The following is a 70,968-nucleotide window of genomic DNA, read 5'->3' as shown; positions in this document are numbered from 1 at the left end:
ATATATAAAATGTGTGCGTGTGATTTTCACATTTAACATTGAGAAAGATATGCCGAGACCATCAAAGCTAAGCCCACTTCATGGTATGATGTCTTCAATTTTTATGGGCCACTCATAATCCAATTTGCAGATTACAACTGATGAAAGTTGAGACTTTTGTTGGTCAAAAATCCCATAGCCAGCCCATAGCTTCAAACATCGATTTTAGAAAATATATCACGAAATTACACCTAATGATCTTGAAAATGAATGATCTTAAACTTCTATTTCTTACTTGTCCCAAGAAAAAAAATGTTCAAGGTCCATGTTTAAACTTGTTAAACTTGAAGTTTTATCGATGAGACAAGTGAGATCAAAGCTTCGAAACCACCCATCTTCAAGATCATTCTTGTAAATCGCCTAAATAAAGTGATACATCTATGTGTATATGTTTGGTATATCAATTCAAAAAAATACATGATTTTGATAATTATTTAAGAGTTGCCTACATCCTAATTTTCATTTATATAGTCTTAATTAAATATAAATTAAGATGTTAACTACTCCTAGTTAAGAAAAATGACCTTCACAAGGCAACACTTCAGATGCGAGTATCTGAAATTAAATGTAAATTAAGATGCTAATTATTCCTAGTTAAGAAAAATGACCTTCACAAGGCAACACTTCAAATGCGAATATCTGAAATTATATTCGAAGGTGAACTTGATAAGAAAAATTATATAATATCAGATAAAAATTAAATAACGACTTTAAAAACAGATATTTTTGCATTTCGACTGATGAAGGTTTGACTATTTATTAGCAAAATTCCCATAGCCAGTCCATAAGTTCATGTTAGAAAATATAGTGATACATATCAAGTCCTTCTTGGGAATATCAAGGCCAAAATAATACATGATTTTGATATTTATCTATGAGAAGCTTACATCGAGAAAATTTCACCCATAGTGAACATTACAAAAAAAAAAATTATTACATAAAAGTCACTCTGATCAGATTTTCAAATAAGTTTTGCGTTCAATATGTACGAAAAAGGTATGAATGGAAAATGGAGGGACACAACCTTTAAGGAAAATACATATTGTTTTGGAAAAGGAGTGACTATTCAGATAGTTATGTCTGTTAAGAAAAAGACACAATGTTTCGAATGAACAGACATGACTCTTCCAAAGGATACACCTTTTCCGAAGAACCATTGCCACCTTTGGGAAGGGGCACTTGATGGCTATATAAACCTTCATTTATCCACAGGTTTATGAATGAAAAATTTTCTGAAATAAAAACTCTTCTTGTCTTCAAAACATTCTATGTGATCAATCAAATCATTGAGTGAGTTCGACGAATCCGATTATTTAAGGTACCACTATAGTTGGATTGAATGTCATTTTATCCTGGGAGGAAGATTCCAAAACCTCGGGTACAGTGAGGGAAATTATTCCTTAAGGACACTCCATGAAGTCGGGGGACTTGGCTTTATATTTTTGTTTCATCTTAATTTCTGAAAAATAAAACACACTTCTTAGAAAGATCACTTTGATCTTGTGTTGAGAGTGTTTTTGTACTTCATAGTATTCTTGTTTTTTACTTGAACTAGTGTTGAAGTTGTTGTGTCTAAATACAGATTCTTGTACCCGAAAATACATAAAAGATAATAATCTTAAGGAATAACCCTTGCAGAATCTGTATTGCTTGTTTTTGGAGATTAAAGCTTTAAGCTTTTACTCCGTTTGAACTTAACTAGTGATTCGAAGACATAAAATCTTTATCACAAGTTAAAGATAATTCGATTGACGATTGGAAGTCATAAAAACTTCATCGTTAACTAGAAACAAGAAGAAGAGTTTAAAGTTGCTTAACTTTATAAATAGTATTCTGAAAATACTAAATTTTATTATTTTGTAGTGACAGAAAAAATGACTAACGAAAGTCAAATGCAAGATGTAGCTACGACTGTGGGGGAAACTAGTATTGCCTCAACAAGTCGAGCAAATGCTCTGCAACCAATGGCACCTGCAGAGAAGCCAAAAAAATTTACGGGCATTGACTTTAAGCGATGGCAGCAAAAGATGTTCTTTTACCTCACCACTCTATGCCTTCAAAGGTTCACTAGTGAGGATGCTCTTGAGGTGCCCGAGGGAACCTCGGACAAAGAGCATTTCATGATTGTAGAGGCTTAGAAGCACTCAGACTTCCTTTGCAGGAATTATATCTTGAGTGGTCTCCAAGACGACCTCTACAATGTTTACAGTGGAACTAAGACATATATCGAAGAAATTATGGGGGGCACTAGAACGAAAATATAAGACAGAGGATGTGGAAATTAAGAAATTCTTTGTTGCAAGGTTTCTGGACTTTAAAAAGATAGATAATAAATCAGTTGTCTCTCAAGTTCATGAATTGCAAGTAATCATCCATGATCTCTTAGCAGAAGGAATATCTTTGAAAAATACCTTAGTTAAACAAATTAAAAATGTTCTTAGTACTCACATAAACTGTTTTGTAGGTTTGATTATGAATGATGCATTTCAAGTAGCATCGATCATTGAGAAGCTACAACCTATGTGGAAAGACTTCAAAAACTACTTTATTGAGATGACTGTCGAAGATATTATTGTTCGACTGTGTATTGAAGAGGATAATAAGACTACCGAGAGAAGATCAAAAGGGAATTCTACAATTAATGGAGCACATATTGTAGAAGATGACCAAAACAATTCTAAGAAAAGGAACAAAGTTGAACAAGAAAGCAATCAACCCAAGAAGAAATTCAAGGAAAAGTGCTTCAACTGTGGAAAAATTGGCCATGATTCCATTGATTGTCGTGCCCCTAAGAAAGGCAAGAAAAAGAACCAAGCTAATATGGTTGAGTCCAACAAAGAATGTGATGATCTGTGTGCTATGTTCTGAGAATGCAACTTGGTAGGAAATCCACGTGAATGGTGGATAGATTCTGGTGCCACCCGCCATGTATGTGCTAACAAAGAGTTGTTTTCGTCATTCGCTCTGGCTCAAGTAGAAGAAATGATCTACATGGCTAACTCCACTACGACTAAGGTAGAAGGAACAGGAAAAGTGGGCTTGAAAATGACTTCAAGAAATGTCTTGACACTTAACAATTCTTGTACGTTCCGGAGTTACATAGGAACTTGATTTCTGTTTCACTTCTAGACAAGAACGAATTCAAATGTGTAACCGTTTCTGAAAAAAATTATAATTAGGAAAGGAGAAGTGTATGTAGGAAAAGACTATCTCACCGAGGGCCTTTGCAAGATGAATGTAATGAATGTTAAAATGAATAAAAGTTCAAATTCTTCTTACTTGCTTGAGTCTTATAATTTGTGACATGAATGTTTTGGCCATGTTAATTACAAAATGTTATGAAAGATAATTAACTTAGAGGTTTTGCCAAACTTTAAGTGCAATAAATCAAAGTGTCAAACTTGTGTGAAATCAAAGTATGCAAAACATCCTTATAAGTCTGTTGAAAGGAATTCCAATCCTTTAGACTTAGTACACACTGACATTTGTGATATGAAGTCAACACCATCACGTGGTGGAAAAAAGTATTTCATAACTTTTATTAACAATTGCACTAGATATTGTTATGTCTACTTGCTAAATAGTAAGGATGAATCAATAGATACGTTTAGGCAATACAAAACTAAAGTAGAAAATTAAGTTGAGAAAAAGATAAAAATGACAAGAAGTGATAGGGGCGGAGAATATGAATCTCCTTTCGCCGAAGTATGTGTAAAGAATGAAATTGTCCATCAAACTACGACCCCGTATTCACCCCAATCTAATGAAGTTGCGGAAAGGAAAAACTGAACTTTCAAGAAAATGATGAATGCCTTATTTATAAGTTCCGATTTATCGCAAAACTTGTGGGGGGAGGCTATCTTTATAGTCAATCGTATAATCAATAGAGTTTCCCATAGTAAGACACAATCAATTCCTTATGAGAAATGGAAAGGAAGGAAACACAACTTGAAATATTTCAAAGTGTGGGAGTGTTTAGCAAAGGTCCAAGTTTTTATGCCTAAAAGAGTTAAGATAGGACCTAAGACTGTGGACTGCATGTTCATAGAATATGCTAAAAGCAGTAAAGAAAGTAGGTTTTTGGTTCATAAATCCGAACATCCGGATATAAATAAAAATATGGTAATTGAATCAGATAATGCTGAATTCTTTGAAAATATTTACCCGTATAAAACTAGACATGAACAGTCTAGTGGAGAGTCTAAACGACCTCGAGCTGAACCAAGTGAGAATGTACATAATGAAGAGAATCAAAGACGTAGTACACGTTAAAGAACTTCTACTACGTTTGGATTAGATTTTGTAACATTTCTCTTAGAAAATGAGCCTCAAACGTTTAAAGAAGCGATGTCGTCGTCAGACTCATCCTTTTGGAAAGAGGCGGTCAATAGTGAGATTGATTCAATCTTAAGCAACCATACGTGGGAATTGGTTGATCTTCCTTCGAAAAATAAACCTTTAGGTTCTAAATGAATCTTCAAAAGGAAAATGAAAGCGAATGGTACTATTGACAAATACAAGGCAAGGCTTATAGTAAAAGGCTTCAAGCAAAAAGAAGGCCGTGATTATTATGATACATACTCGCCAGTAATAAGGATAACATTGGTTCGAATGTTAATTGCCTTGGCTACGGTATATAGTCCTGAAATCCATCAAATGGATGTGAAAACCGCATTCTTAAATGGAGAATTGGAGGAAAAAATTTATATGGAACAGCCTGAGGGTTTTGTGGTTCCAGGAAAGGACAATAAGGTGTGTAAACTTATTAAGTCGTTGTATAGACTAAAGCAAGCACCTAAATAATGGCATGCAAAGTTTGACCAAATCATGTTGGCAAACGGGTTCAAAATAAATGAATGTGATAAATATGTTTATATTAAAGACACTCCAAATCACCAAGTCATTGTATGTTTATATGTAGATGGTATGTTGATCATCAGTAGAGACATTTCTAACATAAATGCAACGAAACAAATGCTCGAGAGCAAGTTTGATATGAAAGACCTTGGAGTTCCGGATGTGATCTTAGGTATAAGAATCTATAGAACTCCACAAGGGTTGGCATTGTCACAGTCTCATTCGAAAATGTACTTGACAAATTCAAGTATATGGAATTCGGTATTGCCTAGACTCCTTCGGATGTGAGCTTTGCACTTCAAAAGAATGAAGGTGAAAGTGACTCACAATTGGAGTACGCAAGAGTATCGGGATGTTTAATGTATATAATGAACTGTACACGACCAGACATAGCATGCACAATCAGTAAGTTGAGTCGGTACATGAGTAATCCCAACAAAACTCATTGGATGGCAATGAAAAGAGTTTGGGGTATCTTAAATACACTCAAGAATATGCTTTGCATTATAATAAATATCCTACGATACTTGAAGGATACAGTGATGCAAATTGGATCACCGGGTCGAACGAAGTAAAATCCACAAGTGGATATGTATTTACTATCGGTGGGGGACCAGTCTCTTAAAAATCATCCAAACAGACTTGTATTGCTCGCTTTACAATGGAATCTAAATTTATTGCATTGGATAAAGTCGGTGAAGAAGCAGAATGGCTCCGAACTTTCTTGGAAGATATTCCTTATTAGCCCAAACCAGTGGTACCAGTATGTATACACTGTGATAACCAAGCGACAATAGGTAGGGCAGGGAGCATGATATATAATGGTAAATCTCGTCACATACGACGGATACATAATACCGTTAGAAAACTTCTCTCTAGTGGAATTATCACTGTTGACTATGTAAAGTCAAAGGATAATGTGTTGGATCCACTTACAAAAGGCCTATCTAGAAAAGGAGTGGAAAAGACATCTAAGAGAATGGGTTTAAGGTCTAGGACAAGTCAACATGGCGGTAACTCTACCTAGCAGATTGGAGATTCCAAGAGCTAGGTTCAAGGAGATCAAAGAAAGTTATGTCTGACAGGTTCAACTTTATCAAAATACTAACCCATTCTCTTGATGTAGACAATGTTTAGTAAACAAGGATAAGAGTTAAGGTGAGAATTCTTTTAATGATTATCTAAATTTGGCATATTTGACCAAATAGTTTAATCTATGGGGTTGAAAGTTTAGAAATCACCTATGTGAGGGAAAAGTGGAAGCCGCTTTAAGGAGAATATTAGTAAAGACCTATTCTCTAAGCTCTCATGAATCCGAGACGTGTTCGTGGATGAAAAGAACAAAACCGTGAGAACCATAAACGGTAAAAGTTGATTATGTGACATGTATTGTCTAGGTGTACATTAAAGCTCGAAGGTTCAAAGATATCAAATCTACCGATTGACCGAGTGCATCCGATGTATGTTCACTATGGAAAGTTCAAAGGGAAACCCACTTATCCAGAATCATTCAGTCTTTGTTTGATGATCATATACCTGTCCGTAAATTTTACTAAAAAATAGTCATTCCCATTCATGTGGGGGATTGTTGGGTTCAATATGTATGAAAAAGGTTTGAATGGAAAATGGAGGGACACAACCTTTGAGGAAAAGACATTGTTTTGGAAAAGGAGTGACTATTCAGATAGTTGTGTCTGTTAAGAAAAAGACACAATATTTCAAATGAACAGACATGACTCTTCCAAAGGATACACCTTTTCAGATGAGCCATTGCCACCTTTGGGAAGGGGCACTTGATGGCTATATAAACCTGCATTTATCCACAGGTTTATGAATGAAAAATTTTCTGAAATAAAAACTCTTTTTGTCTTCAAAACATTCTTTGTGATCAATCAAATCGTTGAGTGAGTTCGACGAATCCAATTATTTGAGGTACCACTATAGTTGGATTGAAAGTCATTTTATCCTGGGAGGAAGATTCCAAAACCTTAGGTACAGTGAGAGAAATTATTCCTTAAGGACACTCCGTGAAGTCGGGGGACTTGACTTTATATTTCTGTTTCATCTTAATTTCTGATAAAATAAAACACGCTTCTAAGAAAGATCACTTTGATCTTATGTGGAGGGTGTTTTTGTACTTCATAGTATTCTTGTTTAAACTTGAACTAGTGTTAAAGTTATTATGCCTAAATACAAATTCTTGTACCTGAAAATAAATAAATGATAGCAATAATCTCACCTAAAAATAATATGGAAGTCTTAGTTAATGTATTTGATTAATTAAATAAAGTTAATATACTAAACTAAGTATATAGATCTCCTCTCCATTACACTTTCTCTCCATTTTGTCAATGTACACATCTAGTTTCTAGAGACTCAGATAGACATGTCATATTCAATTTTTAAAGGTCAAGATTATATTACATTAACAAACCATAGTTACGTAAATAAATTTTGAAAAAGTACTTTCTTAATTTTTGGTAAAAAAGGGATATTTCCCACAAATTTGATTCCCATTAATATCATTTACTTTTTTATAATTGTATATTTGAATATAAAACTGCACGATATTTAAACTAAGAATCGACTAATTAAGTTTCTAAGATCCTAGACAAAATTAAAGGTCAGATTTTTTATTACGTACTTATTTATCCTAATGTTAGTAAGGGGTTGTTTGGTATTGTATAACAATAGTACAAAATATGATGTATTAGTAATGTAAATATTAGTTATGCTTATATTAGTTATACTGAAATTATTTTTTATGCAGTATTTGACTTGGTGTGTTAAAAATAACTTCCATGATATATTTTTAAATAAAAAAATTATTTATAAAAATACCCTTCAAAATATAATGAAACTGATATGAAAAAGGTTTTAAGGGGCTATTGTCTCTTTTTTCATGCTAATGAACGCATTAAAGTCCATTGCATTGCTAATAACAAGGATTTTTCAGGTGCTAGTTATTCTTAGCATAATACACAGTAGAGTGTATTGAAAAAGCGTACCACATGAGATATTTATGATACACAAAGCTAATACATGCATTATTTTTTCTAATGCATCCTATCAAACAATTCCTAAGGGGTCATTTGGTAGAGTGTATTGAAAAAAGTAATGCATGCATTAGTTAATGTGTATTACTAGTACTTTGTTGAATTCATTTTTTTGTCTATGTATAACTAATGCAAGCATTAGTTATACATTCTAGTGTGTATTGAGGTGTATATTACTAATACCCTCCATTGTCTATGTATTAGTAATACAAACGCTTCAACACATGCATTAACTTATTGAATTACTAAATTACCCCTCAATTTTCATCTTAGTCTTTCAATTAAATCTACCACTTTTTTGAAACTATGCATTTACGATTAACATACCAAAACTTTTGTCAAAATTTGATAATTTAGACAAACCCATTTCACTACATAGGAAAGAACTACTCAGCAGCAACACAGATTTTGAGGGAAAGATGAGGAGCAAGTAGAGCTCAGGTAGAGCTGGGGAAAGAACTAATTTTTTGATCTTGAAACAAATCTACAGAAATTTTAAGATATTTTCACGGGAGGGTGAAAGATGAGTAGCAGCACCCAATTAATTGGAGTTGGCGATTCCTCTATGGAAAGTGAATTTGTAGGCGGATGTTGTTATTTTTCTTAATTGTCATGAGATATCTTTGAAGCTTTTAATGAAAGTAAGGGTATTTTGGTAAACAAATATTTTTTATGAAATTATGTAAATATATATCTATAATATATTAAAAATGTAAAGACCATTAGAAAAGTGATTTGAACTTTTTACCCTTCATTAAAAGACTGTCCTTTAGATAAAACTGTCTTTTCACTATTTTTTAAATTTATTATTTAATTATTTTTATTATATTAACTAGACTCCTAAAATATACGAAAATCCTAAAATATATAGAAGTAAAATTAATTAATATTCTCCTTTGTACCGATCAATTGAAAAAATACTCCTAAAATAGAATTTTATTAAGGAAATACTTCTATAAATATTTATATGCACATTAAACTATTACACTATCAAACTCATGCAATCGCAAGACATCCAATTTGCAGTAGTCAATAAATCAGTCCACACTCTAAAGTACGGAGAACAGACTATTGCATGAAAAAAATGTATTTACAACTTGATAAAATAAAGGACGTATGTTTCAAACTAATGTATTTAAAATAATGTGGCATGCTCATCTAACTTGATTTGGTTGCATGTTTGATTGGTGGATGCTTAACTTTTTAACCCTTAACTTCTTTACTGTTGTTGTCAATATAATAGAATTCAACGTGTGTGTATATAGATATATATCTTCTTTATTTCTATTCATGTCATTCTTTAGGGTTAAAATTAGCGCACAGACAAGAATTATTTTTATCGAAATCGAAACTTTGTGATCACTATTGTACTATTTTGTTGCAGTTTACAGGTCGTAGATGAATGTCAATTAGCTTTGAGGAATTTCTTGTGTAAAAGTTAGGTTTAATTGTATTGTCTTAATATCTCTATTAGTTTTATTATTTTGTGATAGTTTGCAGGTTGTAGATGAATGTCCTTCAGCTTGGAGGAATTTTTGTGTGTAAAATTTAAATTTAATTGTATTGTTTTGATATCTCTTTTATCATATTATTTTATCGTAGTTTATAGATGTTAGATAAAATTCGGCCGCCTATGAAGAATTTTTTAAGATAAAAGTTAGATTTGATTGTATTGTTTTGATATCTCTGCTTTGAGATTTTTTTTTGTGTAAAGGTTAGGTTTAGTTGTATTATTTTTAATATCTCTATTATTATATTATTTTATTAGAGTTTACAAGTATTAAATAAGTGTCGGACGATCTTGAGAAAATTTTTGTGTAAATATTAGATTTAATTTTATTATTTTATTATCTCTATCATCGTATTTTTTTATTGCAGTTTATAGGTGGTAAATTTTTTGATAAATATTACGTTTAATTAAATACATATTCAAAAGAAGTTAAATCTAATTATTATATTCGTCTTTACTATTTTAACAAATTTTTTATTTAGTGCAATGTTTGAACTCATTAAAATGACGCACGTACAGCTAAACTAGTTATTTTTAATACATCAAATCAAATACGGTATAAAAAGTAATATCTGCATAACCAATACCAGCATTACTAATATTTATATTAATAATACAAATATTACTAATATACCTTATTCAACTTTATTCTTATATACTCTACCAAACGACCGATTAAATGTTCTGAGTTCATATGTGTAGCAGTTGGTGGTCTTTGTGGAAGAAGGTTCATGTGATGCTGCTTCTTCATGAGTAAAGTCGTATGCTCTCACTACCGTTGCTCCTACTTCGCTTTATTGGTAACGTTGTAATCCGGATGCCTGCAAGTTTAGCATTTTAAAAACATGATAATATATGGTGAATGTGAAAGACATGTCTTAAATGAATATGGTAGGAGTGAAATCTCTTGTTATATAAGCCAATAACACCAAGGACCAACGCAACGTTAATAAATTGTACGTAAAGCTATTTAAATGATACCATCCAATGGTACTTTCTCCTCTTTGTGGAAAATATGTGGCAACATTATTGTTAAACACGACAAAAGTGAACAAAATACACAGCTTTACAGAATCAGTCCACTCCATCTTCCCTGCACCACACGCGCCTATTGCTCTCACTTCCATCTCCACTCTCCACTTACCCAATCACTCCTTTACGGCGGCGCTGCTTTTATCTCTTCTCTACCGTCAACCTCTGCCTCCGTCCAATTCCAGCCAGAAAAAGTGAAAACATGTCGGCGATTCAGAAACCTTCCGATATAACCAAAGTTCGACTCGGCTTGCCTAGCAAAGGCCAATGACTGCTGACTCTCTCGATATTCTCAAGGTATACAAATTCCTTCGTCGATTTGCCTTGTAAACTACACTTAAATGCTGAATTTTACTTGTTTATCTTTTTGTTGGTTAATTACAGAATTGTCATCAACATGTAAAGAAAACAATGGAATAAAGAAATAGACGACCATTGATATCTTGGTGACTTATTTACATCTGATTTCATATCCTTACATAATTGCTTCAGAAATATCGCATGCAAGGAAATTGATAAAAATATGAAGATACTTTTATATTTTAATTTGCATTCGGAATATGAATTTTTGGTTGCCTTTTCTGATCAGGCATATTTGTTAGGTTATTGCTTGGGATATTGACTTGCCCGTAAACCAACCGTCTCATATTCTTTGCGAGCAGGTACATATTCTATCGTGCTAGATATCCTTTTGATATCATGATATGTATGGTAGCTTCAAATTTTGTCATACTTAAGAACTATTCTGCTATTGGGACCATGCTTTTGAAGCCTCATTTTGATCATCTCTTGCCCTAGCCCCACTGATTATGAAGTAAATTATTGTTGTTCTCAAAATCCTTTTTGTATCCAGACAAAATGAATCTCTCACCTTTATTCTGATAGAGTTCTCGGCAAAGAGTACAGAGTATTAATTATTGGTAGCACTGAAAAAATTGGACTTTGATGGTACAGAAATGGAATACCGACGAGGATAGTGATGACAGCTCTGAGTTTCCAGCTAGGGAGTCTAAGCGCGAACATCATTCTACTGCGTATGTTGCTTGATTTTTCTGTCTTTCAACTGTTTTTTCTTTGTGAATATAATTTGCATTGTTCTGATTAGCGATTTTTCACAGGCTTTTTACAAGGCTATGCGTATCTCCACCAGAACTTGCACTAACGCTGAAGCCTTTAATCCGAAGTTGAGTAAGTTCTACACATATATCTTTCTGTTTGTTGTAGAAGTACAATTTAGTTTTCAAGATTGTGCAAAGCTATCTATATATTTTGGTCTGATTCACCTGTGCTAGATTGATTTAGGGCTCCTCTTTCCACGGACCCGTGCATTCTCCTCAACCCCGGGATAAAAGAGGAATTTTTGTCATCACATGTCATTTCTTTACCTTTTCACAAAAACTCAAGAGAGATTGGACAGAGTACCGAGTATTAATTATTGGTAGTACTGAAAAAATTAGACTTTGATGGTACAAAAACGGAATATCGACCAGGATAGTGATGACAGCTCTGAGCTTCCAACTAGAGAGTCTAAGCGCGAACGTCCTTCTACTGCGTATGTTGCTTGATTTTTCTGTCTTTCAACTGTTTTTTCTTTGTGAATATGAGTTGTATTGTTCTGATTAGCGGTTTTTTCACAGGATTTTTACAGGGATACGCATGGTCTTTCAAGTATGAAGTCAAATGATCGCCTGTTGGAGCCGATAAACCTAGACCTGACCTGTAAGTTTGAATAAGCTAGCCAAACATTTTAGAACTAGAACAAAATGGTGGGATTACTATCCCATATAGCAAGCAAGATAAAAAAGTTGGTTCACTGGCAGCTGTTTAAGAAAAATGAAGGAAATTGTGAAGATATGGGTCCTGGGATAATGAATAGAGAAAGGCTCCGTGATGAAAAATTTCAAAGGTCGGTAATGCTTTTCGATCCTGTCAATTTTTTGGTTGCCCTTCAACTTATGATCTTGAGGTGAGCACGATGAAGAGTCATTCGACACCATCAATTTTTTTCTATTTGTTACCCACAAATTTAGATCGGATTATGATTCTCCATTTTTTACGTTCTGTTTGTTTTTGGCCTAATTTGGGTGCTTAAGGTTTTCCATAAGGGTTAGAGTTTGAAGCAAGAAAAAATCTTCGGCTAGATTGTAAGATTTAGAATCCTCACGTTAGTAGTAACCTTCAAGGTTCTGCAGTTCCTTTTCTGAATTTGGATATCATTTTGGGGTTTTACTTTTCTGATATGTTTGTATCTTTGCAGAAATGGAAGGTAAGGTTACATATCAGAGTTTTAATCCATCCATCGGGCTGTCCTCTTATGTTTGTCTCTTTTTCTTCATACAAGTTCATGAACTTTTATTCTCCTTTTTCATAAATTACTTTGGACACTATGTTCTCTGATTTCTAATAGCTTCACTTTGTTTTGTGGTGAGGGTGTGAGTTTTTCTTTGCTAACATTTTCTTCAAGGAATGTGAGAAAAAATCCTCAATGAATTCTTGAGTTCCATAAAGTATGATCATGTAAACTGTCAATGAGTGTATTGAGTTCTTTTTATTTGATCAAGTACTTTGGTTATATATATTGATTCCTATTAATGCTTCTAACTACTGCACTATTGTAAGCGTTGATTCACCCATTGCATTTGAAGTTTAATTATATGTCTAAATCAACTGATTCTTTTTTTAGTTTTCACTTTTATATCTACCTGACTAAAAAAATTGTCAACATGCAAACATCTTAGATGAAATAAAAGGGTAAAGAAATATATCAATAAGATTGAAATTCTCAAAATGTGTTTTATCCGTAATGTGCTTTAGATAGATGTGAATCTGAATTAGGCATGCTGGGAATATTCTTGTGAGCAGGCAAGGGGAAGAAGGACGAATCCTACTTACACCAATTGATCATGGTTACTGCTTGCCTGAGAATGTAAGTTATGATTGTGTTTTTCGCGTAAATGTTGTTTGACAAATTAGATGATAAGAAATGCTACAAACTTGTGGTTTCTTCCTTGCGAATGGTTTTTCATTTTCACTAACTTGATTATTGTGTATGGAAGTTTTTAGAACTCTGATGGTACAACTGCACAACTACATTTCTATGCCCTGTGGATACTTCTAATATTCCAGTTTTGACTTCTCTGGTGTGGAGAAACATTCAGGTGCCTGGTTTGGATCCAAATAATTTGTTCTTTACCTGCATGCATTGTTACGAATCAGATCTCAAGAAAAGTGCTTACCCTGTCGATGAGCTTAATATTTGCCCCATATAATGTACCTGACAATAGGGTTAACAATGGTTTGGCTGGATATCGCCACTCCTATCTTTAGGTCCAGTTCCCTCCTCCAAATTACTTAGAAGTCTTTGAAATTTCTTAAGATCTGGTAATAGATTTGTCTTCTATTACCATTAGTAGCATTGCTCATTTTGCTGCCAAAGATACAATAGATCATTTCAACATTGTGATAAAGCTTGTTGTATATCTATCAATGTTCTACTTTTTCTGCAACCCGAGATCATCTTTCGTAGATAATTACATTGTGTTACTGAAAATTAGAAGCTGCTCTGCTGGACTGGGATATCAATCTCATGACTAATGTTTTCCTGGAGGAACGCTTGAACAAGATAAATTACCGCAATAATATGGTTCCATATAGAGTCCATGCGGACACTTTATATGGTTCTTGAAATTGTCATTCCACCCCAAATTCTCCACTTTCTTTGGGGGAAAAGGTGAAGAAGCAACAGACAGATCTTCTACTACTACTACACTTCTATTTCCATTAAAAGATTTTTCTCCTGTTTTTTATCGATATATTTTTTGGAAAATTTTGTTACATTTTTCTGAAGAAAAAATGGAATTATATGTCTTTTATGATCACATGCGTAACTGATCTGGCTAGAGAAACTCTGGCTTTGTTCAAATTCAGTGTTGTTGTCCTATGTTTTCTTGGTCGGATTTTGTAGGCAATAAAAGTGTCTTTCACCATCTTTCATGATTTTTAGACCAAAAAGGTAGTTAATGCACTTCATTATGGTGTTTGATAATCCACCACCTCATAAGAAGATTTCTATCAGTCCGTGGAAGAGTGAAAGGGTCATCTCTAAGGGGTCCAAGTGAGTTAGACTTGAGTAGGTTGATTTCCTTCCGTGATATGAGTTACTACTCCGTGATCTTTTTCATGTTGTCAAAGATTTGAACAATGAAAATAGATGGCGAGTGCCTGAGGCCAGGCATATTAATGGGAGGCCTAACAAGTGCTGCGAACCTAAAGGAGACTTTGACGTAGACTGAAAATAATGGGAATCCTATTGAGAAAGAAGAGGCATGAATTCCAAAAATATTGCAATGGTGTTTGCTCCTAATACTGGTGTACAACACTCTTGGGGCAGTTTGTCTCCTATAAGACGAGATTTTATAGCAAAAAAACAAACAGAGAATGAGTTGAAATTTGGAAAGTATGGATGTATGATTCTCTATCATTACTTCTTTAAATGGGTGCACAATTTTTCATGTGAATCTACTCAACTAATTTTCATGTGCACAATTAGCTTGTCATGTATAATAAGTAATTTTTCGCTTGTTCCTTGAAGATGGCAGATCCATTGACTGCACTGATAAATGCCATCCAAGTAATGAATTTCTTGAGGGCGTTCATCGGGGAGGCCTTAAAAGATAGAGAAGATTTTTTTGTCGAACCAGATTCTATCTCTTACATGGGCCATCCTGATGAGTATGGTCATTAAAGTCCACGACAATTCTCTCTGGAGAACTCTAATGAATCAAATGAATTGACTGAACAGGTGTACACTGTAGAAGAACCCGATTCAGCCAGTGTTTCTGAATCTAATCGAGTAGATAACATCACTGATGATGAATATCTTAGTTATAAAACTTCTTCAGAGGAATCCGATGACAGTGCTGCTTGTGAAACTCTTATTCAGGTTAATACCAAGGCAAGAAAATCCCTTGTGACAATCTAAAAAAGGACACTCAAAAGATGGGTATGGTTAATTTTTGTTGATTGGTCTTAATGTAAAATTAATTTTTGTGCATACTAATACTTTCCTTGCTATCCGTTATATCTCATGGAAAAAAAAAATTATTTCTCTTTAATTTCTCTTTTATATACAAGTTGAAGGACTTTTCTATGTTTAAGATTTTTGTATGACACCCGTTAGTTGCATTTGAAGTAAAATTACTTCAAACTTTAAAACTATAGTTTGTGAATGCATAAATTTTAAAATCTTATGATCATGTTAATTTGTCGAGCTCCAGTTAGTTATTTAGAGTAACGATCAAATCTATGAATAATTTTACTAGCAACAATTGCCTTCAGGTAAGGGTAGGACAAATTACATCAGTTTCTTTCCCATGTACTGTATTCTACCATGTTTGATGTGATTTCTACTGAGTCTTAAATCAAATTCATTGAACTGTATACACTAAAAGCATGCTCCAAATTAGTTTGACATCTGGTTGAGTCTAACCTCAGTTCAAATCGCACATGCATTCTGTAATGGTGCATAATACTTCATGTTGTGCTAAAGTAGTATTCATCCTTGGCATAGACGAACAAATAATGTTTTATTCATTTTCCTAATTCAATTCAATTGTATCTATTGATCAGAGTTATACAGGTCTTAGAAAATCTACTTTCTTTCAAGACGCTGCATTGAAATGGAATAATGGAACTATAGAGTTAGGTGGCCTCAATGACGATGAAGTAAAAAGCCATTTGCAGTTTCTCTTTTCATACATGTATCATAGTATTCTTTATCAATTCTGCCGATTCACAATTTTGATATACATGGTGCTTGATATTTTGACATACAGATGGAATGCTTCTTAAATTGCAGATGTACATTCATCATGTATTATGAATCTCAAGCGACACATGGGTTTTACCACGAGAATGGATTGCTTACTTTTTAGTTTTAAGAACTTGAGAAAGTAAGACCCATTTTATAGATTATCTGAGGATTACATGGCAGGTTAGAGTTGCTAACTATGGTGAAGAAATCTGGCATGTTAGTGAAAGCCAATAAGGAGGTTGAAATCGCTTCAGATGTTGAAATGGATCCCCACTTCTGGAGTGACGCCGTGGACTTGTATTTTATTCATGGAAAGGAGTCTAGGGGCATCAGCAAGATGATCTTATATTCTTTGTTAACAAAATGGTACAGCTATTTCCATCTTTTACTTTGTTGTCTGGATTTTAAGTTGCAAGTTGCTGATCTGAATATTTTATGGTGCAGGGTATGCAGGGACATGGATCAAATGCAGATAAAGAAGTCTACTGGCAAAGAAAAGGAACAAGCTTTGAACAGCTATCGAGTTGAACAATGTGTTGATATTGAGCTACACTTGCAACGAGAAGTATGATGAAAAACATAGCAACACCTACAAGTTAAGATAGTTGTTGGAAGAGCACCATTTTCATGTAGAGCCATATTATACACGTTTTTGTAAAGCTACTTCTATTTATGATTCTTTATCCTTTGATTTCAGTACAATCATGATAATGACGGGCCGTGCCCCTCTACTTAGGGATAAATAAGTAATGAGTTCGTACGTACAGTTAGCAATATTAGAATAAATAAGTAATAAAAATTCTCTACTTTTGTCTAGTATATTAAATTTATTTAATTAAGCAAAAGTATTAATTAAGGCTGTCATATTATTTTTTAGGTGGGATTATTATAAAATTGGATCAAAATGACTTTGGTGATGACCGGAGCAAGGTGAAATGACTTGTGTAATTAAAAAAGAAAGTAACTTTTGTGTAATTCATACAAAACTAAGTGACCATGGAAACTTTCTCGGCTTACATCTCATGTACACTCTTAGATATAAATTGTCACAACTTTTTTTTACCCAAAAAGATTATTCTTTTTAAGTTCAAAAGGGTTTTAATTATTAAAGTAACAAAAGTTGTGTTTCGAAAAAAAAAAAATTTGCAATTAAAAATTTAAAGTTGCCACTTGGCATTATTTGGTGTGCCAAGTTACCTTTTTAAATTTATTTTTTAAAAACAGTTGACTTTAAAAACTGATCCACATACAGAGGTTTCAGTTAAGGATTTTTGTTGACCGAGGGAAAGTGTTAGGCACCCCTCAGTCCCGTGGTTCGACCACAGTTGCTTCATCGAGTTATATCGGCTATATGACACTATGAAATGAGAAACTCACAAAAGAACATATACGTAAACAAACAAATAAAGTTTTGAAAAATGATGTCCAGTCTAATTAATACAGTCCAAAAATAAAAAAGGTACTGGAATGAAAACCTAAATTATTCTAACTTACTCTAAATCATGCTTTACCCGACGCCTGGGGCCTTGATCACGAACATCCTTCGAATACATAATACTTTGGGGCATTCCCTGATAAACAAATACAATTTATCTCGAAGCATTTCCCGGCAAAATAAATGTGTTTGAGTGAATGCGCTAAACTAAAACAAGAAAATCAATTTAATCATTTCCCAATCCACAATTTCTAAAATTTATCTACCCAACCTACCATTTACCTATTGAATTCGACCTAAACATACTACTATCGAATGAAAATAAACTTAACATTTATCCAAATTAATCGGTAACCAACGAATCAAAGAGAGCCAATCGTATACGCTTTTATCAATTATCTGCCCCTCCCCAAATTAAAATTTATCCCAATTGAGTTCAAGTCATTCTCAATCAATAAACTAATTTCAATATAGAATCTACCAATCAAACCATAACAATTAGAGTTGTTCAACCACACAATCAAAGTCATACCATCAACCACATACGAGTCTCGTAATTATAACATCAACACACCATATTAAGATAAAATAAAAAAGAAAAAAGTTAAGAATTGGACCTCAATTGATGATTTTATTTCGATTAAAAAAAATTACTTGATTCAAGTGCCATCGGAATACCTCGAATCAAACCTCAACAACGATCAAACTCGACCCTCATTAACACCATTTTCTGTTTTGTCACAAATTCAGACCAAAAATCTAAAAATAGAGAAAGCCCGCACTGATTTCGTATGTAATGTGTCTATTTCAGCTATTTTTTGTAGATTTCATCAAAAATAGAAACGAGAGGTTAGCCCGATCGGATTTTTGATCATTTTTCGATGGGTGGATGATGGTCGATGTAGCTGATGGGATTTTCAACAAGAGCTTGCCGGCTGTTTATCGGAAACTAAGTGAGGCTTTTCCTGAGTATATAGATTTTGATCGATTTGGGTGATTTTTGATTGCTAATTCTAAGGTAGTTTGGGGTGGATGTTTGGTCGCTGTTAATGAGGGTTTTCAGCCTGTGGAGATGATAATTTTTGGTAAAATTTTGTCAAAAAAAAATTGTATGCGTCTTATTGTTTCTCTCCATTCTCTTCTTCGCTCTTTTCTCTTTTTCTCTCCCTCTCTCGATTTCTCTACTTTTCTCCTCCTTTCCCTACTATTTTCTGTACTATTTTTGCTCTCTTTTCACTCCTCTATTATGTATTTTCCTTTCGTTCATGGTGGTTCTGTGTATCTATCTCGTATAGTGTGATGTAGTCTGTAGGTATATAATTGCATATATATATATTGTTATCTAAATGAAAAAATGGAGGAGTATGTATCTGTAATTGAGAGAAAAAAATATAAATTGAGGGATTAGGGGTACGTAGGATTAGGGGTGGTGGTGGTGAGGTAGGGTTGAGTTGTCAACATTTGATAGGGTGAGGTTGTTATTTTAATGTGGATTTGATATTTTTTGAGAAGGGTAGAAAAAAGTGTGGTGAGGTTGTTTTTTTTATTTTCTTGAGGAAAAATTATCAAATAGGGCGTGGTGCGTGGTAAGGTGAGCTAAATGGGTAAATTTAATTTTTGAAAAGGTTAAATTTATGTGTCTAAATCATGCCCCTCTTTGACTGTAAACACAGTATTTTCTGATAGAGAAGTAGACAATGAGACAGAATTTGACCTGATCATTATTCAAAAGGAAGAAACAAAAGGATAAGAGTGCAACCGAGTCTTAATTTTGGACATCCTACCTATTTCAAGTTATGTGGAAATCAGGTCACATGTAGTTTCCAAGGTTGAAAAGGAGAGAAACCATATCAAGTTGGAGAATCGAGCGAGGTCCTATCGAGGTTTCAATCTGCGACTCTCATTACATCAAAAATGAAAATAGTTAAGAAGATTAATGAAATTACAAAGAATCCTATCTGACTTGAGTCTTCAATGTTTTCTCAAGTGACGAAATATTTGCTTTTCTTTGGATTAAACTTGTAAGTGTATTCTTTCTCTGTACAATAGCTGGTGTTGGAGATGAACTTGAAAATTAACCATGTTGTTCAGGTGCGACTTCTTTGAACTTGAACTTGAAAATTTTCACCCTATTTTTCAGGCGGGCTCCTAACTTGTAATTTAAAATCTTCACCCTATTCTCCAAGTGGGCTCCTGACTTGCCATTTCTTCATCCTATTCTCCAGGAGGGCTCCTAACTTGTAATTTCTTCACTTTATTTTTCAGGCGGGCTTCTGACTTACTATTTTTTCACCCTATTCTCCAGGCGTCTCCTGGTTTGCTATTTCTTCACCCTATTCTCCAGAAGAGCTCCTGACTTGCTATGTCTTCACTATTCTCCAGACGAGCTCCCTACTTACTATTTATTCACCCTATTCTTCAGGAAGACTCCTGACTTGCTATTTCATCATCCTGTTCTCCAGACGGGCTTCTGACCCTTACTTTTTTCACCTTGTTTTTTAGACGGGCTCTTGACTAGCAATTTTTTATTCTATTCTCTAGGCAGACTTCTGACTTTTAATTTCTTCACCCTGTTATCCAGGAGAACTCCTTATTCAAAGTCAAAACTAGAACATAAGTTATCTCAAATAAAGATTATGATAAAGAAAGATCTCAATTTTTAGAAAATAAAGTCCCATTTTATAGGAGGGTCCTAAACATAAAGTGAAGTTCCAAATAACATGAATAAATTTTTTTCCCTAGTTTATCATCAGAAAAAATTTGTGAGTGTCAAACTAAATTACAACTACTTGCAAAATACATCATGTAAAGGTGAATTAAGACTCTGACCAATAAATGCATCTCTTGAGAGTAAAATTGAGTGACTCAGACTAGAAAGTGTATCTCCTAAAATTTAAAGTGAGGGACTCTAACTAGAAAGTACGTCTTCTTGGAGTAAAAGTTTAAGTTAGGAAGTGCATCACCTAATAAACAAAATTTAAAATACCCAGACAAGGAAATGTGTCGCCTAGGGGTTAAAATGGAAGGATTCGACTAGAAAGTGCATCTCCCAAGAGTGAAGGTTCAAGTTAGAAAGTGTGTCACCTAACAAACAAAAACTGAAATGCCCAGTTAAAGAAGTGCATCTCCTAGAGGTTAAATGAAATGACTAAAATAGAAAGTGCAGCTTCTAGGAACAAATGTTTAAGTTATGAAGTCCATCACATAACAAACAAAAACTAAAATACCCAATCAAGAAAGTGCATCTCCTAAGGGTTAAATGTAATGACTCGAATAGAAAGTGAATCTTCTAGAAGTAAAGGTTCAAGTTAGGAAGTGTGTCACCTAACGAACAAAATTTGAATTACCCAGCTAAGGAAGTGTGTCTCTTAAGGATTAAATGGAATGACTCGACTAGAAAGTGTATCTTCTAGGAGTAAAGGTTCAAGTTAGGAAGTGTGTTACCTAACAAATAAAATTTGAATTACCCAGACAAAAAAAATATGTCTCGTAAGGGTTAAATGGATGACTTGACTAGAAAGTGCATCTTCTAGAAGTAAAGGTTCAAGTTAGAAAGTGTATCATCTAATGAACGAAATTTGAACTACCCAGACAAGGAAGTGCGTCTCCTAGGGGTTAACTAGAAGGACTCGACTAGAAAGTGCATCTTCTGGGAGCAAAGGTTCAGGTTAGGAGGCGCATCACCTAACAAACAAAACTTGAATTACTCAGACAAAGAAGTCTATCTTCTAATGGTTAAATAGAATGACTCGACTAGAAATTGTATCTTCTAGGAGTAAAGGTTCAAGTTAGGAAGTGCGTCACCTAATAAACAAACTTGAATTACTCAGATAAGGAAGTGTGTCTTCTAAGGGTAAAATGGAATGACTCGACTAGAAAGTACATCTTTTAGGAGTAAAAGTTCAAGTTAGGAAGTATTTCACCGAACGAACAAAATTTGAATTATCCAGACAAGAAAGTGCATCACCTAGGGGTTAACTGGAAAGACTCAACTAGAAAGTTCATCTTCTAGGAGCAAAGGTTCAGGTTAGGAGATGTGTCACCTAACAAACAAAACTTGAAATACCCTGACAAGGAAGTCAATCTCCTAGGGATATAGGATGATTCTTGCATTTGCCCAAGTAAGGAATTGCACCTTTTGATATTTAACCTTTGACACTCTCGATCTGAAGGTAACCTATGTCCCTATTTCATAAAAGAAAATTTGTGAGTATAAAAATATGGTGGCTGGTTTGTGGCTTTATCTTCTAAGGCAATCACTCTTGTACTTATCACATTTAACTTACTTTAAACTATTGACATGTGTTAATGACTGGTTGCTCCATTAACCAAAACTCAGGCTATTAAGAATGGCTCTCATGTAAACACTATAACTTTGTCTCCCTATATCTCTTAGATAAACCCTCAGAGCCTTGGTATTTCCTCGAATTCCAAAAATTATCTGTTGACAAAAATTTTCTGCATGCTTTATTTTGACTCACAATCATGTTTCTTTTATATGCTGGCCTTTTGTCTTGTTTCGTGCAATTGAAAAAGTTGGTAGCAAGTTTTTAAATTCTTTCTCACTTGTTTTGACATGGACTTGACCCAACGAGATGTGTAATGATTTTCTATTTGGATGACAGTCTCAAAAGAACAAAAATAAAAATATAGAGAAGAAACAAAAGAAAATGAATATCCTACTTTGAAAACAGAGAAGAGAAAAATTTATCTGAAAATAATAGTCCGCTTTAATGATTATGACATGCATTTAAATTAAACTGCCTGATCTTTCCATCCAAACTTTTCACTAATTGTTGCTGGTTAATGGGCCTGAAACCGAGTTGCTTTCTTAAACCAATTGCCTTCATAAACCTCATTAGGCTAGTGACACCTTGAGGGGTTTTTGGCAACAAGCCTCTCTCATTTTCATTTTTCTCGACTTACCGCCGCCTTATGGTGTCCTTGAGAATTTCATTAATGAGACTCTCATTTTTATTTCTCTTAACTCAGAATCGTCTTACGGTGTCCGTGCGGATTTTCACCAATAAGACTCTCATTTTTATTTCTCTTATCTTATCATCGCCTTACAGTTGCCTATGAGGGTTTTTATCAATAAGACTCTCTCATTTTTATTTCTCTCCTAATTTCTTATGCTGAGGAAGACAAGTAGTATCCAAATGCATCATCCTATCCATTACATGCTTAGCCTTAACATTCTCAAAAATTGATCTGAAGGACTTTCTTTGATTGTAACGTGACTTTTGGACAGAGTTAGAAGGAAAGGATGGCATGAGGCTCAAATAACACTTGAAGTAGGTGGGAGGTACAACTTTAGGAATCGACTCAAATAGACGAAGATTAACTTTTACCCCTGTTTTTTTAACTGGTGATTCAAAATTATTTATTTGGTTGGACCGAACTTCAGAGTAGGGTTGCTTATGTGCCTTATAGTAGTAAGAATAAGGTCAAACGTAGTTCAGACAACTTATTCTTTTGCTTAATTTTGATTTCTTTTCTTCTTTTTCCTCTTTAGGACTTTTCTAACTCTATTTTTCTTGACACTTTTATCTCTTTTTGTATTGACTCACTTTATTTAAGAATTTTTGCTGACTTCAACTTGATTACAAAAGAGGGGTACGAAAGAAAAATTAGAACTAAAACTCAAATGGGGTAAACAAAGGATGACACAATGTTTGGATAATAGAATGAAATACCTACGTCATATCAATCCTTAAAGATGAAAATACAAATCATGCAATATGAAAATGAAAGATGAAGATCACTTATATAATCTTTTTCACCATGCTAATTTTAACTGAGTATGTGCGTTACTTCTTCTTCTACATTTGTCAAACATACGACTTCATCTTTGTTGTACATCTCACATCAGATGACTTCATGACTTAGTGGAACAAATTTCCTTTGTTTCTCTTGATATGGGAGATCGTCTATCCACTATTTGATCCAATTCAAAATGTTTGAGATGCGTATTTCAATTGACGACCAAGTTATTCTTGTGATTATCAAAGTAATTGCTTTGATCTATTCAAGTGAGGCTTCAACTTGATCACAACATGTCTCAATACTCTACCTCTTTTCTTAGATGTTTTTTTTTCTAACTTTAACATTCTAATTTTAAGTTTCATGATTAAACTAGATTTCAAGATTTGATTGACTGACTGAAAATTCTGCCAGCACGCCATATCACTAGAACAAACATAAAATATACTGTGTAAGGAAAACAAACAAACAACACATATTAAAAAGCAAAAGAAAAAAGGGCATTCCATTTAGTTTAAAGGAAAGATAGAAGAGTTTGAACATAAATGACAAAGAATAAAAAAAATAGATTCCAAAATACAATCCTGAAATAATTCAGATAACATAAAAGATAACAAAACAAACTACCAAAATCCCTTCCTAGTAAGGAGAAGAGTGACTTACTAATTGTTGAGCTTGACATCTTAGCCATTGATTTGCACATAATCATAACTAGAGCTTTCACCATTATCCATATCCTGCACCACAATTAACTTATCTTAAATCTACCTTTGTATTTTTCTTTTCAAAGCATGATAATTTTCAATACTGTGACCTTGAACATTAGAATGATATGCGTATCGTACATTAGGATTAAAATTTTTTGAATGTAGATTAGAAGCAAACCCAAGGAGAGAAGTGATCATGCCCAATTATATCATTTTTTGGAACAAATTGATATATGATTCTCCAATTGGTGTGAAACTATCCCTAGACTTCTGCCTCTTTTCATTGTTTGATTTGGATTAAAAATCGGGCCTAAAAGGGCTTTGGTGTATTTGTGAATTTGGAGGATGATTTTAAGGAGCTGGTGCACGCCATTGTGGATAAGAAGGGGATTGAACATATGGTTGCATGCCATTTATTGAATATGGTGGTGGAGAAATGAAGTATAATGAGTTTTGGGGAGGATAATAATGTTGATAATGATTATATGGATCTTGAGTATAAACTTGGGCTTGAGACTGAGAGTAATGGTGATGTGGTCTTCTTGGATGTACACGTTTTCCAACTATGAAAATAGCTACATCCTTTTTATTCTTTTTCCCTCCAATATTTCTTGAACCATTTTGCATTGCCTGGGTAGTTTCTTTTATTGTTGTAAAATTCAAAATGCGATCAGTCTTAGTCTCATCTTCTATCATCACCCCCATTTTGAGAACCTCAAAAAATCATTTGCCTAATACTGATAACAAGTGTTAAAAGTATGTTTCATCCCGTGCTTGAATAAATACCTTCACCATCTTACTTTTTTCCATTAGTGGTTTCACCCTTACAGTTTGTTCATGCCATCTAATGGCATATTCTCTAAAACTTTCAACATTATTCTTAGTCATGTTGGTGAAGAGCTTTTAATCGAGGATCAACTCAATATTGTATTGAAGTTGTTGCATTAATTCGTTAGCCATATCATCCCAACTATTCCACTTAACAATGTCTTGATCAACAAATCATTCAGAGGCTAAACCTGCTAGACTCTCTCTGAAATAAGCCATAAGCAATTCTTCTTTCCTTCTAGATCCTCTCAATTGATTGTAATGACACCTCAAATGTGCTATGAGATCGTCGTGTCCATCATACCTTTCAAACTTTGGCATCTTAAAGACAAGAGGAAGATTAACACTTGAAAACATGCAAAAGTCCTTATATGAGACACTTTTGTAACCCCCCCCCTCAAGCCCTTGCAAGTTTTTCATAGTCAGTTCTAAATTCTTCACCTTTTTAGTTATTTCTTCTTGTTCGTCTGCCATAATAGAATTCTCCGTGTTAAGAAAAAATTCAGAGATTTAAGTGTAGCCATAAGGATTGTTCAACTTAAGAGTAGGCTCATAAGCATAATGTTGATCACCAAAAATATTCAAATACAAGATCACTTGTAGAGTGGAAAGCACAACCATTGGATGGATATAAAAAATATGAGCTTCATGTAGGGGTGGAGCCATAAAAATAGAAATAGTAGGTGGAGCCGAGTATGTGATAGGCTTGTATTTAGGAGCTAGAAAATGAATATTGAAAGTGTTGAGATAGTGTTGCCCCGAAGTAAATTCTGGTGCATGTTGTGGCATGTCAACAGAAATAGGAAATTGTGCATGTGACACTGGAGGTAAGCTAGAAAGATTTTATGAATTATCAGTGAGAAATGAAGGAGGAGGCAACCCATTAGCCCAAACTCGATGCATTTCAACCATTTTTTATCTTAATTTCAGTATCTTTTCATTAGGTCCTAAATTCTCATTCTTCAAACTCTTTGTCTGATCAGTTACAACAACCTCGATATCCTTGTTGACCATAACTAACTTTCTTTTAAATTTGATGTAATATATAGGACCAACCAAAATGCCACAAACCAACCATCTTAAACTAACTGAACAATAGAAATAACAAATACGTTAGAGTTCAACAACTTTTTCAAAATATCTTTTTTTTTTGTTTCTTTTTAAAAGATCACCAAATTCAAGAAGGGCATCTACGTATCTCACCTCCGAGAGAGGAGAATCAGGTTTGCGTAGTTCGTGGAGTTTTGACACAAAACGATCAATCAAACTATTTTTTTTTTGCTTAAAATTTTAGAGAAAAAGAAGATAACAAATTTCAAAAGTAGGCGAAAATCTTTTAATTTTTCAGCTTTAAAACCCCTATGCAAAATGAAGTCTATGATTATCAAAGAAAAATCATTTTGAGTTTTCAATTTGAATTTCATATAAAAATAAAACCTAAAACTTATTAAAGAAAAAATCTTTTTGCATTTTCTTTTAAAGATGTATATGAAACACCTACTCTCAATGAAATCGAAAGAATTTTTTAAATAAGATCACTGAATCCAAAAAGGATTGTCTACGTATCTCACTCCCGAAAGAGAAGAATTAGGTGTGCACAGTTCGTCCAAATTGGACAGTTAAAACTTAAGCAATAGACTGAACTTCGACTTGAGACATGACCAAAACAAATGACTTTTTTTGGTACTTGCGCATGAAATTGTTCAAAAATAAAGCACCCACAAAAATAAAGCAATTTTTAAAATTTGCGACGTAGAAAAAGTGTGAAGACACTAAAAGAAAAATCTTTTTGATATTTTCATTATATAGAATGTACAAAACTTCGAACATCTTTTTGGATTTTCTTCTAAAAAAAAATATAAAGCTCCTACCAAATAAATTATTTTTTGAAATTTTCAAGTTGTGAATGGATGTTAAAGGAAATAAAAATATTATTTATTTATTTATTTGATCTTTTTGTTTTGTTGAGAAAAACATGCAAAAGGTAAAAAATTTTTTTGAATTTTTTCTTTTAATTGTGAAAACAAAAGTCAAAGAGAAACTCTATAAACTACGAAACTCTTTTTTTTTCGTCTTTTCTTCTTTTTTGACTTTGATTCTCGATGTTTTTTGTTTTTTTCATAATCACTCCCTCAATATTTAGCACATATAACATTAATCAATCCATCAATAAAAAATGCAATAAGTAGCGCATAGGAATGCTTAGGGTTAAGTCACCATAAAGGATCAAACGATTCCCGCTATGTCTCAACATGATTCAAATAAAGATGACCTAAAAGCTAATCTAGGCTGGGGTTCAACTAACAAGACTATTCAGGAGAGCATATAGACGATAGTGGTTGCGATTTCTTTTCACATACTCCATACGTCTGATGACTCCCCCTCCTAAAACAAAGATAATTCAACAAAGATTCGTGTATACGACATGTACTCTAGGACTTGTTTTAAAATGACTTAGGGTTATGCATATGATAATAAATATAAAGTGGTAACACATAAAGGAAAAGCTGTAAACAAAGAGCACGTTCGCATTCAATAATGATAAAATGATAACATAAACAAAATATCTATACACCTATAGTGTCATGCTAAGGTGATACAATTTAAAAAATAAAGCTCAAATTCTAAAAAAAATCTCTAGTAGAGTCACTATAGCTGTCACAACTTTTTTTTTAATCAAAAAAAGATTATTATTTTAAATTTTGAAAGAGTTTTAATAATTAAAGTGACAAAAAAAAATATTTTTGAAAAAAAAAATTTGCAATTAAACTTAGAGTCGCTGCTTGGAATTGTTTGGTGTGCCAAGTTGCTGCTTCTTAAATTTCTTTTTCAAAAATTGTTGACTTTTAAGATTGATACACGAACAGAGGTTCTGATTAAGGAATTCTATTGACCGAGAGGAAGGTGTTAGGCAACCCCCAGTCTCATAGTTCGACCGCGGTCGCTTTATCGATTTATATATACTAATATTACACTATGAAATGATAGACTCACTAAAGAACATATACGTAAACAAACAGACAAACAAACAATCAAAGTTCTGAAAAATAATGTTCAGTCCAAAAATTTTAAAAAGGTACTGAAATAAGAACCTAAACTAAGCTAAATTATGCTCTACCCGACACTCGAGCCTTGATTACGAACATCCTCAGGATACATAATACTTCGGGGGCATTCTCTTATAAGTAAAGACAATTTATCTCGGGGCATTCTCCAACAAAATAAATAGATTTGAGTGTATTCTATAAACTAAAATAAGGAAATCAATTTAATCATTCATCAATCCACCAATTCCTAAAATTTGCCTGCCCAATCTACCATTTTCCTATCTCATTTGACCTAAACATACTACCATCGAATAAAAACAAACATAACACATATCCAAATTAATCAATAACAAACGAATCAAAGCTAGCCAATAGTATCTGCTTTTATCAACTTTCAGTCCATCCCCAAATTAAAATTTATCCCAATTAAGTTTAAGTCATTCTCAAATAATTAACCAATTTCTATATTGAATCAACCAATCAAATCATAACAATTAGAGTTGCTCAATCACATAATAAAAATCATACCACCAACCATATATGAGTCACACAATTATAACATCAACACACTACATTAAGATAAAACGAAAAAGAATAGAGTAAAGAATTGGACCTCAATCGATGATTTTATTTTGATTAAATCAAATTACTTGATTTGAGCACCATCGAAATACCTCGAATCAAACGTCAACAATGACCAAACTCGACCTCTGTTAACACCTGTTTCTGTTACGTCACAAATTCAGACAAAAAATCTAAAAATAAAGAAAGTTTGCACTGATTTCATATGCAATGGGTTTGTTTTGGCTGTTTTGCAGTGGATTTATTCGAAAATTAGAATAAGAGGTCAGTCAGATTGAATTTTTCGTTGTTTTATGATGGGTAGATGATGATTGGTGGAGTTGATGGGATTTTTGACGAGAGGTTGCTGACTATTTATCGAAAATTGAGTGGGGCTTCGCCTGAGTATGTGGATTTTGATCGATTTGGGTAATTTTTTATCGCTATTTCTAAGGGAGTTTGGGGTGGGTGTTTGGTCACTGTTAATTAATGGAGGTTTTTAGCTGGTGCAGATGGCATTTTTTGACAAAATTTTGTTGGAAAAATCAAATCGTATGAGTTTTGTTGTTTCTCTCCCCGTTCTCCCCTTCACTCTTTTCTCTTTTTCTCTCCCTCTCTCGATCCCTTTGTTTTCTCTTTCTTTCGCTACTATTTTTTGTGCTTTTTTTCTCTCTCTTTTCACTACTCTACTGTGTATTCCCCCGCCGTCCATGGTGGGTCTGTGTATCTATCCCCCCATATAGTATGATATAGTCAGTGTGCATATAATTGCCTGTATGTGTATTTACTGTATCTAAATGAAAAAAATGGAAGAATATGTATGTGTAATTGAGAGAAAAAAATGTGAATTGAGAGATTGGGGTACGCGGGATTGGGGGGGGGGGGGGGAGGGGGGGGGGGAGGATGAGGTAGGGGTGAGTTGTCAACATTTGATAGGTTAAGGTTGTTATTTTATTGTGGATTTGTTATTTTTTTTATACGGGTAGAAAAAGGTGTGGTGGGGTTATTTTTTTTTTCATTTTTTTTGTGGGAAAATTATCAAATAGAGCGGAGTGCATGATAAGGTGAGGTAAATGGATAAATTTGACTTTTGGAAGGGTCAAATTTACGTGTCTACATAAATTAAGATGTTGGTACTCCCTCTTTTTACTTTTACTTGTCACTGTTTCGCTTCTTGAGGTCAACCTGCATAAACTTTGACCAATGTTTTAAGATATATTTTTTCATCATATTAATATGAGAAGGATTGCAACTTATAATATTTTTCATATAATTTCCGACCACCTAAATTTTAAATTTAAGATACTAAATTATATATTTTAAAATTTTAATTAAAGTTTATGCAGATTGACCTCAAAAATAAAAACAGTGCCAAATAAAAATGAACGAAGAAACTATTAGTTAAGGAAATTGAGCCCTTTGATTTTTTTTTCCCAGATAATAGATCTTAAATATCTTCTCGATAAGGAATTCTTCTACTACGACCTTTAAGCGAGCTAATCAGTAATCATGCAAAACAAAAGATAAAAAATGTGAAAAAAGGTAAAAAGAAAATTATCACACATTAGTTTTATTTATGTTCATAACTTCATACAAGCCGGTCATTAACCAAGGAACATGACGAAACTAGATGAAATGATCTCTCTAGCTATAGCTATCATCACAATCTATATCCCAAATAGATATTGCAAATTCATTATTTAGTACATCTTGTGACGGAGTTTCATTTGAGTTCATGTTCCCACTAGATGTTACCTCATAATTCAACTCTTCAAGGACATTTTCATCACCCCAAAAGTTTCCAAGATTTTCCACCACTCCATGAGATAATATTTGTGCATCGTATTTGTCAAAATCTTGTTGGAGAGTGATTTCCATTTCTTCTTGTAACTTCATTTGTGATCCAATCAAGCTAGAAAAGTTGCTAATGGACATATTAAGTTGGTCCGCATCATGGATACTTTCTTGGTTATTTTGATCACTTTTTGTCACCATAGGAACAACTTGACTCATGTTCAATTCTTGAATTCTTGTCCACAAATCCCGTGCCTAGTTGACTTTGTGGGCAGTTCAAGTTTTGGCATGCATACAATACATCCTCCGTGTTGACATCATGCTCAAAGCTGGACTTCCTCTTGTCATTTTTTCTCAAGATTTGGGGAACAAAAGCAATATTTAATTCTTGTTTATCCTTATTTTCTTCCTCTCTTTGGATGTTGAAATCTTGAGAGCCCTTTTAGTTAACTTGAGAAGGGCTTCTTCTTGGTTAACAACTTTAGCCCAAGTAGATGTTTCTTTAGCTGTCATCTTGTTTTGCAAGTTCTTGGATTGCTTCACCAATCTCATCATCCTGCCCAAATCAGGAGACATGTGTTTGATAATTGCAGCCAAAACACTTACTTTCCACGCTTTCTTCAAACCATGGGGCTTCCTATAAGGTGGTGGACCTTGTTCTTGAGCCAATCCTTGATTGCCCCACCAAAGCTCATTCCCTATGTACAGTGACAGATTCGGAATTTAAACTTTATGAGTTGATTAATATTATGAATTTTTCAAAATCAGGAGTTCAAAAACTAATATTTACATAGAACTCCTTTATCCCAATTTATGTGATACATTTCACTTTTTAGTTTGTCGCTCTATGTGAGATATAATTCTGACATTAAACTTGCAATTTTGCTCTTAATGATATAATTTGTAACAACACAGATATCTACCGCTGTTTTACATCATAAGTTTCGAAAATCTTTTATTTCTTTCTTAAATTTTGTGCTTAGTCAAAATGCATCACATAAATGGAGATAGAGGGAGTAATACTCTCTTTATTCAATAATAGTTGTCCACTATTGACTGAGCAAATATATTAACAAATAATAAATAATAGAGGTAATTTACTATATTTCTCTTTGAATATAATTAATTCAATGCTTTGAAAAGTATATTGTGTCTAATGACTATAATTAATAGCTAAGAATAAAATTGATAGAAATAAGTAAATTATCCATTGGTTTTTCAAACAGGAGAGTATTATTAGACAACTCTTTTTAGTATAGTAGACAAATATTATTGAATGAAGGGAGTATTTTTGAGAAAATTTAACACATTTAAGTACCACCTCTGTTGCAATTTGTGTCTTACTTTCCTATTTAATTTATTTCAAAAGAGTGTCACTTTCTATGTTAGTGACTCTTTAATTCCAACCTTTTACGTGTTTAAGTCCACAAGATTTAATAACATTTTAATACATTACAAATATCTTTTTGTTTAAGACGGCATAATTAAAAAAGTCACAATTTTTTTATTTAAACTCCGTAAACTAAGACAAATAAATTGAAAGAAGAAAGATGATGATGTAGCTACCTGGCCACCAAGGTGGGGCTAAACCTCTCTCCAAAGGGAACCTCCTTTGTGGAGGGATGCAATGTTGCATAAGAGCAGAAAGAATTGAGCTCAAAGTAGTGTCTTGCAATTCTTCAAGAAGACACATAAATGAGGAATTAGGATCCAAGATGTTCTCCTCTACTAATTTTGACAAGGATTCAGCAATAGCAATAGAGGCATTTTGCTCAAATCTCACTTTCTCCTTCCACCATTCTTGCAAGCTATCTGAAGAGCCACTCACCAACTTCCCCTTCTCTGATACAATCCCATACACAGCCTTGACCTTTGCATACCTCCATGATTTTTACCTGTTAAATTGAAATAAAATTAGAAAAGGCATTGAGGTGTAAAATTATACGAGCAACATTGACACCGCTTGATCGAAATTTTTTAATATTATTTATAAATAAAATTATGTCAAATAAAATATTTTCTGGCTATCCATAGTAGTTGTTATGACAAATGTAGATATAGAAAAGTTGCGGGACTTTATTAAATGAGGCATACCAAAAATTTCATAAACTTATGTAATATTTACAATAAAAATATACAAGACGGAAGATTCTTTGATAATCAGATACTTGAAGAAATTCACAAAACTCTCCTTCATATAGATCAAATCTAAATCTTTCTGTGTTTGAAAAACATGCTACTAATGACTCTCTCGTTACGAAGAAAATCCAGAAAAAAGAACAAAAAATATCACGTAAATTAATCGATAGAGTATAAACTATAGTACTGTATAGAAACTATTACCATGTACTTGAGAATAGAATTTTGAGCTTTGGACATCTTTTTCCTTTGACATAAATATTGCTGTTGCTTTGCCTTTGTCTGTGACTTTGAGTTTGCATCAATCTCTTCTTCTAATCCCTTCTCCTTGAGCTTCTGTAACCTCATCCGGTCCTTCCACATTCGCTTCTTAAGTTCATCATAGCTTATATCTTCTTCTTCGTCTTCTTTTTCCTTCTTGTATTCTTCAAATTCAACCATCTTTTTGTTATAGAAAGACGTCAAATATATTTGTTGAAGAATACAAGTAAATGATTAATGTTCAAGTAGTAAGAAGGAACATATATTATATGTAAATGGAAATGCTAATATTGGTGTAAATTGGCGGTGAGAATACGTACAAAATTTAGTGGCTATATACTCTTTCTTTCCCAAGGTGAAAGTTGATTTTGGAGGCAAACTCTGCCCATTTTGCCAGGACAATATGAGAGCTACGTCGATGTTTAGGCAACAATTTTTTTTTTCTTTTCACTATTTGATATGTTATATATAAGCATTATAAGGAAAAAAAATTTGTTTTATTAGATACTAAAATATTATATTATAAAAAAATAATTAATAAATAAAAGCTTCGTATAAAACTGAACAAATTTGATTATGACCCGTTTTTAGCTTATTAGTTTAGGTGTACGCGCGAATCTCACTTTACTGAATTCAAATGTTACACTAAATAAGATATTTATTTAAATTAATAAAGATGAGTATAATAATTAAATTCAACACCTTTTAAATATGTAAAGATGGAGAATTTATTTAATTTAACCTAACATTTACCAAAATAATTCTCAAAGCCGATCGACATTCATCTACTACTTATAAACTACAACAAAACAATATGATGATAGAAATAAAAAATAATAAAATTAAATCTAATCTTTATAAAAAAAAAATCCTCAAAGCCAACAGACATTCATCTGCCACCAATGCCATCTGTAAATGATACCAAACGGTATCTAAATGAGCACAAAACAGTCCACAATTTTCGTAAAACAATCCACACGACAAGACACCAAACGAAAACAACAAACACTAACTTAAACGAAAAAGAGGATAGGTAACTTGACACAAAGAGAACACATAATGTAGCAACTAAAGAGTATATTATACTCTAAAACCTCTACAAAATACGTTAACAAGCACCAAGTTCTTACGGTGACCGCCAAGGGAATCAACTCACCTCAAGATCCACCGTTTTCAAACAAAGAACAATATTGACTTTTCCAAGCCCTAAGCTACAATGGCTAGTCCTAGCCCTAACTAAGAACTACACTAAGGTGGTCTACTCTCACGAGAGAGGATTTTCAATGTCTCATAGTTTCATCATTCAAAAACTAAAGAGAAAAGACCTAATAAGAGACTACATATAACCTAACTTATTATATAGTATAATGGACCAAAATAACCTTAATGAAAGCGGAGGTCATGGGTTGTTTCTTTAACATGTGCAATCCCCAAAATACCCTTAGTGAAGGTTGCTTTTTCAATACTCCAAAACCATTTGGTCACACTTCAAAACTTGTAGTCTCGAATTGACATCAAATGTAAGCCCTCACGTAATCTTTCACACACGAGTTTGTTTAATGGCATGCTCAAAACAGGTCCTCCATGCATGTTCTCGTATCCTCGAGGTGACCAAGTCTTGAGCCTCTATGTGTTGGTCTCTAAAGATGTCATCAAAAGATAAGATGACCATTTGTCCCATATCATCCCCCCTCTTGAAAAAGGACTCAACCTCGAATTCAAACCTTGCAAAATCGAAGAGAGGACAAACAAATACAAACTCCTTATGGAATGAGGGTTAGGGTTAGCACAACAAATCATCTCAACATGCCAAGGTTGCACATATTTGCAATATAACCAAGGATCCTTTGATGAAATATTAAAAACTCAATGAAAGATGTACGAAGAATTTGGTTATGGGATTTACCAAGAGTGACACTTTGCTTGTCATGTGGACCAAGCAAAAATTTGGGTGCACCAACATCACCATTTTCATATTTGGCATCGGGGTCAAACGGGAAGAGTGGCTATAGGCACGGGTCTAGACATACTCCCCTTTTCCGTAGTATCCACCCAAACTAAATGACATACTCTCTACAATAACATACATATCATTGAAAGAAAATAGAGAGTAGATAAAAGTATCACTCAAGTTGACTTCTACTAAGGTGCCTTCATTTGTGTACTCACTACTAGTTTCCCAATCATCACCATGAGTACTTTCAACAATAAAGTCACACAAAGTAGAAGAATGAGTAACTTCCAAGACTACACATTCTTTACCCTTAAGAGTACTCTCATTTTTCAAGAAGAGATTTTCATCTTTAGGAGGAATGTTGTCACACCATAGTGGGTTAACATATAAACTATAGCCTCCAAGGTAAGCTATGCATCTTTTTCACTACTAGGATCATGAGGAGTGTTTATATCATTTTCAAACAAGATATGATACCTAAAGAGTGCATGATTCAACCCACGGGAAGATTTGGAACAAGCAAGTTTCTTATTCTCTAAGAGATCAATATCAAGTTTCAAAGCGATTTTAAGCACAAGATTGTCCCAAGAATAGCTCTCAGGTTCACTTCCCTTTTGTTGACCAACTTTTTCAAATACTTCACTCACTTGAGTTTGATTAAGCACATCACACACATACTCAAGTGGTGAACAATTTTCACAAATAGGTTTATCAACACCAATTACACAAAACGATGTACTTCCGTTCAACATATAGGCTTCAACACTAGGTGGACATAAATTGATCTTACAGGAAGAGTCAATTTGGTCATCAATAGGATCAACTAGTGTATCCACACTCACAATACGTACATCATCAACAAAAGGCAAAGAATCATTAGAATCACAAGTAAGTAAGATACTACTCACACTCAATGGGCTACTAGCCACACAATTATCATTCACATGCACAAAAGTGTAAGACTTAGCTATTTTACCTTGAAGTTCTTAAGTCGACTCTCCTTTGCCATGTTGTAAAGGACCTCCACAAGATTAGGCAATAACTTCACTTCGGCATTGCTCTCCTTTACTTTCTATGTCGGTACCTACACAAATGTCCTTAAAAATAGAAGGACAAACAATGTTAGCTCGATTTGATGGCAATCCCCTCACTTCGCTCCATACAACCTCTCTTTTTCCACTCTCGGATTAACACCTTGCATACCTTTACTCCTCTCAATATTTCATCTCTCATAAGCATTCGGATTGGAGTAAGTATTCACTTCTCTTTGCAGCTCAGGCAGTATGTATGTCACGAGGTGGTTTCCCTACTAGTCTCTTACAATATTTGGCTAATTTTGCATATTTGAAACTCTATGTTGTGCAAACCAATTAGCACCTAAGCATACATGAACATATGTCAATGGAAGAATATCGCACCACACCTCCTCATAGTATTCAAATTGGGAGAAGATATCCTTGACCCTTTCGGTAACCTTAAACCCATCCAAGAAGTATGGAACAAGTAAAGGCTCGCGAAACAACCCCAAGTAGTCAACCATGGATGGAACGATGTAGTTTCTATAGTACCTATCATTTAACACAATGAGGCAGCCCGGTATCCCACAAATGGTCACCTTTTTAGAGTGTACACTCCTTCTCAGATCAACATTGTAAAGCACACGAGTACCCCTCAATTTTGGAGATGCATACCTTCTTCTTGTCGTTGGATAACCTCCACTAGAGCTAGTATAACCATTCACAATATATCGACCTTGATAGGAAGTACTACAAGGTGGAGAGTATGAATCTTCACACTCCTCGCGTGTACTCTCATCATAGCTCTCATAAGCTTTGTGAATGAAAGGGTTATACCTAACACCAAATTTAGGTTTGGAGTGAGAAGTGTAAGACTCCTCACTTGCCCCGACGTCATCATAAGATCCATCACGAGGTCCTACATCATCTCCAAATTCACCGTAAGCACTAGGCATTTTTTTCACCTCATTTCCCCCCTCAAAATCGTAACTCTCAAATCTGCCCAAGTTTTGATTATGGCTATTTTCATAGCCTCCACAATCTCCCTCAATTTCATAGCCATAAAACCCCTCACTATAATTATAGTCTCCCATATTGTAGTCACAATAATCTTCGACTATCGAAGACATGTTCTCCTTATATCACCTTTGTACCTACACAATAAACAAACAAGATTAGTAGTAAAAGCCCCTCACCAAAACTTGTATACACCCACCTTTGTGATTCTCACAATTGGAGGGCGAATATTGAAAGTTGCTTATACTCCGGTAGTCAATAGGATGTCAACTCTACTTGGCGGCCGAAATGAATTCTTGTTTGATCGACTTAAGACACAAAAATAAAATTTACTTATGAACTTGAAACAAAGAAAATACTATGACTTATAAATGAGAAAAGCACAAAATACAATGCTCACGAAAGCAAACGTACTAAAAAACTAATCTACAATATAGTAGGTATTTACTAGTTTGCTAATTAGTATGATAACCAACAAAATGGAAACCAATAGAATAAAAAAAATAAAACTAGGAATTCCAACGTTCTTAAGATATTGATGACGTGGCACTCGACTCTTGATCGATGGACAAAAATATTGTTGAAGTTGAAAAATTTTGTTCCATAATTTTGGTTGTTCAAATTTCACAAAGATGGGGGGAATTTCGGTTTTGGTAGATTAACAAACAAGACTTTAAGTCTTTTTTTTTTTCAAAATTCAAACCTTGACCAACTTTTACCTTTTTGGCAAGACAACCTTTTAGAGGTCTTGTCCCCTTTCCTTTTTTGGCTTGTCTAGAAAAATGAACTTAGGTCTTGTCCCCCCTTCCTCTTTTGGCTTGTCTAGAAAAATGAACTTACTCCCTTTTGGTATGAGGACTTTTGGGAGGTCTTTTATTCTTTTTTCTCTTTGGTAATGTCTTGAAAGTTGTTTCAAGACTAACAAGAACCTGCACTCTCTTTCCTTTGAATTTTGATCAAACAACAACCCTTTACAAGACTTCTTCAACACAACACAAGAACTCCAACAACAACAACAACAATAAAAAAACCGTGTACTCTTCCTACAACAACTTACAATTTTTTTGCTCAAGAACTTGGGTTAGAATCAAGTAGTGTTAGAGAGAGAGAACCAACACAAGAAAAAATGAAGACAATTAAAACAAAACCTAAATCTAGACACAAATTCGGCCAAACAATAACAACACTTTGGCCAAGACACCAAACCCGTAAAATAAATTCTTTTTGTGAGATTTTCGACCTTGGACACCTCTTGTAATGTTAGGAAACAAAGATCTAACACTAGAACATACAAAACACACAAAAATCACAAGAAAACTAGGCTTCAAATTTTGGCCCAAACACAAAAACGTGGACAAATTACTATTTTTGAGTTTTTCAGCTTTTTAACACTTTTTTTTTTTATTTTTGAGTGAAAAAACTCAAGATTGATCTCGTGGGAACGAAATCAATGATGAATCTGATACCAAATGATACCAAATGGTATCTAAATGAGCACAAAACAGTCCACAATCTTCGCAAAACAATCCACACGATAAGACACCAAACGGAAACAACAAACACTAACTTAAATGAAAAAGAAGATAGGTAACTTGACACAAAGAGAACACATAATGTATCAACTAAAGAGTATATTATACTCTAAAACCTCTACAAAATACGTTAACAAGCACCTAGTTCTTACGGTAACCGCCAAAGGAATCAACTCACCTCAAGATCCACTGTTTTCAAGCAAAGAACAATATTGAATTTTCCAAGCCCTAAGCTACAATGGCTAGTCCAAGCCCTAACTAAGAACTACACTAAGGCGGTCTACTCTCAAGAGAGAGAATTTTCAATGTCTCATATTTTCATAATTCAAAAACTAAAGAGAAAAGACCTAATAAGAGACTATATATAGCCTAGCTTATTACATAGAATAATGGACCAAAATACCCTTAATGAAAGGGGAGGTCATGGGTTGTTTCTTTAACATGTGCAGTCCCCAAAATACCCTTAATGAAGGGTGCTTCTTCAATGCTTCAAAACCATGGGGTCACACTTCAAAACTTGTAGTCTCGAATTGGCATCAAATGTAAGTCCCCACGCAATCTTCCACACACGGATTTGTTTAATGACATGATCAAAACGGACCCTCTATGCATGTTCTCGTATCCTCGAGGTGACCAAGTCTTGAGCCTCTATGTGTTGGCCTCTAAAGATGTCATCAAAAGAAGATGACCATTTGTCCCGTATCAGTAAACTACAACAAAATAATGTGATAATAGCGATATCAAAATAATACATCTAGACCTAACCTTTATACATTTTTTTTTTCAAATCAAGGATATCAAAACAATACAATTAAACCTAATCTTTACCTTAAAAATTTTTTCAAAGCCAGTCGACATTTATCTACAACCTATAATGTAACAAAATAATACAATAAAAGAGATATAGAAATAATACAATTAAACCCAATCTTTACACGCACAAATTTCTCAAAGTTGATCGACATTCATATACGACCTGTAAACTACCATCTACGACCTGTAAACTATCACAAAATAATACACTAATAGAGATATTAAAATAATATAGTTAAACCTAATCTTTACCTAAATAAATTCTTCAAAGCCAACCGACATTCATCTACTATCTGTAAATTAAAATAAAATAATACGGTAATGAAGATATAAAAATAATGAAATTAAAACTAACCTTTCAATTTTTTCCTGAGAGGAAATTTTGACCCTAAAGGACGTCTTGAATGAAAATACAATAAGAAAATATAGTAAAAGTAGAAAAAAATATATATATATATATATATATATATATATATATATATATATATATATATATATATATATACACACATATATACACTCACATTGAATTCAAGTTTTAAACAATTTGTACACATTTTTAAACTTTTTTTTTTCAAAAATAAAACAACTGTCCAAAAATAGGATAAATTTATTATTTTAGTGTACATGTTGAATTCTATTTCAAATTTGATACATTTGTATTTATTTGCCAAATATAAGGTACTATAATTAGGAATCTAATGATAATTTTTTATTTTTTCAAAAATATATATAATTAGTATTTATGTATAATTATAATTTAAAAAAATAGTAAAAAGATATTTTGTCTATAGGAGAGTGTTTTAATAAAGGTTAAAAAGTTCGAATCACTTTTTTTAAGAGTCCTCACACTTTTCATATATTATAGATTAGTTTATGAAACTCTTAAGTTATTTAATACAAAATACAAATTGCTAATGATGTAATCTAAATGGTACATAAATATTTGCGAAATAAATAAAGTATAAAAAACCAACAACTCTAACTTAAATAGTTCTAAACCTAAAATAGATAAAGTGTAACTACAAAATGTCTCATTTGTGTAATGGCCGTTAATTGATTTAGTGAGATCGAACCATCATCGTTTATTTTTTAAAATCTTGTCTTTACTTATTAAGTATTATTTTGTTATATTTTAAATCCTTTCTTTCGATCGTAGTTCTACTCCCTGTCCTACTACTCAATAAAAAGAAGCATATATATATAGAAAGGAGGTGATGTGACACCTCTCTATGATCTCCATTATTATTTATCTTTTTTGTGATTTTTTTATCATTTTTTAATTTTAAAAGACAACTTAAATTATTAATAAACTTAATTAGAAAGAGTTTCAATCTCGTATTTATTTTCTTTTCTTTTCAATTCCCATCCGTTAGTTAACTCTTCATTGGATTGGCAGATTCTATAAATTAAACATCACCTTCTTTTCTTTTAATTTTTCTATTGTCAAAACCAAAAGATATAATCTTTGTTTTCATCTATCACACGAGAAAGAACAGTCAAATAATATATGTTTCTAATGCATATCCTTCAAGAGGGAAAATATCAAGAACCTCAAGAACCCATGTAAATCCCAACTTTTATATATGTTTTCTACAAATTATTTAATCAATAGCAGTAAGTGTTTGGTATCATTTTTGCTATGGTTGCAGGAGCACCCTGCACAATATCTTTTCGTAAAATCATTTTAATAGTTATATTTCATTAAATAGGTGTCGGATTGATTATTTTTTGAGGCTTAATTTAGTATTACATTCTTTTAAAAGTTACGTTTATTCGGATTATTGTATCACGAGTAGTGATATTTCTGCATTTTATAGTCAAATTATCTTAGATTAATATTTTAAAAAAATTAATATTACTTTCTTGCGGTTGCAGATATATACAATGAAGTTGACAACTATATGATCTACTAGACGTCCCCAAAAAGGCCTATATTGATCAAATTTCTATGCATGGGCTTCTACAAAATGATATTTCATATGACTTTTTAATTCTAAAAATTACACAAATACACAACTTATGTTTCTAATATTACAAAAAAATTTCAACTCCCTAAACATATTACAAAAATCCCAACATATACACAGAATGCTATGTATATGTCGGCTATGTTATGTATTTTAATAGGGAGAGAGAGTAAAATAATTAAAAAAGTGAGAGAGAGTATAATTACTTCCAAAAGGTTGGTATTTATGTTATTTATACTTTTTAATATGTAGGCTACAATTTCTTAAAGAAAAGGTAAAAACTTTTAGATTGAGATAATATAAACATAATTGACGTTCATCATATTTAAATTTAAATCATGTCCTGTGAAATGTTGAAGAAAATAAAAAAAGAAAAGAAAATGGTGGCGAACATATATACCTTTTTTTTTTTTTCAAAAGTTGATCAATCATTGTAAGAATTTAATTGCAATGTAAATATTACATGAATAGTGATATAATTTCATGTTTTATTATATTTTGATATGGTATAGGGGGCTAAATTATAATTCAAACTTTGAAATTTGGAGCTTTCCAATTTTAATAATATATGATCTATTTTTTTATTCTTTTACTAGCTCAAATAAAAAAAGAAGATTCAATTAATCAATTTTTCACCTTTCACTATAATTATTTTCTTAATTATATATGTCTTAATATACACATGTGTTTTTTCCACCCTTTCCCATTTACAGGAAATATTCTTTTGAGAATTTTGCATGAAATTTGAAGCTGAAGTGAGCTTTACTTTATATCATGGTAGAAGAAAAAGAAACAAAGGAGGCATGAAATCTATTGCCTAATAGTAAATTTTTGGTATTTAGTGATATTTAACACGAAATTGGATATTAATTAATTTTTTAATTATTAATAGTATTGCCGTTGATGGTTTTCTTTCACACATCTTCTTTCTTAATCTTTTCATACTAATAGTATTGCCGTTGATGGTTTTCTTTCACACATCTTCTTTCTTAATCTTTTCATACAGGAAAACATCTCATAAGTGTTTAAAAAGTCCAACTTAAATATGCAGATTAGAGAAATGTATTTTTCAAAATTTTCTGTAACGACCCTTCCAATCGTTTGTTAATTTTTTTCATCTTTTCTATTTTAGCTCTCCCTATAGATGTAGTTATGAACAAAAATTTATGATTCACGGGATGAGTAATATTAATTTTTGAGACGTACGAAAGTGATAAAAGTCATTAGTTAAATTATTGAGTTTTAATAAGTTTAAGCTTGATTTCAAACATCTTTTGGTCAAGATGACCTCGATTTGATATGTTAATGCTTTCAATAGACTTGGAATGTACTTTGTAGTCAAGTTACATATTTGATTTGTTTCTATGAGGTTCCGAATAAAATTTGGGATATTCTTAGATAATTAGTGTAATTATTAATTTAGTGGGTCAAAACATAATTTATTTAGTTATGTGGCCTATATAAGGATAAATTTAATTGAAAAGGGTTACAATATTAATTAACACCATCAGAAAGTTAATTGGGAGAGAAAGGCACGAAAGAGCAGTTTTATTCTTTTTTCTCTCCATCGCAGCTTTGAAGAAAATTTGGACAGCTTTGGTAAGCCACTTTGAGTAGATATATTCTTAATATTTTATTTGTAAAATTATGGGATGGAGTTTGGAGTTAGGCGGTAGCCACTATTACGGGTAATTGAGCACTTGGTGCTATTAAAATTGCTTGAAATTGGTATTGCATCAGGATATGAGGATTCAATTATTGAGTAATAATTATAGGGCAAGTGATATTGTGGCAGTGATGTGAGAATAAGAATTTGAAAAATATATAGTTGGAGAAGTGATCTTTTGTTACTTTAGAACTAATATTAGTATGTTAATCTAATGATTTAAGTAATGATTACTCAATCATTTTGCAATAATAATGAAATAGGGGTGGAGGTATATAAGTTCTAGTTTTTTGATAATTATGTAGCGCACTGTCCATCCTTAAAGTTATTAAGCCTTTGAAAATTTTTTATGCAATTATTAATCAATATTTTAAAAAATTAAGGCTTTGGATCGAGGGTTTTTGGAGAAGAATTATAAGAGCAAGGTTTTCATTAGATTCATACTCTTATGAAAATTATTTATTTGGATAGATTGTAGCCATTCGGAAGCTTTATGGAAGGGTGGGATCCTTGCAAATTAGTTTGCATTTAGTTTCTTTGATTGAGGTAAGTTACGGTGTAATTAGAGTTTAGACTCGATTTAATTGTATGTATACTTCTAAATTGGATACTTGTTGATTGGTATTTGGACATGCTTAAATTGATGATATTTGGATTGTTGAGGCGTGTATAAATAATTATTGAAAATTTACTTGATGAAATTGTCTTATGACTTTAAGTGTACTTGTAAACTTGGTAAATCTATTGTATGATGTAAGGTAGTGTAAAATTGATATTGATATTACTTATTTATGAAGGATCGGGTACCATGCTGGTATGGATATATATGCGTTGGATCGGGTACCATGCCAGTACGAATATGTTAATGTTGGATCGGGTACCACGCCGATACGAATATACATAGGATGGATTGGGTACCACGCCGTACGGATATGTATATGTTAGGTAGGATACCACGCCGGTACGAATATGTATATATTGAATCGAGTACCATGCTGGTTCAGATATGTATATGTTGGATCGGGTACCACGCTGGTACGGATATGTATATGGTAGATCGGGTTCCATGCCGGTACGGTACATGAACATAAATTATTCCCTGCAGGTCATGACTATTTGGGTAAAAATAAGTTCTATAGCATGTGTGTACATATATATGTTGATTTTGTGGATGTTTACAGTATAATTGATACTCTTGATGGTTATGCAGCTTAGTTGTGAGCACTGTTTAACCTGTTATTGTTGTATTATTGATTTATTAAATATTTGTTATGTGACGATGCTTGTCTGCTTGTTATTTGATTTATGTTGTGTACATGCTATTAAATTGAGTTGGCCTATGATACCTACCAGTATATAGTGATTTGTACTGATACTACCTTGTACTCTTCCTTTGTTTAGTGCAGAAAGTGTTCTAGAGGCTCAGATATGACCTCATCTTTAGAGTTTGATAGCAGATCTTGATCCAATGGTGAGCACTCCGTCTCCAGGCTACCATGGGTCATCTTATTTGTTCTTGTCCATCTTTTGGACAATGAAACATTCTTTATTTACTTTATTTTTAGATATCTCTTTAGACATGATCTTTGTTAGTAGTTCTTGTACGATGACTTTCGAGTCTTGGAGATTTTAGTTAGTAGTTTGTTTGACTTCTGCATTAATAATGATTAGTCCTAAATTATTATTATTATGCTGATTTTATAATAATATCCTTTTAATATTGACTAAGTAATTGAGTAATGGTTCGGTTTAGATAGTTCTCCATAGGAATATTGGTGTGGGTGCCACTCATGGCCATTTAGATCGTGACAAAGTTGGTATCAGATCCCTAGGTTCATCGATCTTGTAGTACAAGAACATGTCTAGTAGAGTCTTGTGGAATGGTATAGAGACGTCTGTACTTTTCTTCGAGAGGCTATAGGACACTAGGAAAATTCAAATTCTCCTTTCTTACGTTCTATTACTTGATTTCAATTGGTATCTAGCAATTCCAATTGGTATCTGACTTCTTTCATTCTTATTCTCGAATATGGGTGTACTTGAGAGGTATGGTGTAGAACTGGTTATCTTTTAATTTCAAGGGGATGCCAAGATATGGTGGAGAGCTTATGTAGAGTATAAGGATACAGATTTGCCTCCCTTGACTTGGACTCAATTTTACTCAGTTTTTCTAGAAAAGTATGTTCCTCATACTTTGAGAGATAACAAAAGGATGAGTTTACTAATCTTAGGCAGGGGATATGTCAGCTGCGGCTTATGAGGCCAAAGTGCATTCATTGTCTCGGTATGCACCTTAGTTGCTGAAAATTGAGTAGGAGAGGATTCATCTCTTTGTGAAGGGTTCGAATACAAGTCTCTATATTTCTGCACTTTAGATGACATCTTCAGGTAAGTCTTCTGAACGTATGGTGGATTTTGTTAAGAAGGTGAAGGGCGTAAAATAAGAGGGTCATTCCAAGGCAGTAGAAAAGAATGCCTGCGGAGGAGGTAGTTTTAGTGGTTCTTATTCTAGGGGTCTTAGTATGTTATGAGTACGATGGAGTGAGTCATATTAGGTGGTTTTGTCTTAATTTGAGGCATTATGGTTAATTTAGCCCGCAACAGAATTTTCGAGCTCAGTTCTAGCAGGTAGGAGAGGTGGTGGTAACGACAGAGGTCGTTCACAAAGTGCTTGTAGTAGTGATCAGGTAGGTAGGGGTGGTAATCAACCTCACCGAGGTGATTCTCGCCTTGATAAAAATGATGCTCAAATTAATGGTAGGACCCATATCTATGCTTTTCCAGGCAAGATCGAGTCAGGGGTATCAAACGTTGTAATTACAGGTACTATTCTTATCTATGAGCAGATGGCCACTGTATTATTTGATTTTGGTTCTTCTTTCTCATATGTGTATGCCAACTTTGTTTTGGGGTTGGATATGGTGTGCGATTTATTTGGCTTTCCAATTCACGTGTCTACTTCTATTGCTGATTCTATTGTTGTTGATAAAATTTATCATTCTTGTTCTGTTATGTTTGTGGGGTATCAAACTTGGGCAAATTTAGTGATTCTAGACATGGCAAATTTTGATATAATTTTGGGTATAAGTTAGTTGTCTCTGTATCATGCTATCCTGGACATTCATAGTAAGACAGTGACTGTGGCTATGTTGGAAATGGATAGACTTGAGTGGGAGGATGATTATAGTCCTACTCCAATGAAACTTATTTTCTTTCTGTGTGTAAGGAGGTTAATTGGGAGAGGTTGTTTGGCCTTCCTAGCACATCTTTGGGACACTTCCGTAGAGGTCCCATATATTGAGTTACTTTTTGTGGTGTGTGAGTTCTAAGAGATTTTTCCTGAAAATTTTCCTAGTATGCCATCAGGTTGTGACATTGATTTCTGTATTGATCTAGATCCAGGTACTTGTCTTATTTTTATTTCTTCCTATAGGATTGCTCCAGTTGAGTTGATGAAGCTAAAGGATTAGTTGCAGGATTTGTTGAGTAAGGGTTTTATCCATTCGATTGCCTCTCTATGGGGTACTCCTGTCTTGTTTGTGAAGAAGAAGGATGGTAGTCTTCGTATATGTATAGATTATAGGCAGTTGAACAAGTTACATTCTGTAATAAGTATTCTTTGCCCCATATCGATGATTTATTTAACCAGTTGCAGAGTGCATCCATATCTTCTAAGATTGATTTGAGGTCTAGGTATCATCAGCTTAAGATTTGGCCTGACGATATTCCTAAGATTGCTTTTCGAATTAGGTATAGGCACTATGAGTTTCTTGTGATATCTTTTGGGTTGACTAATGCCCCAATTGCTTTTGTGAGTTTGATGAATGGAATATTTAAGCCCTAGTTGAATTCTTTCATGATTGTCTTTATTGATGATATTCTGGTTTATTCTAAGAGTAAAGAGGAGCATGAGAATCACTTAAGGATTATTTTAGGTTTGTTAAAAGAGAAAAAAAAGCTTGATGCAAAGTTTTCTAAGTGTGGGTTCTGGTAGGCTTCTATCTACTTTTCTTCATAGATGATGTGTGATATATTTTGTGTGTGGATATGGATGTTAGGCTTGATTATGAGTTGGATGACTTGGCCTCGATTGTTGATGTTTGGAGTTTAGACAAGGCTAGTAAACCTTAGAATAAGGTTACTTCGTAACTTGATAACTTGTATTGATGTTCTCGGATTGTGGCTTTTGAGTTATAGTTAAGATACTTCCTGTGAAAGTGATGTTGGGCATTTAGAGATGATATTCCCCCTAGATATGTTATGTGGCCTATAATGATGCTATTTCCTCTCAGCCTTTATGATTGGCCTATAGAGATGCTATTTTCTCTTAGATATGCAAATTGGCCTAAAGTGGTGATATTCCTTATGACCTATTGAAATAAAATATCCTATAGATGATTACATGTCTATATATATTATGCCACCAATATGTAAGATACCTCCTATATGTGAGATGATTAGAGATATGCTACAACTTATGGATATGATTATCAATATGACCTAAGGTCGTGATTATGATGTTGTGACTATTCCGGATAATTAATGAGCCAAGGGCTATGTTATGATAATGACTGAATATCTAAGGAGTGTTTATCAGTGTAAAGAATACGATTATAGTTTATAGTTAGTAATAAGAGGTGACTAGTTAATAACTTTGCATAGTTGCTAAATGGTTAACTAATGAATAGTTAAGCAAGGATTAGTTGGTAAATGATGGTTAGATAATAAATAGTGTCAGTTAATAAAAGATGGTTAGGTGACAAGTAGTAATGTGTTGCTTAGTAATGATTAACAGATATAGGATGGTTAGTTTATAATAATGAATGGTGGATAAATATCGATTTTGGTCTAGTGATGAACCTTGACTAGATGTTAGATGTTGGCTATTAAATAAATAGTGGTTAGTTGCTATCACGTGAATAAGAATTTTGTGAAGGATAATGTGTAGGCTAATAACTAGAGGTTATGACTAGAGAACTAGTGATTCTATTATAATAAGTGTTGGTTAGCTAATAATGAGTAGTTGAAAAGTATTGACTAGATAGATATTTTATGGTGATATGACTATTTTTTTTATAAGTATTTTAGTAAATGTTATTTGGTAATGACTATTATGATGATATACTTATACCCAGCAAGGCCGAAGGACACTATTACGATGATATGTTATACCCGGCAAGGCCGGAGGATACTGTTGCAATAATATTGATACCCGACAAGGCCAGAGGATATATTTATAATATGTTGATACCCGACAAGGTCGGAGGATACTATTGATGATGTGTTGATATCCGACAAGGCTGAAGGTTGATTACGATGATGATGATCCTGATGAGGAGAGTTATGATGAGATGTGGTATTGATTGTGTACTTTACATTCATTCCTGCATGTACATCTCCTATTTATCAACCGATATAGGACAATTGCATATATATGGGTGAAAAATATGTCATGTGTTGTTGTATACTGATTGAACCTTCTAAGTCTGAGGAGATGGGGGTACGCATAGGCTCGACTAGGTATTTAGTTGTTCGTAAGTTGAGGACTAAGGAGATCGCGTCTGTGAAGGTCCAATGGAAGAATCGTCCTATTGAGGAGGCCACTTGGGAGACCGAAGCAGACATACGTAGCAAGTTTCCACATCTTTTTGATGATTTAGGTAATTCTTTAGTTTTCTTTCTTGTCGCTTGTTTGCCTATTCGGGGACGAACGGTTGTTTAATTGGTATCTGATGTAACGACCTTCCCGATCATTTGTGAATTTTCTCATCTTCTCTATTTTATCTCTCCTTATAGTTGTGTACATGAATTTATGACCCACGGAATGAGTAATATCAATTTTTGAGATGTACGGAAGTGATGAAAGTCATTAGTTGGATTATCGAGTTTTAATAAGTTTAAACTTGATTATAGACATCTTTTGGTCAAAATGACCTCAATTTGGTATGTTAATGTTTTCAATAGACTTGGAACGTACTTTGTAGCCAAGTTACATTTTTGATTTATTTCTATGAGGTTCCAAATAAAGTTTGGGATATTCTTAGATAATTAGTGTAATTATTAATTTAGTGGGTCAAAACAATAATTTATTTAGTTATGTGGCCAATATAAGAATAAACTTAAGTGGAAAGGGTTACGATACTAATTAATACCATTAGAAAGTTAATTGGGAGAGAAGGGCACGAAAGAGCAATTTTTTTTCTCTCCATCGCAGCTTTGAAGAAGATTTGGACAGCTTTGAAGAAGATTTGGACAGCTTTGCTAAGCCACTTTGAGTAGATATTTTCTTAATATTTTGTTTGTAAAATTATGGGATGAAGTTTGGAGTTAGGCAGTAACCGCTATTGCGGGTAATTGAGCACTTGGTGCTATTAAAATTTCTTGAAATTGATACTGTAATCATGATATGAGGATTCAATTATTGAGTTAAAATTATAGGGCAAGTGATATTGTGGCAGTGACGTGAGAGTAAGAATTTGAAAAATATGTAGTTGGAGAAGTGATCTTTTGTTACTTTAGAACAAATATTAGTATGTTAATCTAATGATTTAAGTAGTGATTACTCAATCACGTGGCAGTAATGATGAAATAGGAGTGGAGGTATATAAATTCTAGGTTTTTGATAATTATGCAGAGCACTGTCCATCCTTGTAGTTATTAAGCCTTTGAAAATTTTTCATGCAATTATTAATCAATATATTAATAAATTGAGGCTTTGGATCGAGGTTTTTTGGAGAAGAATTGTAATAAAAAGATTTCAATTAGATTCATACTCTTATGAGAATTATATATTTGGACAGATTGTAGCCATTCGGAAGCTTTACGGAAGGGTGGGATCCTTGCAAATTAGCTTGCATTTGGTTTCTTTAATTGAGGTAGGTTACGGTTTAATTGGAGTTTAGAATCGATTTAATTGTGTGTATGCTCCTAAATTAGATACTTGTTGATTGGTATTCGGACATGCTTGAAATTGATGGTGTTTGGATTGTTGAGGCGTGTATAAATGATTATTGAAAATTTACTTAATGGAATTGTCTTATGACTTTAAGTGTACTTGTAAACTTGGTACATCGTATTGTATGATGTGATGTAGTGTAAATTTGATATTACTTATTTATGGAGGATCGGGTACCACGCCGGTACGAATATGTATATGGTGGATCGGGTACCACGCCGATACGGATATGTATATGTTGGATCGGGTACCACATCGGTACGAATATGTATATATTGGATCGGGTACCACGTCGGTACAGATATGTATATGTTGGGTCGGGTACCTCACTGGTACGGATATGTATAAGTTTGATCGGATGCAGCGCCGATTCAGATATGCATAGGATGAATCGGGTACCATGCCAGTACGTGTGTATATATATATATATATATATATATATATATATATATAATGGATCGGGTATCACGCCTGTACGGATATGTATATGTTGGATCGGGTACCACATCGGTACTGATATATATATGTTGGATCGGGTACCTGTCAGTATGGATATGTATATAGTGGATCGAGTACCATGTCGGTACGGTACATGAACATAGATTGTTCCCTGTAGTTCATGACTATTTGGGCAAAAGTAAGTCTCATAGCATGTGTGTACATATGTGTGTTGATTCTGTGTATGTTTACAGTATGACTGATACTCTTGATGATTATGTGGCTTGGTTGTGAGCACTGTATAACCTGTATTGTTGCATTGTTGATTCATTGAATATTTGTTATGTGATGATGCCTGTCTACTTGTTATTTGATTTATTGTGTACATGCTATTAAATTGAGTTGACTTATGATACCTACCACTACATAGTGGTTTGTACTATTACTATTCTGTACTCTTCTTTTGTTGAGAGCAGAAAGTGTTCTAGAGGTTTAGACATGACCTCACCTCTAGAGTTTGATAACAGATCTTGATCGAAGGGTGAGCACTCCGTCTCCAGGCTTCCATAGGTCATCTTATTTGTTCTTATCTGTCTTTCGGGCAATGAAACATTCTTTTTTTTTTTACTTTATTTTTGGATATCTCTTTAGACATTATCTTTGTTAGTTGTTCTTGTACGATGACTTTCGGGTCTTGGAGATTTCAGTAAGTAGTTTGATTTCCGCATTAATAATAATTAGTTCTGAATTATTGTTATCATGCTGATTTTATAATAATATCCTCTTAATATTGATTAGGTGATGGGGTAATAGTCCGGTTTAGATGGTTCTCCCACAGAATGATTAGTATGGGTGTCACGTATGGCCATTTGGGTAGTGACATTTTCTATCTCAATTATATTTTAGAATAAATTATTTTAGTTTATTGATAATTTTAATAACCGCGCGAAGCGCGGCTAATTTCACTAGCACACACACACACACACACACACACACACACACACACACACACACACACATATATATATATATATATAAAGGATAGTTTTAGTCAATCCCGTGTGGCATGCCTTAAAGGCCTCTAATTTCATTTATTTTTTTTTTTGTGATTTTTTGGGCTATTTTCTCCTATTTTTAGCTTAAAAAATTATTTAAAATTATTAAAAACCCTCCATTAATGTCTATATTATTAGAAATTACATACAATGTATTTAATGTACAACATGATTATTATCTCATGCTATTAAACTCTTCCACTTCCTTACCTTATTTATCACACTTTTTATTATTTAATTTATCAATTCTTCCTCCTGAAAAAAAAAATAATTCTTCCCACTTTTCAGATTTAAAAATACAACAACAACAAACCCAGTGTATTCCCACTTAGTGGGGTCTGGGGGGGTAAGATGTACGCAGTCCATACCTCTACCTCTGATGAAGTAGAAAGGCTGTTTCCGAAAGACCCCCGGCTCAAGTCACGAGATATCACACAAACACATAGTACAGCACAGAAGCAGATGACATAACATAGATACGGCACCCATAAGGAATATAAAACAGAGTAAAGCAGGAATGCAGGAAAGCAGGAATGCAGGAATATACAGCGGAGGAAAGCACACATATTCGTAATAAACATGGAACACGGAACACGGAACATTGAATACGGAATCATAACAGGAATACCCCCCACCAATTTATTCCCTACACTAGCGACCCGAACTGGCCCTAATCCTCTGCCGTAATTCTCATCTTCCATACCTTCCTATCTAGGGTCATGTCCTCGGTGAGCTGTAACTGTTCCATGTCCCGCCTAATCACCTCACCCCAGTACTTCTTCGGTCTACCCCTACCCCGTCTAAAACCATCCAACGCTAGCCTCTCACACCTACGGACCGGGGCATCCGTGCCCCTCCTCTTCACGTGTCCGAACCATCTCAATCGTGCTTCCCGCATCTTACACTCCACTGAAGTCACACCAACCTTCTCCCGGATAGTCTCATTCCGAACTCTATCCCCTCGGGTCAGTCCACACATCCAGCGCAACATCCGCATTTCTGCCACCTTCATTCTTTGGATGTGGGAGTTCTTAACTGGCCAACACTCCGCTCCATACAGCAAGGCCGGACGGACTACCACCCTATAGAATTTGCCTTTAAGCTTGGGCGGCACCTTCTTATCACACAGCACCCCCGATGCGAGTTTCCACTTCATCCATCCCGCCCCAATACGGTGCGAGACATCCTCGTCAATCTCACCGTTACTCTGGATCACGGACCCGAGATACTTGAACTTATCCCTCTTCCCTACCTCCTGTGCTTCTAGCCTCACTACTACCTCATTCTCCCGCCTCACGTCATTAAACTTACATTCCACATACTCTGTCTTGGTTCTGCTCACCCTGAACCCTTTAGACTCCAGAGTTTGCCTCCACAACTCTAATTTGTCATTCACACCCTCTCGAGTCTCATCTATCAGGACTACATCGTCTGCAAAAAGCATACACCACGGCACCTCCCCTTGGATACGCCGCGTCAACACATCCATTACTAACGCAAACAAAAAGGGACTAAGAGTAGATCCCTGGTGCAATCCTGTCAGGACAGTGAAATGCTCTGAGTCTCCTCCCGCCGTCCTCACCTGGGTTTTCGCTCCCTCATACATATCCTTAATTACTCTGATATATGCCTGCGGTACTCCACTCACCTCCAGGCATCTCCAAAGTACTTCCCTGGGGACTTTGTCGTACGCCTTTTCCAGGTCGATGAACACCATGTGCAGATCCTTCTTCCTCTCCCTATACTGCTCCACCAACCTCCGTACCAGGTGGATTGCCTCCGTCGTAATCTATAATACTTTTATGATAATCTATATCTCTCTATATAAAAGAAGATTGAAAGAATATTGATGTGACATCTCTCAATAACCTCTATTTATATTTTTTTTTTTTTGACATTTTTCTCTATTTTTGGGATTAATTTCTACTACAATCTAAATGAATTATCAATAAAAGTACAATTAAATAATTCAATGCAACAAAGTCAAAAGAAGAAGAAGAAGTTGAATCAACCCACGATACACGGTACACCCCTTAACGCTAGATAATTTTTTTTGCAATAAAACATCATTAAGTACAATAAAGAAATACACTTAATATTCATTCGATTATATTTATTCAAATATTCATGTTATGTTACTAATCCTTTTTGCTATTATAAATATTAAAACAAGTGTTCTCCTTCATATCTCTTGCCTTTTTCATTTCATAAATTCCCTTCTCAATTCTTCTTTGATTTCTTATTTGCTACTTTTTGTTAGAAGCTCTTTTGATAAAAAATTTCATTCTTTCTTTTTTCTTTCTTTCATTGTTAATGTTTTAGAACAAGTATAAAATTTACATATAATTTTGACATCCAAATTTTAATTTGTTAGGAAATGGGAGAGGCAACATATATATAAGCCTTATTCATGTAAAATATTCATCAAATTAATTCAAATTTGAAGAATATGCTATCATTAACAATACGTCAATAACTATCTATATATATATATATATATATATATATATATATATATATATTTTGTTGGCTAAGAAATATAATTTTTTTTTGAATTTTTCTTTATTTATTTTTATTTTTGTGTTATATTAAAGGAAGCTTCCAAAAAAAATAAAACTTTTAACTTGTCTTAATTATATTAAACATGCAATATTAAGAAATTTGAATTCATTTCTTTAAATTTTTTTAATGTGAAATTTAATGGTCATTATTTTCATTACTCCCACAACATTTTATTATCATAACCTATAAAATAATTAATAATCATGTTAATAATATATATTTAGTATTTCATATTATAGTCCGATAAATAGACATTGTAAGGTTTTGTAGAAATAATCACTTTAATCTTTTAAGTTGTTATGTTACATTTTTGGTGCTTATTATATCTTTTCTATTTGTCTCGAAGAATAAGATGAAAGCTATTGAATAGTGGCGTCGATTTTTGGGAGATGTCGACAAGAGTTCGCAAGATTATGTATTGATTTTATTATTTTTTTTTTCTTTCATATTTAATGATTAAGATAATAAGAATGATGTTGTATTATTTCTTTTATTTTTATATGTTTTTTCTATGACTTATTTTTGTTTGTATTTTATATGGATTTCTTTGTGGTAAGTTCATACCTTTTTTTATTTTAAATAGTAATTTATGACTTTGTTTGAAATCTACTAACCACCATCTTTTTTAACCGCACGAAGCGCGAATAGATTCAATAGTTTAATCTATACTTCCTCTTTGATTTTCCTCTGCCGCATAACACACAAAATTATATGTAAAAATATTATTTACTAAGAAACAAATAAAACCTTTCATAACATTTAAGTCTGCAATATATATAATTGAGAAACAGTGATAAAAACTAAAATGAAAACTTAGGAAAATTGAGAAGAGACAACCAAGAGAATGATTAGTCTATGTATACATTAAATAAATTATAATTAAAAAAGAACACAATCTCAAACGAAAAAATTATCGAATTATGATCTTAAGAGATTTCCCCCCACCTCTATATCTACTATATCTTAACCTCAAATTAATTGATGTGACTATATTATCCTAATTCCTATGTTTCCACACCATTTATAATATTTAGAGATTCATCTCAATCAAACTATTTTTATGATTATGGATTTAAGACTACCTACATCGATGAAACTCATGCTACTGAATTTAATAACGAATACAAGCAGTACAAATTCTGTTATGTGAAACTATTGGAACGATGCATTAAGAAAATTCCTGAAACTATGTAAGAGTTTAAAAGCACCAATTCTATACATATTTCTATTTTATCCCAAGTTTAAAAACACACCAATTTTATACATATTTCTATTTTTATCCCTTTTTCGTATTGTTTTTAATTATCCTTATATCATATATTTGATAACTCATTTTTTAAATAAACAAATGAAAATCAAAGCGCCATGTTAATTAAAATTCAATGAAATACTACACCATAATAGAATTAAAGAACATGAAAGAATAAGATTGAGAATACACTACAATCGATGATCAATTCAAACTTCGATATGTGACGGAAAGTTGTGATTCTAACGTCCTATGCTCTTCTACACTTAACTCAAATCATTTGCATTTATTCGAATTTTCTGCAAGCACTTTATTCATGTCCGGTTGATCCTTCAACCCCGAACCCACTCTTACTTGCTTTTCTTTGACTTCTACTCAGTTTTCAAAATCGTCACTTGTTTAAATTAGATTTTGGAGTGCAATCTTTTGATTATATTATTCTTTACATAATTTAAATATGAAAGTTTCTTTAATTTTATTTGCCACCAAAATATGAAAGTAATATTTAATAACTTACTCTTTTTCTTAACAATTGATAATATAAGAAAATAGTATTTAACATTCTATTTATTAGCAATTAATTATATAACAAAATAATAAGTATTTTTATTTCAAATAAACTAAACCCAAATGAAATAATTATTTTTGTTTTTTAATTCCTTATTGTTTTAACCCACCCCCACACCAAACCGATTTTATACTTATCAATAATTTTTTCCCCTTTTTCATCTTGTTTTTAAATAATCGACACAACTATTAACGTATAGACAAAAAAAGCTTGTTATTTTTTTCCTTTTTCGTCGAGAAAAACCCTTTTCTAAGCGAAACTCTTACTAATTTCTTTTATTATATAATTTAGAATTCCTTTTTTAAAATATATTTTTCCTTTTTATCATATATTTTAAGAATTCTTAAATATTAATTCATATTACTTACCATATATTTTATTTTCACCTAATATTCTAGGACTTTTTAAATTTTAAAATATATTTTCTCTCACTATATATTTTAGGATTTCTTATTTTTAAATATTATAATATAATTAATTATTTGAGAAAAAAGAGAAAAGATGATTTTATCTATTGCATCTTTTAATGAAGGACGAAAAAATCAAACAACATTTATAAGACCCTTCACACTTTTAATATATTAGAGATTAAAGATTATAGATTATAGATTAAAGATTAGAAATTAGAGAAAGAGATAGAGATTAGAGATAGAGCTAGAGATTAGAGATAGAGATTTCAGCTTAAATAACTATTCAAGTCGTCAGTATATTTCAAGGAAAAAAACACCACATGGTCATTCAGTCAAAACATTTTCACTCAGATGGTCATTTTTAAAGTTAGGTCATTTTTAAAGTTATGCCATTTTGTGGTCATTCGACTATATTATTTTCACCCAATGGCCATTTCCAAATTTGAATCGTTTCAGCTCCTTTTTTAATATTCAGTGCTTTTTTTTTTTTTTTTATTTCTCTACAACTTTTTTGATTTAAATTTTTTAACAATTAAATACAATTATATAGAAATTATATAATTGTGTATAAAATATGTATCTCTCTCTCTCTCTCTCTCTCTATATATATATATATATATATATAAATTATATCTTATGTGTATAAAAATGGTATAATTATTATATAAAATATTTAAAGATGGAACTAAAATTTGAAATTTATGAATTTTTGACTTTAAATTTTTTAATGTTGAGTTTTAAAATAATAATTGTTGTTAGTATGTATGTAGAAATTGTTTAATATAGAATATGTATCTAAATAATCATTGGTATTAAGTTGTATAAGATGTGTATTAAAACTGTATAATTATTGTATATAATATGTATCTGTATAGAATGTGTATAAAAATTGTATTATTATTTAATAAAAATATATCCATCACAATCTATTGAATTTGTATATATGTGTCGGATAAATATTGTATTGTATCAATATGTATTAGATTTATATTATATTGTATATATGTATCGATATCAATATGTATTATATATGTATTATATTGTGTATATGAATATCAATAATGAAGAATAAACATTTTCTTTTTAAAAAATGTCCACTTTAGTCTCACTCCCACTTCAACTCCTATATTTTAAAAACTACACTTTAGCCCATTTTCACAAATATAAATATTAGATATTTAATTAAAAAAATTAAAAAGCTCAAGCTTCTCAATCAAGCTCCACTATCAACCATTATTTCACGATTTTCCAGTGATTTTTTGGTCATTTTTCATCGATTTTTCTGGTATCCATCGGAAAGTGACATTACCTTCATTGTTTTAAGCCATTTTCTCATATTTTTATCCCCACTTTTTCATCCACTTTTATTCAAAAAGCTTGAAAATCAATCTCACTTTTTAAAATCGATTCTAGGCTCAGTAATAATATTTTAACACTCCTTAGCTTGTTTCTAAGCTCTAATCCATTGTATTATTTCGGTGGTCATCGGAAAAGGCGAAATCATGTACTGTACAAAAAATAGGTACGAAGACGACGACTACAATCTATTAAGTCTAGGATCATAAATCACTAATTGAGTCTATTAAAAGACTATCATTGAGGTATATCATGTCTATTATAGAATACGTAGATGTTGGTGGTGAATTTTCGGATGAATGGTAGGAGAGACTCCTAAATGTTGGATTTGGAAATCCACATCTAAGGAGACAATGTCCATTTTTCTTCTACGCAATGATTCATACGCCGATATGGTTAAAAGCGTAATATAGAGTGGAGAATCAAGTTGTGATCCAGGCGATGTGGTCATTAGTTACTTGATGAATGGGAGGGGAAAATCTATTTAACGTTCATAAGGAATGATAGACACGTGAAATTGTACATGCTTTTCGTTGATTTTGATAATTCCCGACCTATTTTACGGGTTAATATTGTTGAAAGATCCCAAGAACAAGACAATGGATGATAGCTCAATGGAATATGAGTGCATTGGTGGTCATGAATGGGATAATTTTGAAGAATTTAAAGAAGAGGAATATGAAGGAGGTGACGAGGGGCAGTTCCGACCACAGGCAAGCTACTATTTTTTGGATGACACCGATTTTTGTGTAGCACAAACATTCATGAACAAAAAAATGTTGAAGCTTTTCTTGAAGAATGCGTTGGTGAAAAAGTTTTTCAATTACACTACAGAGAAAACTTGTAAGAAATACTATAAGGTGAAGTGTGTAGAACCTACCTGCTGGAGAATGGTGCGCAGGTGCGAATGGAGCATCGGGTAAGTTTCAAATATACAAGAACGTGGGTGAGCATAGTTGTAGCGTTGAATATGTCACAGGAAAGAACAGGAATGTCACTGTGGATGTCATTGCCTCACTTTATTTGAAATTTTTCATCAACAACAAAGGTCAAAGCCCGAGAGAGATTGAGAGGATCGTGTTTAGGGAACTACATTGCAGGTCGGGCTATTGAAAAATGTTGGATGGGAGGCTTCATTGTTAATAACATAGTTTAAGGAACACCCGAGTACTTATATACAGTGCTGTCTACTTTTTATATGTTTTTAACGACCTTAATTTCAGGTTTATAAATTTCCTCATGGACGAGGAGGAGTCGGGCAAGTTTATGTACTAGTTTATGGCGTTTGGGGCTTCCATCCAAAGATATGCACACATGAAAAAGGTTTTTGTTGTTGATGGCACGCATTTGTCCAACAAGTATGAGGGTGCGCTACTGTCCACTATCGCACAATATACGCAGAATAATATCTATACCTTAGCGTATTATGTGGTGGACAAGGAGAATGATGCATCGTGGCTCTTTTTCTTTGAGAAGCTTAAGTCCATTGTCGTCAATGAATCAAAATTATGCGTTATCTCCAACAGACACGTAAGCATAGCCAACGGCCTCATAAAAACATTATTTGTTTGTGCATCATGAAGTTTGTATAAGGCATCTCAGTGAAAATATTCGAAAGAATCACCATTATAGAGATTATCTCCATGTGTACTACCATGCGGCCAAGTTGTACACATTAGATTAGTTTAATGACTACTTCAACTTGCTTACAGAAAAATTTTCCAATGCAGTAGCTTGCCTCGAGCATGATGTTGGATTTGAAAAGTGGAGCAGGGCTCATTTTCTAGAAAATAGATTCAATGTCATGTCCACTAATATCGCCGAATCGCTCAACACAATGTTGCTCAACGAAAGAGAGTATCTAGTGGCCGCAATCTTCAATTCAATTTCTATAGGTTTGGCGAAATATTCAAGAAGAGGTATGCAGAGGTGAACAGTTCAAGGACTACATTTGTTCCCGAAATTGAGAAGATCTTGAGGAAAAATAAGATCGAGGAAGACACATTGTATGTGAACAACATAAATAGAAGCACCGATGAATTCACTGTGCTTGGTTGTGGTCCTCCCTCCAAATTTAATCTATTGAAAAAGTCATATTCTTTCAGGAAGTACGACTCGGTGAAATTACCATGCACTCACGCAATGGCAGTCTTGTGTTTGTAGCATGGGGACGATTACAACAGTAGCATTTACCACTACTTTTCACCCATACCTCCTTGCATACGTGGAACCTATTTGTGCAGTACCTCTAGAGTCAAAATGAAGCATGGAATGAGAGTATCTAGCACTGTAGGTTCTTCCATCCGATTTCAATCCTAAACTAGGGAGGAGGAGGGTGAAATGTGTTAAAGGAGTATTGGAGTATTCAAGGTCCAAGAAAAGAAACATGTGCTCCATGTTCAAAAGACTGAGACATAAGAGAACAATATGTAGCGTTATCGTAGGAAGATAGAATTGGCATGGTATCTTCTTTTTATTTTGTCAAGTGCACTAGACAAGTTGTAATGTCACTGTTAGTATTCTATTTTCAAAGGTAATGAAGTGCAGTCAAAATTAACTTTTTTTGTTTTATATTATCGATCCTAAATTATTTATTATATATTATGTACTAAATAGATTATACACTTTAGTCATCGACTAGCCTCATAATATATAATAAATCTATGTGTGATCTACAGAGTAAATATTAAATACGTAGTATATAAGAAATCTTTCAAGTTGTCTATTAATGAAACCCTTTTCTTCATACACTGAACAATTCAAGGTAATAATGACTCTTAAAAAAAGGTGCCTTTTTGAAAAGACCGATCCCAATTTATTTATTATATATGCACGAAATTAATTATACATCTTAGTCATTGACTAACCTCGTAATATATAATAAATCTATGTGTGGTCTACAGAGTAAACATTAAATACGTAGTAAATAACAAACCTTTCAAGTTGTCTATTAACAAAACCCTTTTCTTCGTACATCTAACAATTCAAAGTAATAATGACGCTTAAAAAATATTTTGTTTTGAAAAGACTCGACTGCCGCGACTGCCATGACTTTTCATACCCATCCTCGCATATCCATTCACCTTCTTCAATACATGTCTAGTATCTATTGGTCAATATATTTCTCCTCTGGTCTATTTTAAGAGGCTACTGGTCTATTGTAAATCCACTACATCTTTATCATTAAGCCAGAAACTAATACAGAAATAGCAAGAAGAAGGTATAATCTCTGTTCCTTGAGAAGAAGGACAACCATTCAAAATCATGATTTGCTCTAACTGAGGAGTGATTTGGACTTTTTCTTCCAGGGTCTTGCCACTGATAAACAGTGTCTTGACATGAAGCTCCATCAGATGGCCCGTTTCCTTCGGGCCATAGTGGAGAGGCTCCATTTAAACCCCAATGAACTCATCACTCTCCCAACTTCCCCCTAGTGTAGTGCACTGTTTTTAGTTGTTGTTATTTGTTAAAGTTCATTGCGAAAGCTTTCATGGTGGCTCTATTTTGTAAATGAAAGCTCTGCTTTTTGCCTTTTTTGCTGGGCTTTGTCCCAATATTAATATATGTAATTGCAATGAACTGTTTAATGAAAAATCTTTCATTTTTCTACAACATTATGTTTAATTTATCTTCAACATTGTCTTAAATTTCTTATATTTTATCCTATATTCCAGTAACAGTAATTTCTGATAATGCATAGTTATGTCTTCTATAATCGATCAGTACGTTAATGTTTATGTCTTCTTTAATCGATCTTTACTATAGGGCCTTTCATTGTATGGCCTAAAAAGCGTGTAATTTTTAAAAAGGAATAAAGAATGTTTATTCAATTTTACGTACGAAAATATTGAATAAATGCTAGACTATGCTACTTTTTTATTATAAACTGATGTTGTTGTTGATTTCTTTAATGTATAGATAGATTATCAATTTTTAAATAAGTCGACTAAAGACCAACACATTTGTCTATGATCAACTTACTGAACATATGGACAAGTTAAAATAATGACAAAAAAAGAGAAATCAAATTAAATAAAATTAAAGTATGCCAAGTGACACCATTCAAACATTGTAAAACAATTTAGATACATCAATAGTGACACCAAATAACTTTTGAACCTGATCAATTGTTATTTAAGACATACTATGATCACAAATCATTGAGATAAAACTAAAAAGGGGAGAAATAAAATAAATTAAAATAAAATAATGAGCATAAGAAAGAGTGATGGTTGTGACTTATGGGTGTTCATGCGAAAAATAATGTTTGAGAACAAGTAGTCCTTCTTAATGCAAATGTTTGTTCTGAGTACTTGGTTGTTACTACTTACTACCATTGCTCTCCCTTATACTCATTTGATAGAGTGTCCAATTATTTTGTACTCTCATATGATGATATTTAGTCACTTTTCATTGCTTAAATGGTGCTTATTTATTTTATTTTATTTCTTCCCTTTTATTCTCATCTTACTTATTAATAGACCTATGAAGAGATCGTGCATATATTATAAATTAATGGATGTATCTTTACCAGACTAAATTAATAGTCATATATCGACCAATTGAATCTAGTGACAAGTAAGATGGGACTAAAAAAGAGAGAAATAAAATAAAATAAAATAAATAAACATCATTCAAGCAATGAAAAGTGACTAAATATCATTATATGAGAGTACAAAATAATTGAACACTCGATCAAATGAGTATAATAGAGAGCAATGATAGTAACAATCTATTACTCAGAACAAATGTCTGCATTGCGAAAGTCTACTTGTTCTCAAACTTTACTTGTCCCATTAACACCCACAAATCATAACCATAACTCTTTCTTATGATCATTAGACATGTCTAATCTTATGTGATGATATTTAGTTGTTTTGCATTGCTTGGATGATTCATATTTATTTTATTTCATTTTGTTTTATTCTTTCCTTTTTAGTCTCATCTCAATGATCTATGACTAAAACATGCCTTAGATAATACTTGATCAGGTTCAAAAGTGACTCAGTGTCACAATTGATGTATCTAAATTGCTTTACAATGTTTGAATAGTGTCAATTAGCATACTTTAATTTAATTTAATTTAATTTCTCTTTTTTTATCATTATTTTAACTTGTCCATATATTCAGTAAGTTGATCATAGACCAATGCGTTGGTCTATAATTGACTTGTTAAAAAATTCTATCTATACATTGAAGAAATCAACAACGACATCGGTATATAATAAAGAATTTACATAGTCTAGTATTTCTTCAATATTTTCTTACTTCGATAATTTTTAGAAGCTCTAACTGCACCATGTTTAAATTACAATCCATTTAGTCCATATAATGATAGGGGCTATGGTAAGCCATAATAATCGATTATAGAAGATATAAACATTCTTTAGAACCCCTTTGAAGTAAATGATAAACCATCTGAATGTTCCCCAATGGTCTCATAATTTACGAACGGTAACAAGGTACAATTTTCTAACGGTCACATTTTTGGTAATCCTACTATATAAATGAAAGGAAACTTTTTGAACTCGTCCATATTCATTTATTCATCCCTTTCTCATTCTGATTCAACAATAGCAATGTCTTAGTCATCTCAAACATCCAAAAGTACTTATATTTATTATTATGGTGATCTCGCTATTTTGAAGACATCACGAATCGATAAAAATTCAGATAAAAAATTCTACAACTGTGCGGTTGAAAAGGTGTATTTTTTAAATAAAATGTTATTTATATGCATCACATAGTAAAATTTTCTAAGTTATCATCGTTATTTTAGGATAATGGTGAATGTTCTTATTTCAAGTGAATTCCTTCCGATTTCGAGGAATCAAAATTTCAAGGCGTTGCAAAATTTAAATTATTGAAAAGGCTTAGAGAATCTCAATAAAATAAAGATCTTCTCATGAAATTATATAGAGAATCAAAATACAAGATTGATCACTTAAAAGGGTTGTTAAAAGACGTCGAAATTAAGAGCGATCAACTTAAACATAGGTTGACTGTGGCTGAAGAAAAGTGGACAATATATATAGGAACAAAAAAAGAATCACTTTGATACTAAATCAGATCGAGCTTGGAATCTCTTAGAAATGGGAAGATCTAGGATAGGCGGCCAACCTCCTGGAGAGAGCGATGTACATAGACTAGGTGAGTAGGGATACAACTTCGTGGATCATTCGTCGGGCCTGATACGTGGTGGTATCACACCCTTCTAAAAGAAACCGTACGTGACACTCTCACGTCAAACGACTCTGTTCTCTCCTCTTTTCTTAGCATGCACAATTTGCTTACATGCAACCTTAGGCACATCTTTCTTTCTTAGTTTCACGATGGAAAAAAGGCCTAAAAATTATGGTGTATGATTTACTATTATTTTTGGATTTTTGAAAAGGTATAATGGGAGTGTAGTGAGATTAAATGTATTATGTCTCTTTTATTAATTGACTACTTTTCACTTATATTATATATGCTTTACCTTTTCCATTCTCGACTACACAACACTGTAATCTATATGCTTTTACCTTATAGTCAGAGTCTATAATCAACGATGACATCCATGTAAAAGTAATGACATTGATTATATAAATAATAAAATATTTATCATAAATTATAAAAGCAGTTTCAAAAATAGAATTGTTTAGCTCTACACATCCAGAGCTGGAAAAAACTTAGATTGTCTTATTTTCCACAAATAAACATCACCCATGAAAAAAAATTATACACTCTTGTATGATTCCTAAACATTAATGTCTTCCAAGTGCATTTTGTTGATATCATCAACAACTTTCTTAACAAAATCATCTATATCCACCAATGCATTTTTTCTCCCTCTACAATACCTTTTTATAGGATGCATTATTTTTTCTTCATCTTGTTTTTCTTTATCTTCTCGTTCTATTGCTGCCTTGGTTTCTCTTTCTTCTTCTTTTCTCTGTTCTTCTACTGCTGCTGCGTTCTCTCCTTCTTCTTCTTCTTTCTCTACTTCCTTTCTCATTGCTTTCTTCCATTCTGTTTCTTCCTCTCCTACTTTCTCTCCATCTTCTTATTGTTCTTCCGCACAAATAGTTTTATTATTTTATTTTTATTCTTCTTCCTGCTTTCCTTCATCATGATTATCCTTATCTACACTAGCTGATTCATTATCTTTGTTTTCTTCTTCATGAAGAACTTTTTTATTTTCCTGCTTCTTTTTCTTGATAGCCTTCATCCGAATTTTCCTTCTCTACAATAGCTGGATCATCAGGGATCATCAGCTCATCAACATTGATCGAGACTTGTTTTAAAGATTCTACCTCAAGGAGTACTTTTTTAATGCCGTCATCGCGAACAACCCTCACTAATTAATACTGACTTTGGACTGCACACCTATATTTTCAAGTATTTACAGTTTATAATAAAGAGAGAAGTATCGATTACCCCCTTGAACTTGTCACGTTTTATTCATGGTACACCTGAACTTTGACTAGTCCTAAGTATCCCCCTTCCCCCGAACTTGCTCTTTTAGTATGTCGCGTGCTCCTTTTACGCTAATGTGGCAAAATTTATGAGTTCAACCTCCATCACATGCGTGATGGAGGTATTTTTATGCCAAATCAGCACTTTTAATGATAAAAAAAAATCTAGTTTTTTATAAAAATTTAACTATCCCTCTCCCTATTTATTATCTCTCTTCCTCCATTACTTCCAATCTAAAAAAATTCATTCATTTATTACTTTTGTAAAACTCCAGTTTATTAATTAGTTTAGGAAATAAAAATTTCATTCGTTTATTAATTTTGTAAAAATTTCATTTATTAATCTAAACCAAAATCATTTGTTTATTAATTCAATCTAAAACTCTAGTTTTCATTCCTATGAAACTCCTTCAATTTTGTAATCTTAATTTTATATATATATATATATATATATATATATATATATATATCATATGAGTTATTGTAACTAAAAAAATGTACTAAATATCAAATCATATATTTTAAACAATATTAACAAAACAAATATTAAAGAAACTAGGGCGTTTGGGTCACAGGTGACAAAAGAGATTTAAAATGAGGTGTAGGTGACACAAGTCTTAATTATTAGGTGGGGGTGACAATTACTTTATTATAGATTAAGAAAGTTAGAGAAGTTTTAAAATAACCCACAAGTTTTTAAATTTATACTTTGATCCAAATATTAGCCTATATAATGGAAAACAGAGGAAAAAAAGACGTCTTTCTCTCTCTTCTCACCCATTGTTATTTTCTCTCTCTTAGCAATATTTGTTGTTCATTGTTGCTGCTGCCTCATTTATCATCTTCTGCTTTATTATCATCATTTTCTACTTCATTATCATCTTCATCTTGTTCTTGTTGGCCATTTGTTGTTGTTGTTGTTGTTACCGCTACTGTTGCTATTTGACCAATTTCTTAGGTCAAATTTTATTTCTAACATCACTTTCCATTTTGGCATTACTTCATAGGAGACATTCGTAAGTCAAATTATGATTTTTAGTTAAATTTTTCATCTGGGTAATTGCTATTGTATTGTTGTTTTCCAACAATAGATAGAACCCAATCATGAATCCAACATAAGATCCATCTGTTTAAACAGATAAATCATCTGTTGTGATAGATGAGACATTTGTTTCAATGGAAGACTGATATATTGGATTCATTTTTAAACAGATGGGTCATCTGTTGCAACATTTGACATATCTGTTGCAATAGATTATTTACCTATTGCAACAGAACCTGAACACGATTCCAACATAGGTTACAATAGATTAATAACCTGTTGCAACAGGTAAGTCATCTATCGCAATAGGTTAATTATCTGTTGCAACTGTCATTCATCTGTTGGAATCAGCTATAAAGGTGATTTAGTTGTAACATCAACTCCAGCAGGCGCTTCATCTATTGCAACAGATATTTAGGATCGTAACATAAATCCCAATAGGTAAGAATCTGTTGCGACTCATCACTTACTTGTTGCAATAGATAACACATCTGTTGGGATTCATTCATGGCACTATGAAATCAGTATAACTTTTTTAATAAATAACTTTATTTAGGTACCACTAATGGAGGGATTAATGATAATAGGGGTGGAATGTCATGGTCAATGGGTTGAGAAGAGAAATCAATATGTATGGAGTTGAAAGGAGGGTGAAATGGTAGAGACGATAGCTATGACAGTCTAAAGTAATATTTCGTATGATAATTTTGTAAACTTAATCATCATCTTTTGTGGACTGAATTATCAATAGAAAGAATTCACCATCAGCTATATGTACAGCTCCTTTGAAAATCAGCGGGTACTGCCTTTCAAGATCCGATCAGGTTTAGTTGTGTTCTTATCTAAGTGATTTAACCAGGCTGGTGTTAAGGGTGTACATGGTTGAAAAGACGAGAGAGAATAAGAACCAGAACGTAGAAGAATAAGAAGTAAAAGAATTCTTTGATGATAGGTTGGATGATCTAGACATGAATATTCTAGATGATGATCAAACACCTACTCCTGTTGATGCAACCAATGCGATGTACAATTCTTCTCAATTGACACAATCTGGAAATCTTCAAGACGATGGGACCGGCTTTTTTATTGGAATGTCATTCAAGGACAAGAATGAACTATCTAACACTTTGTTTATTTCTTTCTTGAAAAAAGATTTCAGAATAAAGAAGGTGATTAATTTGAGCAGTGTCTTTTGTTTCAAATGTTCTAATTCGAACTGCAAGTGGTGGTTGAGAGCGGTGAAGTACGCAAGTTCTGACAGATTAGTCATTCATAAACATGAAAAGCATCACACATGCGGTTTGGAGCACATCTTGGGCCAAAATGCTTATGCCACGACAAAGGTCCTCGGTGAATATTTCAAGAGTAGTTTCCCCGATGGCAAAGGCCCTTCAACCAAGCTTATGGTCAATCAAATCCTTATGGATTTGGGTGTCCTGGTTAGTTATTGGAAGGTATATATGGCCATGGGGATTTCCAAGGACCTGGTTAGGGGGACACTCGATCATGGGTATGAAGTCTTGGATGCTTACCGTTGCATGATTGAGTCTACAAATCCTAGAAGTAAGACGACATTGCATTTGGATGAAAATGGAAGATTCAAGTACTTTTTGTATCCTATGGTGCTTGGATTCAAGGTTTTAGACATTTGAAAAAGGCATAGCCATCGACGGTACCTTCTTAAGGAGCAGGTATAATGGAGTTCTGCTAGCAGCGGTGTCGCAGGATGCGGAGAATCACATCTTTCCTGTCGCTTTTTTTTTTTGTAGCGGACAAGAAATGTGATGCCTCTTATGAATTTTTTTAAACAACTGCGACGCTGCATCGAAGATACCGAAGAGTTGTGTTTTGTATCGGATAGGCATCCAAGTTTTCCAAAGACAGGTTCACTTTTCTTCACTTCACTTACTTTGGTTGTTGCATTAGGCATCTTGGAGAGAATATTCAAAACAACTATCAAAACGAATGGGTCATCTCTCTTTTTTATAGAGCAGCTAAATCATATAGTAGAGAGGAGTTTTGAGACCATTTCAATCAAATAGCGGATGTGAATTCTAAGGTAGCAAAATTTCTCGCACGTGTTGGTTTCGAGATATGGAGTCGGGCATTCTGACTAGCAAATAGGTACATTCTTATGAATTTAATGTCTTGTTTGATTTACAAGTTTAGTTTGATGTCGTACTAAGTGGTTCTTTTCTATTGGTACAATATTATGACATCAAATATAGCTGAATCGGTGAATTCATTTTTTGGCAATGAAAGAGAATTTCCCATCAAGGCTATGTTTGAAAAAATAAGCGAGAAGTATAGCGATTTTTTTAACGAAAGGCGTGTGTAGTTCAAGTGCCCAGAAAAAAAACCTGATTTATTCTCGAAATCGAAAAGAAAATATCAACGAACATCAGTTTGGGGAATAGGTTATTCTTTCATAAAATAGCAGATTACAAATTTCGTATCACCGGTCATGGTTATACTGCCACGATCGATATTCAAATAAGATCTTGTACGTGTAGAGTTTTTGACTTGGACAAAATACCTTGTCCACATTCTATGGCAGTTCTTCGACCTTAATATAGGCATAAATATGGATCTGAAGTTTACGAGCACTCCTCTCAATATTATTTGATGGAAAAATATGAAATGGCATATAGTGGGCATATTAGTCCGGTGCCTCCCAAAGAATCTTGGGTTGTTCCAGTAGAGCTTATAGGGAGATTAATACCTCCTCCATATATAGACCCGAGCACTACCAAACCGGGAAGAAATCTATACAAAAGGAGGCGTGGAGTTGGAGAATCATTTTCATCAAGAAGAAATAAGTGCTCCATATGTAAGTGCGCTGGCCAAAAAAGAACTACATGCCTGAATCATAATCCACCATGATCGTTGTAATTGCAAAAACCTGTGTTGTTGTTTGTTTATTTGTTGTGGACTTTTATATATTTAACTCATTGTTGTGAACCTAATGATATCATTTATTATATATAAAATGTCTTTTTTTTAAAAATAACTTGTGCATCAATAAAAAGAGGCAAAACATGAACTAAATAATACAACAGACAACAATTATTCTCAACAGTTGCACAAACAACTGGAATACTTTCCTCCAATAGATGACAAATCTGTCAAAACAGATGGATAATCTATTGAAACCCAACAGATGACCAATCGGTTCCAACACATGATCTATCTGTTGAAAGAACTCAAAAGCCAAAATTTCTAGTGCTACTGGATTCAACATTGCGTCCAAACGTCGACATGTTAACATATATTAGATTAAAAGAAACAGACAGAATGCAAATTGAATAAAAATTAAAATGCCAAAGTATGACTAAAAGTAAAATTTTCATTAAATGAAAAATAAAATACATTAGGTATAGATTCGATATAGAAAAACTAAAATACATACGGTAAAAGAAAAACACATTCTAATTATTATTATTATCATCATCATCATCATTAATGACAGCAGACTAATCAACTCGCAGCCGCAGGGCTCTCATCAGGCTCTACATCTCTCTGAACATCGTCACTCTCATAGTGACCAACCAGCTCTGTAGGTTATTAACCTGCCTTTGAAGTTCCCGCACTGTGTCGCGTAGAATATTAATGTTCGGAAAAGGACCCCTCTGCTTATATCTGTTTCCCTATAATGATAGTATATGGTATTCTCAAGCGCAGGATCAAGTACACGGGGGATGATAAAGATCCGGAGGAGGGGGCAAAAAGAAGATCGATGAAATCTGGATCAACTACTATGACATGCTTGTTTGTTTTGATTTGCAAGAGTTTGCTATAGTGACGGGCTTGAGATGCCATCATCCAGAAAGACCACCACACCACAAAAGACCCAAGGAAAGAAAATGAAAGAAAAAAATAGATGGGTTGTTTGACCTTGCTCGACGTGGCTACAAAGCATCAGATTTGTTGGCAGATCTCGAGGATATAACCATACTAGAGTAGTACAGGGAGAAATTGTGCTTAGTTTGGTTTGCCCATTCGGTTATATTGGCAAGAGACGTCAACAAGGTCATAGAAGATAATTTGTTCGTGCGTGCTGAGGATTTTGATAAATTCAACAATTATCCCTAGGGATATGACAACTTCTACTTGACTGTCCAATATTTGCTAACAAAGCTATCCTCAGGGACGACCATATTATATGGCTTTCCTTGAGTTTTCATGGTAAAATTAATCACTAATTTTACTCATCCATTAATTTATATTGAATATAGTTATTATCATTTTTTTGCTTGATTTCTGTTTACATGTTTTAGGCTTAGGCAATTGAAGCCGTTCCTTCCCTCCGAAAGCAGTTAATGGATTACTCGAATGAGATTTCTCATCTAAGAATGTTTAGGTGGTTGGCTGCAAAGAGCAACACCAATATTAAGGAGGCTGATCACTTTAACCCTTCGGATGATGCAGTATGTCTTCTTCATGTAAAATAATTCTGCTAAAAGATAAGAAAGATATTGAACAAATGTTATATCTGGTGCAACAGATGTTATATCTGATTCACCAGATGGGACATTTGTTATGATAGGGTATATCTTGCATTAGATTACCCATCTATTGCTTTGGTTCTCTAAGCCAGACTCCTAAAAGATTAACCATCTATTGCAAATTATGCAACACATGTTTAATCTGATAACATATTATTCATTTGTTGTGACGTACAGATCATCTTTTGCATAACAGATTACCCGTCTTATGCAACTATTGCAATAGATGATTGATATTTTGAATCAGATTATCCATGTGTTGCTCTGTTTCTCTGAACCAGACTCAAACGGATTTTAACCATATACTGCAAACTATGCAACAGATGGGTCTTTTTTTTTTAAATGTAGCCCAACTGTGAAAATTATTATATTATATGATTTAAATGCATCTGTCATTTTTTGTTTTTATAGGTTGTGCATCCATGGATCGTGCCTGCTGAGGAGGAGTCGGTGATGACTTCTTATATTACTCTAGGTCATGTTGATACTATAGCAAACCCAATAGTGAAGTTAATAAAGAAGGAATTGGCTGGAGCAATAGCCATTAGAAGAGCAGTTAGGT

The 70,968-nt window shown here is 33.2% G+C and overlaps 2 protein-coding genes and 1 long non-coding RNA gene across 51 annotated transcripts; 1 reads left to right on the top strand and 2 right to left on the bottom strand.

The window, feature by feature from the left end:
• Nucleotides 1-10,288: 10,288 nt before the first annotated feature.
• On the top strand, nt 10,289-17,123 carry LOC107852955. 49 transcript variants are annotated; one of them, XR_007056086.1, is made up of 10 exons: nt 10,347-10,791; nt 11,097-11,156; nt 11,449-11,528; nt 11,613-11,682; nt 11,787-12,046; nt 12,132-12,213; nt 12,315-12,400; nt 13,357-13,420; nt 13,551-16,672; nt 16,751-17,123. XR_007056086.1 is itself a non-coding variant. In XM_047413304.1 (6 exons), the coding sequence occupies exons 1-5, from the start codon at nt 10,762-10,764 to the stop codon at nt 12,176-12,178; spliced, it is 282 nt and encodes a 93-aa protein (XP_047269260.1). In that variant the 5' UTR covers nt 10,357-10,761; the 3' UTR covers nt 12,179-16,672; nt 16,751-17,123. The 49 variants fall into 49 exon arrangements, 6 of the variants coding, with proteins under 6 accessions (XP_047269260.1, XP_047269259.1, XP_047269257.1 ...); XR_007056077.1 differs by having other exon boundaries at nt 11,613-12,046; XR_007056079.1 differs by having other exon boundaries at nt 11,084-11,156; nt 11,797-12,046; nt 12,132-12,400.
• Nucleotides 17,124-17,695: 572 nt separating this feature from the next.
• On the bottom strand, nt 17,696-29,475 carry LOC107852954. The gene is made up of 3 exons (XR_001669596.2): nt 28,700-29,475; nt 24,168-24,241; nt 17,696-17,877 (listed from the first exon to the last, which is right to left on the bottom strand). It is a non-coding gene; the product is annotated as an uncharacterized LOC107852954 (long non-coding RNA).
• Nucleotides 29,476-30,502: 1,027 nt separating this feature from the next.
• LOC107852951 (putative ETHYLENE INSENSITIVE 3-like 4 protein) lies at nt 30,503-33,123 on the bottom strand. The gene is given in 5 exon segments (XM_016697981.2): nt 30,503-30,856; nt 30,859-31,139; nt 32,008-32,303; nt 32,305-32,336; nt 32,785-33,123. Coding segments are annotated over 5 exon segments (1,077 nt in total). The 5' UTR covers nt 33,022-33,123; the 3' UTR covers nt 30,503-30,625.
• Between the last annotated feature and the right edge of the window lie 37,845 nt (nt 33,124-70,968).

This window comes from Capsicum annuum, chromosome 5 (assembly GCF_002878395.1).
Source record: "Capsicum annuum cultivar UCD-10X-F1 chromosome 5, UCD10Xv1.1, whole genome shotgun sequence".
NCBI lineage: Eukaryota > Viridiplantae > Streptophyta > Magnoliopsida > Solanales > Solanaceae > Capsicum > Capsicum annuum.
This window is presented reverse-complemented; position numbering and strand designations above follow the sequence as displayed.

What these genes read in the sequence shown, in the direction of transcription:
- LOC107852955 (XM_047413303.1), top strand. Translation starts at nt 16,503, where the DNA reads ATGGTGAAGAAATCTGGCATGTTAGTGAAAGCCAATAAGGAGGTTGAA. An exon ending in TATTCTTTGTTAACAAAATG is followed by an intron (nt 16,673 to 16,750) that starts GTACAGCTATTT and finishes TTTATGGTGCAG; the next exon opens with GGTATGCAGGGACATGGATC.